The sequence below is a fragment of the Phyllostomus discolor genome, chromosome 2 (genome assembly GCF_004126475.2).
Source record: "Phyllostomus discolor isolate MPI-MPIP mPhyDis1 chromosome 2, mPhyDis1.pri.v3, whole genome shotgun sequence".
In the NCBI taxonomy this organism is placed as follows: Eukaryota; Metazoa; Chordata; class Mammalia; order Chiroptera; family Phyllostomidae; genus Phyllostomus; species Phyllostomus discolor.
In genome coordinates, this window is record NC_040904.2 from 78,113,552 (window position 1) to 78,185,640 (window position 72,089).

Below are 72,089 nucleotides of genomic sequence, written 5' to 3' on the forward strand. Positions count from 1 at the left end.
ACAAAGATGAAGAGGTAAGGCATTGCTAAAGAGATACTTTAAATCTGAAAAAAAAGAGAGTAAAATATGTTGACACTAGGATGAGGTACATTCCAGGCAGATGAAAGGGCAAGGAGTAAATGGCCTGAATTGTGAGCAGGCCTGGCAAGCACAAGGAACCAGTAATGAGACCAACCCAGAGGTGGATAGCAAGGGAGAAACAAGGTGGAAGAGAGGGCAAAATATTTATCTTAAGTGATGTGCGAACTCTCTGTAGAGTTTTGAGCAGGAATGGCATCATCTACCTTGATTGGATTACTTAGGCAAGGGTGTTACAAGTAGACCCAACAGGGAGGAGGATGGAAGTAGGGAGAAGGAGGATGTTCCTATAATATGAATGGTTAAAGCCATGTTGATAGTCAGAAAGGATTATTTTTATCATTGTAGATAGACAAATTGAATAATAAAAAATTCCAAAAATCCAAGCAAGTAGTTATACTGATATAGTTCAGAGAAATAATCAGTCCCATGTTACTCTGTAAGAACAGTCTAAAAGACTTCACCTGCTCATTTAGGAATTATATAGGATGTTAGGTCATAGTCGGCAAAATGGGAGAAGCTGTTTTCCCCTCCGTGTTTAAGTAACTAGGAAATACAAATGGAACGTTGAATCATGAAAAGATCATTCTGGCTTTCAATGTAGTAAGCAAGATAGTCACTCAGAATCACTTACAATATATGTGTGTCACAGGTCACAGGCTGTGCAGTACAGAAGCAAAAGCACAGACTTTGGAGCCTGACGGGATCTCAAAAACTCACTAACTGTGTGACTTTGGAAAAGTTGCACATAACATCTTCTTTTTTTTTAAAATTTAATCTTTTATTTCCATTACCATTTAGTCCCCTTATACCACACCCCCGAGGCAACCACTGTTGTCCATGTCCATGAGTCCTTTTTCCTTTTTGCTCAATCCCTCCAACCACTCACCTCCTTCCCCACCACTAGCTGTCATCTGCTCTCCATCTATGAATCTTCCCCCATTTTCCTTGTTAATTCAGTTCATTAGATTCCACATATGAGTGAAATCATGTAGTGTTTTTCTTTCTCTGACTGGCTTGACTTAGCATAATGTTCTCCAGGTCCATCCATACTGTCACAAAGGATAAAAATTTCCCCTTTTATATAACCCTGTAGTATTTCACTATGTAAATGGCCTATGCTTGTTTAATTCGCTCTATTTCCTGAATTTCCACTTAAATGTTTTATCCATTAATGGACACTTGGGCTGCTTCCATATCTTGGCAACTGTAAATAATGCTGCAATGAATATAGGGGTGCTTATGTTCTTTGAATCAGTAGTTTGGTTTCCTTCAGATACATTCCCAGAAGTATGATCACTGGGTCAAAAGGCAGATCATTTTTTAATGTTTGAGATATCTCCCTACTGTTTTCCACAGTGGCTGCACCAGTCTTAATTCCCACCAATCATGCAAAACTGTTCCCCTTTTTTCACATCCTTGCTAGCACTTGTTGTTTGTGGATTTATTGATGATAGCCATTCTGACAGGTGTGGGGTGACACCTCATTGTGGTTTTAAATTTAATTTCTCTGATCATTAGTGATGTTGAACATATTTTCATATGTCTATTGGTCATCTATTTGTCCTCTTTGCAGAAGTGCCTATTCAGGTCCTTTGCCCATTGTTGGCTTTTTGTTTGTTTGGTTGGGTTTTTTTTTGGTGTTTAGTTTTATAAGTTGTTTATCAATTTTGGATATTAACCATTTATCAAATGTGTCAGCAAATATGCTCTCCCATTTTATGGGTTTCCTTTTTATTCTGTTAATAATTTCCTTTGCTGTGTAAAATCTTTTCAGTTTGATGAAATCCAATTTGTTTATTTCTTTTCTTTTGTTTTCCTTGCCAGGGGAGATATATCCAATAAAAAATTGCTATGAGTAATATCTGAGATTTTGCTGCCTATATTTTCTTCTACAATTTTTATGGTCTTGGGTCTAACATTTGTCTTTGATTCATTTTCAATTTATTCTTGTGCATCATGTAAGAAGGCAGTCTAGTTTCATTTCTCTTCATGTATTTGTCCAAATTCCCCAACATCATTTATTAGATAGACTATCTTTAGCCCATTGTATGTGCTTGCTTCCTCTATCGAATATTAATTGACCATCAAGGTGTGAGTTTATTTCTGGGCACTCTATTTTGTTACATTGAGCTACATGTCTGTTTTTATGCCAATACCATGCTGTTTTGAATCCTATGACTTTATAGTATAGTTTAATATTAGGTACCATGATTCCTCCAACATCATTCTTTCCCAGGATTGCTGTTGCTATGAGGGGCCTTTTGAGGTTCCACACAAATTTTTGAAATATTGGATCCAGTTCTGTGAAATATATCATTGGAATCTTGATAGGAATTGTGTTGAATCTATAGATTGCTTTAGGTAGTATGGACATTTTAATGATATTAATTCTTCCTACCCATGAACATGGTATGTGTATTCACTTATTTGTATCTTTTTCAATTTTGTTCTTCAGTGTCTTATAATTTTCCAAGTACAAGTCTTTTGTATCCTGGGTTAGATATATTCCTAGATATTTCATTCTTTTTGAAGCCATTGTCAATGGGATAGTTTTCTTAATTTCCCTTTCTGTTAGTTCATTATTGGCATGCAAAATGCAACTTATTTCTGGATATTAATTTTGTATCCTGCTACTTTGCTGAATTCATTTCAGTTCTAGTAGCTTTTTGGTGGAATCTTTGGGGTTTTATACATACAGAATCATGTCATTTGCAAATAAAGAGAATTTTACTTCTTCCTTTCCAATTTGTATGCCTTTTATTTCTTCTTCTTGTCTGATTGCTGTGGCTAGAACTCACAGTACTATGTTGAATAATAGAGATGAAAGTGAGCATTCATGTCTTATTTCAGATCTTAAGGGGAATGCTTTTAGTTTTTGACAACAGAGTGTGATGCTGGTAGTGAGTTTGTCATATATGGCCCTTGTTATGTTTATGTATGTGTCCTCTATATCCACTCTGCTGAGAGTATTTTATCATAAGTTGTTGCTGAATCATACCAAAACTTTTCCTGCATCTGTTAATATAATCATGTGGTTTTATCCTTCATTTTGTTTATGTGGTAAATAACATTTATTGTTTTGTGAATGTTGTACCAACCTTGAATGCATGGAATAAATCCTACTTGATCATGGTGTATGATCTTTTTCAGACATTGTTGTATTCAGTTTGCTAATATTTTGTTGAGCATTTTAGCATCTTTGTTCTCAGGGGTATTGGTTTATAATTTTCTTTCTTTGTAATGTCTTATCCAGTTTTGGAATCAGGATAATGCTGGCCTTCTAAAATGAGTTTGGGAGGCTTCCCTCCTCTTAAATTTTATTAAATAGTTTGAGAAGGAGAGGTGTTAATTCTTCTTGGAATGTTTGGTAAAATTCACCTGTGAAGCCACTCAGTCCAGGGCTTTGGTTTGTTGTGAGTTTTTTGATTACTGCTTCAATTTCACTAGTTGCAATCTGTCTATTAAGATTCTCTGATTCTTCCTGATTTATTTTTGGAAGATTTTATGTTTCTAGGAATTTATCCATTTTGTCCATGTTGTCCAGTTTGTTAGTATGTAGTTGTTCATAATATTTTCTTACAATCTATTATATTTCTTTGGTGTCAGTTTTTATTTCTCTTCTTTCATTTCTGATTTTTTAATTTGGGTCCTTTCTCTTTTTTTCTTGATGAGTCCAATTAAAGGTTTGTCAATCTTGTTTATCTTTTCAAAGAACCAGCTCATGGATTCATTGATCTTTTGTATATTTTTTAAATGCTATTTCATTTATTTCTGCTCTGATCTTTATTGTTTTCTTCCATCGACTCACTTTGGGCTTTGTTTTTTTTTTTAACTTTTTTTAAAGATTTTATTTATTTATTTTTAGAGAGGGAAGGAGGTGGAGAGAGAGAGGGAGGGAGAGAGAGAGAGAGAAACATCAATGTGAGGTTGCTGGGGGTTATGGTCTGCAACCCAGGAATGTACCCTGGCTGGGAATCAAACCTGGGACACTTAGGTTCCCAGCCCGCGCTCAATCCACTGAGCTACGCCAGTCAGGGCTTGGGCTTTGTTTATTGTTCTTTCTCAAGGTCCTTTAAGTGTGAAGTTAGATTGTTTACTTGAGCTTTTTTCTTGTTTTTCAGATAGGCAGGTAATGCTATGAATTTCCCTCTTAGTATTGCTTTCCCAGTGTCCTATAGTTTTTGGATTGTTATGTCCCCATTTTCATTTATTTCAAAGTATCTTTTGATTTCTTCCTTGATCTCATTATTGACCCATTCATTGTTTAATAACATGTTATTTAGCTTCCATGTCTTTTTGTGTTTTTCAATTTTCCTCTTGTGATTGATTTCTAGTTTCATAGCTTGTGGTCAGTTAAGATGCTTGGTATGATTTCAATCTTCTTAAATTTATTAAGACTTGTTTTGTGTCCTAGAATGTAGTCTATCCTAGAAAATGTTCCATGTGCACTTGAATGTTCTGCTGCTTTTGTTACAGTGGGGAAAGGGATTCCTGAGTCAAGATGCCTTCTTTCCCCACTTTGGGTCATATCTTGCCACCAGAGATGAATTCAAGTGAGAGAAAAACATGTATAGTGGAAATGAAATAGCTTATTTCTACACTTGAGCAAAAGCTACATGTGGGCACTCAGCCAGTTACTCTGAGTGCCCCAACAGTTGTGTATTGGGGGTTATGTGTCTCATCTTGCTTCTGGAGGGATCCTTCGGTCTTCCCTTCTAAATCTTGGGAATAATGTACAGCTACAAAGGCTTGCTTTCTCAGTTAGTAAAAGCTCTTTGTCTTAGTGAAATTGTTATAGTGGCCCCCTTTCCCAGTACAACCCCCCTGTTTCTCACGTGCTTTCTGCCTGAGAAAGATAGCCTTTGCAGTATGGAGAATGACTCAACACAGGGATTCTGATGACTGTTTCTTCAGTTCTCCCCCCAGAGCCACCAATCCCAGACTCTGCCTTCCGTTTGCCAGAGCCCAGTGTAAGTGGCTGCAAATGCAATTTCATGCACTGGACCTTTAAGAGTCTGCATCTCCAGCAGTCTCTTCCTGGTGGACAGAAGCCCTGTGGCTTTTCACAGCTGGATGTTATCTGGGTTCTTTCTGACTCTGGTGCTGTATATTGAGGAGCCTATCCTAGGGTTTATACCTCCCACTTCTCAGGGGGAACCCTCTGGCCACTGTAATATCCCTCTGGAACCTCAGCTACCACCTGTGGGAGCTCAGCCAGCTTCTCTCGCATCTTCTCACTCCCTATCAGTTTTCTTGTAGTGAAGTGGTTTCTTCTGTCCTGACCTTGGTTATAAGCCTTCTCTCCAGCTAATGTTCAGTTGGTTATTCAGGATGATGTCTCTGCATTTAACTTGTAATTCCAGATTTGTTGTCAGAGAAGCTTAGTGTGGCTTCCACTTACTCCTCTGCCTTCTTGGATCTCACCACATCTCCTTTTAAGTGGGAAGGGTGCTGATCAACAGTATAGGGCTTATTGTATTTATTAAACAGATAATATGTGAAACTAATAGAATGATGTCTGGAGCATGGAAACAGCCATTTATATGTCAGCCAGTATTTTATCTTACTTGTGGCAAAGAAAAAAAATCTCATTTTAGTTCATTATTTTCTTCCATGAGTCAGCGCACATTAGATAGATCCCAGGAAATCACTTTTCTTGAAGCACAAGTAGATGTTGCAAAGCAGGAAATTAGGATTAGAGATCAAATATTGCTTGAACTCAGAATGTTATGGAACCGAAGTCCCTGTGCCTGCGGCTTCAAAAGTCAAAACTCAGAACATCAGAATTTACATTAAGGAAAGTTTTGTTGATAGAAAATCTGTCAACTTAGAAGACAGGAAACATAATGCTCAAATCCATCTTGCTTGCTGGATCAGGACAAGGGCTTTTAAGGGACTATGAATAAGTGATGTTGGATATGTTTGGATATCCATAGCACTATGGATAAGTACTATGAATAAGTTTTAATTGGAGGACCATGAAACTTAACCATTTATGGTAAAGGGGCATCAACACCACATCTTCCTGGACAATGGACCCTTAGCTGCTGAAAGAGTTCCATTGTTCAAGTTTCAATTATGTCCTGCTCCTTTGATTCCACATTGGAGGGAGAGTGTGGGGAGTAATGGAACACTAAACTTTGGTTCCAGGCTTCATGACTTGTGGTCTTTTTCTGTTGTCTCTGAAAAGCAACTCAGCATCTCATTAACAGAATAAGATCATCTGGAGCTGGTTCTGCTGTTATAAAAAATTTTATTGGAGCAAACTACAGCATGGAGATGCTAAAAATTTCCAAAATATGTAGAATGAAGGTAACAACTGACAAAGGAGGGCATTTTGGACCAAACCAGCCTTAAACACAGAGACACTCAATAAGTACTTGTTTGAATATTTTCCAATTTATGTATTTTCATGTAGTATTTCAATGTATTTATATACTAAATCCATTAGACATGTATTTGATGTACAGACTCAATCTTATCTCTTTAGGTTCAAACATTTACTGTAGCTTTTTCTAAAATTCTTTCAAATAAACAGAACTGCTAATATATCACAGTCTCAAAAAGTGTGGCTGATATGGTACTTGAACTAGATTTAAAATGGATTTTTTTCTTAATGTGTTTATTGATTCTGGTAGAAAAGTGGGAAGTTAATATTAGAAAAGTTACACATAAAATACTTTATTAAATATATAAATGTTTGGTGCATGCTGACTTATCTTCGGCTTAATAGTACAATGAGTTTAGAACTGAAGTGGGAAAATAGTTGTTTAAATTTAATTTATATTGCTCAGTTTCAAAGTGTCATGTTCTTACATGCAGAGATTCTTTATTTTTGTGTAAATCATTATTTATTATTCTCATTCTCTGAATGTTAGAATGTTAGATAATTAGAAGACTATTTGATCTTGTGTGTATCCTTTCCTATTACTAGCTACTTTTAGGAAAAAAATTATTATTTTAAAATGTTTTATTTTTCCCCAGGAGCCTGACCTACTACCTCCTTCAGAAAAACTTCTTCAATTACATATTAGTCATATGAATGATATAAAGCATCTCACATGGGCTAAACAAATAAATAATATGTCATAATAATATTTAGTTAACTGTTGGTAAACTTAAACAAGATTATATAAATAAAAGACTTTGTAAACAAAAGTCTATACCCTTACTATTTATTTTTATACAATATTTCCAGTTGGTTTTCAAATGAGAAGAACAGAATAACTAACTTAGAGAAAAATTATTTCTACACTTCATTCATGATAGAATTGCTTAGAACATTATGTTATAAGTCTAAAATATAACTGAGACACCAATTTATAAAAATAAATTTGTTACTAGAAAATTATAAGAAAATCAGATCCTATTGTTCACTTGAATAATTTTTAAGAAGTTACTTTGAGTTTTTGTTGCTTTTTATTTAGTCAGAAAAGCCTCTTCTGAACATTTAGCACAATAGAGTTAATAGTTATATAAAAATATTTTCCCCCAAATCTTAATCTTACCTTAAAATAATTTATTCTGGTGATTTCTCTTTCAGTATTATAGTTATATTATCATAGTTAAAGATTAAAAATTGGCAGAAGTTCAGAGAAAGAAAAAATATATCAAAGTTATACATAAGAAAAGTGTTTTTTAAATCTAATGTCATTTAGAATAACATAATTTATCTAAATTGGTTTGTCTTAACATAGTCATCATTCTCTGTCAAGAAAAAAATTACAGGATATTTAAACTTCCACAAACAGTTTGAGATTTGCATATTTATATTTATAATCGGATTCAAACTCTATTTATATTTTCAATTGCACCGAAAGTACAGAAATACATCTAAGTTAACAAATTACATCATCCATACCAGAACAGTAAGCAAAACTGACTCATTACAGTGCTGTTTTGTAACTTTTAATCAAATTAGTAATTCTCCTCTCCCTTTAGCTCTATCTACAAATAAACATCAAAATAATTATAAAGAGGATTAACTTACACTTGGCAGTATAAGGGGTGCTGTTGATCACTTCTGAGTGAAACTGGTGAAAATTGAAAACAATACTACCACTTGAAGCCCTTGGCACTAGGGGTGATCAAAAAATGAAGATCTATACCAAAAACAAGTATAACAATCTGTTTAAGGAAAAATACTTTGTGATATTTGAACCTTCTCACCCTCCTCCCAACCAGGTGAGAGGGGGCTGACACTGCAGCCACTGCAGCCAAGAATGCAAAGGTCCCTCTGCCTCTGGCATCCAGATGGAGGACTTTCTTCCGGAGGGAAGCAGGATATTGGCATTTCTCATCAGCCTTCAGCTATCTGTTACTGCAGCTAAGTCCTGGGGAGTGCAGTTATAACCGCATAGAAACCATTTTTTAATACAAAATTTTATCTTTCTTTCTTTTTGATTCAAACTGGCTTCATTCAGCACCCTAACTCACCTGTCTCCTTTATTGCATATGCACTCCCTTAATCATTAAGCACTAAGGACAATGAGGTTTTGATCAGCATCAAATAATTTCAGGAACAAAGTCTTAGATATGTTGACCACAAGGACAGAGTTTCTGTGAAACTGCAGATAACACCTAGGCCTCAGCTGTGGTTCAGCTCCAGGTCCAAAAAAGTGGTGAAGCCAGATGAAGTGATGCTGTGGTTGACATCAGGACCAGATGTAATGACAGGCTACACCCAAACAGTAAGTACAGACCACACCAAGACCCTAACTTTCTTCGTCACCATGATAAACGATTTTTCTACTATATAAGCCATTCCCTAGAAGCCACCAGGGAGGCCATATCTTTGAACATTAAAGCACCTATCTCTGGGTGTGGGCCACATCCTTAAAAATAAACCCTTACTTCCTCTGTGGAAAGCTCCTGTTCATGTTTTATTGCACTTTGAAGCATGCACACAAGAGGACCCCCCTTTAGTCTGGTAATACAGAGAGGTCTGATCAGATTATTGGGAGGAGAGGTAAGGGGTCGTAGAAGGAGGTCACCCGAGGCAATGGTAAACAGTCTAGGATGGGATTGGCTGAGAAGCTGAACACTTCCAGAGCACATGGAATTATAGGCTAGAAAATTTAAAATAATAAGAGGGCAGAGACTGGCTCTCAGGCTTTCTTCTTCCTTGAGGATGCCTGGATGATCATACTGTAGCTGCCTGCGTTTCCCAAAGGATGGTATTTTGGATGGATTTTGGATGGGAGAAGAAACTTCAGGTACAGACTGGGTATGGGCTGGCCTGGCAGAGGTGGCAGGGTTATTCTTCTTTGGATGGTCTAGAGATTTGCTCTGAGGCAGAAACCTGTCATTCTCCCAAAATTGTGTAGCTTTTGTATCTTATCTTGTTTTAGTTTATAAACTAATCCTATAGAAAATAGATAATTAAAAATTAACAGGGGGTAAATGATAGGAAAACTCAGGTGTTAAAGATTTTAGCCTTAATTGGTAGGCATAAGTGATTAAAACTGTAACTGACTAATGTATGTGGAAAGCTGTTATTCAACAATTGTGTAGCTTTTGAATAAAGACTCCTTTCTTTTATCACCATACCTTTGCCTCTGGAATTTTGCCTAGAGGTTGGCAGCAGATACCAGGACCCCACTTGCTGTTCAGCAACAGCAACAGTTGTAAGGTGGGACACCTGTGGAACAGAGTTTCTACTTTGTGCATGGAGCTGCTGAAAGTACTGGAATACGAATCACCCTTTTTCCCTGGCTCCTAAAGTTGTTGTTTTAAGTCAGGCGAGGACACAGGGCTCTACTCCATCTAAGCCCATTGCTCAGCAACTAGAGCAAGGCTGTCACTCAGAGAGAAGCTTACTATTGTCCCCTACTGAGCTCTGGCTCAAGATGTGCCCTGACAGGGGAAACAGACCAAACAATGTAAAAGTTCCTAATTTCTTCCCAAAGAAACTGACTTCATTTGCAACAGACAGTGAAGAAGTTCAAGCCTAAAGGTATTCTTAAGGACAGTGGCAGTTGTTTATAATGAAAAGCAATTGATAGGAGATTCAAGAAACAGGCTAACCTGTAGGTGGGCCAGCGTTCAGAATCTATTTCAGAAAATAAGACAGGTGAGAGGGATCAAAACAAAAATCAAGCATTGACCTCAAAAGCTATTCCTTCAAAGAAACTAGAATGTGATTGGATTGCTGTGTACAGCAACTTATGCTCCAGGGCATTGTTGAAAATAAGATAGCAATTAGCTGGCAATTAGTAGAGTTTAAAATCTGAGTGTGGGTAAAGAAAGAGAAATGGTTCCCAATGCCACTTTCTTTCCAGGGTGACTGTTGGCATAGCCACCCCTACATCAGTGGCTGAACACTGTGTGTGATGAGGGCTGGGGGTAGAGGCTGGGGTAGATTTCACCAAAATAATTTAGTCAGTCACTAACAAATAGAAAGTGCCTGTGAGACCAGATATGTCAGATTTATCAGAATAAGAATTAGAAGTAATTATTATAAATATGTTCTCAAAAATATAGGAAACCATGATCAATGAAATAAAAAATGTATACCGACAAGGTGGAATCAAAGAGTAAATATCAATAAAGAGCAAAGAATTATTTTTAAAAAACAAATAGAATTATGTAGATGAAATTTATAATAACTGAAATTATGCAATTCAGGGAAGAGAAGGAAGCCTCATAAAAACATGGGATACCATTAAAAACACTAACATACATGTAATGAGACCACAAGAAGGAAAGGACAGAGCAGGGGGAAAAAACTCAAAAAAGAAATGGCTCAAAAATCCCCAGATTTATTGAAATATAACCTACACATCTAAGAAACTCAACAAATTCCACACAGTATTACCAAACGCAGGCCCAGCTGCCTGCTGCAACAAAAGCCAAACTGGTAAGACAAGTGCTGGTGAAAATGAATGAGGTTTATTTAAGTGCTGGCCACCTGAGAAGATGGGGGACTCTTGTCCAAAACCCCATCACAACATCTCAGTGCAGACAGAGGTTTTTATGAGGAGGGAGGGGGAAAGCAGAACAAAGAGTTCAAGGGGAGGGGATTGAAAAGCCCTCTTCGTGCAGACCAGCACAAGCCCATTCTGATAAGAATTTCGAAGCTGGTCAAGCAATGGTCTGGTGTGCATCATCCCGGTTTTATGTCATTCCAGTTTTACAGTTAAAAGTCAGCAAATCTCCCAGAGCTGAGATGACTGAAGGTCAAAATCTGTCTTTTGAAATTGTGCCTAGAATTCTTATACAAACATACCATTTATCTATAAACTACATATTAGTCATAGTCAACATTTATAGAAAAAATGTTTAAAAAATGGTGATGTGGGTTACAATTCCCCACTGTTACAACTGGATAAATATAAAGGGACCTACTAACATATATCACAGGAAAAATGCTGAAAATTAAAGACAAGGAGAAAAATCTTGAAAACACTATAAATAATTCTTCATAAAACTCATTTTTTCTTTGCCTTTAAAAGATTACAGGACTAAGAGTAAAAGTTTTTAATTCACCTAGCCAGTGTGGCTCATTTGGTTGAAGCATCATTCCATAACCAAAAAGTTGTGGGTTCATTTCCTGGTCAGGGCACATACCTAGGTTGCAGGTTCAATCCCCAGCCCCCTGTCCAGATCTGGGCACATAGAATCACTGGCCCAAGTGCATTGGGGCTGCAATCAATCTATGCTTCTCTCTTGCATACATATTTCTCTCTCACTCTTCCTCTCTCTCTAAAACCAATGAAAAAAACAAGTCCTTGGGTGAAGATAAAAATAAATTTTAAAAAAGTACTCTATTCAATTCTGTATCTGCCACTTAATACTAGATGAGTTTTATCAATTACCATCTCTGAATCCCAGCTTCCTCACCTAAAAAATAAAATTAATATTTCAAACAAATTTTTTCTTAGATTCATGAGGTAACATGTGGATACCTTTTGAAAATATGTGGAATCTAAATAACAAAATAAATAAACAAGCAGAACACAAACAGACTCATAGATACAGAGAATATTTTGATATTTGCCACAGAGAGGTGGGTTAGGGGAATGGGTGACAGAGGTGAAAGAATTAAGAAGTACAACTTAGTAGTCATGTTGGTGGTAAAATGGCACCAGGTGTTATACCTCAGCTCAGTAACCTTGGCACTTAGAGTTGTGGCTAAGAAAGCATTCAGAGCCAAGAGAAACTATAAGAGAAAGTTTATATAAAAAGTCACAGAAGTAGAAGTGAGCCATAGAAGAAATAGGCTGAGGAAACAAGTTACAGAGGCAAAAGAAGGGCCCTTGGAGCTCAGGGGAGAGAGAGAGACAGAGGGAGAGAGAGATGTACATTGAAAGACCAAAGAGGATGGAAAGGTGTAGTATGCTGGGAAGAAAGAGGAAGAACACACCTGGGGTCCCTGTCTTAAGGGCTCTTATCTATAGGTCTCAGGAGAGGATCTCAATACAGCATTCTTCAGCTTTCCAGGTGTGTCCGCTCAGGGTCCTAGCCTCCACAGATTGGTCAGTGGCAGGATAGGGGATTATTAGTCAATGCAGCTGGTCCTGATGTCAGCTGTGGCATCACTTTATCTGATTTTGCTGCTTCTCTGGGCCTGGATCTGAAACACAGCTGAGCCCTAGTTATCATTTCCAGGGGTTAATGTTTTAGGGAGTGATTGTGCAACAGCTTATAGTTTTGTCCATTGCTAGGTACCTAGGGCTCGCCCTCCTGGTGACCCCTTTGTATTTGGCATATTATTATTACTCTGTTCCTGCTTATCTAACTAAATACTACAGTTATAAAATAGTCACAGGGTTATAAAGTACAACATAAGGAATATAGTCAATAATATTGTAATAACTATGTTTTGTGTTAGATGGGTACTAGATTTATCAGAGTGATCACTTTACTAAGTTATATATGTTCACTAAGGTATATAATATTGTACGTCAACTGTAATTGAAAAACAAAAATTTATTTAAAGAAAAAAGAATAAATGTTTTAAACAAACATAAATGCTTTTTAAAAAATTTGAAGTGAAGATATTTTGGAAGCTTGAACTAAACACTTAGATTATGCTAATTCACTCTTTGCTTCACTACATAAACCCAGCCTAATCCAAACAGCTGGCAGAAATGAAGGAGGCCATTTTTTTGAATTATAAAAGTATTATTCTTTTTAAAGAGACAATTTATACATCACTGCAGGCAAAGAAAATACATTAGTAATATTTGAATAAGCACTAGGTCAATAAGCTCTAAATCAAGCATTTTAGGATTTCTTGAGTATTTTAATATTACCAACACAATTATAAAATATGCCTGGGACTTCTAAGAAGTTGTGCTTATATTCATGTTGATCAATTTCTTTAGAAGAGAAACATATATCTAATTTTTTAAATATATTATTTATTTATTTTAGACAGAGGGTAAGATAGGGAGAAAGAAAGGGAGGGAAACATCAATGTGTGGGGGACGTGGCCCCAAAGTCAGGCATATGTGCCCTGGCTTGAAATCAAACCAGTACCCTGTGGTTAGCAGGACAGCATTCAATCCACTGAGCCATACCAGCAAAAGCCTCTAATTATTTTTATATGAAACTAATAAGAAAAATAAACCATATTTTTGTGTGCACTTCAGCAGCACAGATACTAAAATTGGAATGACATAGGGAAAATTAGCGTGGCCCCTGTTCAAGGATGACATGCAAATTTGTGAAGCATGCCATATATTTTTTTAAAGTAACAGTATTTTGAATATACTTTATACAAGGGTGAGGGGTATAGGACATTTTCTCACATAAAAAGAAATTTGGAGGTAGGCTGTTCCAAGCATTCATGCAGCCTCTTAACAATATCATAAAGATTCTATGTTTTTCTCTCTGTCTTCTTTTACCATATCTTTCGCTCAATAGTTGCAATGAGACTTCAAATCCTAGTATCATAACTGATGAAGACATTCAGAAGCAGGAATGGGGTGGAGTCAGAAGTAGATGAGACTTTTATCTCATCTATCAAAGGGAGTAAGAAAAATATCCACACAACTCTCAAGCTGAGTTCTCCTTACACTTCCACCTATTCTAGTAGAAATGGAACAATGGAAAAACGTTATTGCATCTGACATTTCAAGGCCCAGCACAAATAATGTCCCTTTTTTCATTACAAAATCTTGTGCTACAAAATCATAAGTATGTGACTCTATAACATAACAATATCACATTCAAGCACACCATATGGCATTTTAGGTTAAATGTTCAAATTAACACTATAAATTATTACACCTATATTATTACCCTCCCAAATACACTCAAGCAGGTCTTACTTCTGCCAGACCCTGTATTTAGCTTTATGTGTTTGCCTTACTGTTTCAAGGTTAGCAATTGAGAAAGATATTTGGAATAGCTAGCCCATAAGTTATCTAACCAACAATACCTGGCAAAAGTACTATGAAAAAATAAATTACTATTGGGCTATATGTGCATAAAATGTGTAAATATATTTTATATATACAATATATATACATTTTATATATAATTTATATATTCATTTATAAGGAATAAATTTTAAATATTCCAGCATATGACATGATTTCAAAGTTTTTGTTCCATAACTAATTTATGTATGAAACTTCCTTCTGAGTTATCATTTTTTCCAATAATTTAAATAATTATGTTGCCACAAAAAAAGGTAAAATCTGAATCTGGTGCTAGTCTACAAACATTATGTGACTTAAACTTTTTTCTGTTACAGGATTGTTTCTAAAAATAATTCCAACTATTGTCCTTAACAAAAAGTTTCTGCTACCAAAATTATTCATCTTCTTAATGAGTAAATATATTACTTTACAATAGCAATGAATCACCTGTACATCATTATAAATCAGTTAGAACCATAAATCCAGTAACTTAGTGGTTTTTATTGATTTTATTTACTGATAAATTTGTAGACCTACTGGGATCTATTTAATCATAGTCACTGATTCAATATTGAAGTAAAACAGTTTATATGATGTAAACTTTGTTTTATTACTTAAAACTTGAAAATATATTTAAAAACTGTCACCTTATTAGGAAAAGTAATAGAATAAAGTGATGCAAAAATAAGAAATACACTTCAATTACCTCATAAACTCTTTAGTTTAGTACTGTTACTGCTAATATGGACGTTTAGAAGCTTGGTTATTCTTCCTTAATCAGTCTCATTTGAGTGTAGAGTTCTTAAGGCATGAGACTGAATTATGTCTAATAGAAAAGTAAAAACCAACAGATGTATCTACATAATATACTAATTTAGTAGTTTGTTTATTTTTTGTTTGCTTTGGTTTTCCTCATGTAACTAAGGTATGCACCTTAGTTACAGGCTGGTTGGTTACCTCAGTGGTAAATGTAATGGCACCACACAACTGAGCTTCATCCTTTATCTCTGATATCATTGATACAATTGTCTTTCCAAAGGACACCCACTTAGATTCAATTTTAACAAATTGGAATAAAATTGCTAAATGTTATTAATATCAGAGCTTTTTTGGATTTTGTTTTCTGACTTTATTTTGAAGATTAAATAAAGATTAAAAATAAGTAACAGGACCTAAAAGAATCTTGTTGAGTAATAAATATAGGGGTGTAGTTTCAACATGAGCTTTAGCAGTTATCTCTCTCCTATGTTTTTACTGTCCAGTATGCTATCTATATGTGAGGAGCTTCCACAATTATAAAACCTCTGTTTTTGCATTCACACTATGTGTCCTCTTCTCACAATTTGATGTATCAATTTGAAAACAGGCTTATAGACACTATTCTTAAAAATCATAGGTGACATATAGTCCATTTGGGTTTGTAGAAGGAAAATAAAAGAGTTCCTCTCTGTTTTTCTTGTGAACTTCTTATCTACAATGATTCTTAATATTTCAGAGATGTGACCAGAGATATTGTCCAGACATTAGGTAGAGTTAAATTCATCAAATCTTTCAACAATTTGGATGGATATATACTATGGGTTCAGCAAAGGAAATACATATTCTTCCCATAATCTAAAGAATCCTCTCTGAGCCCAGTGGAGGATTCAGATAAATGGTAAGCAATATTCTTTCTGTACTTTAATGACTTAATAAGACAATTATAGAAAACTAATGTAAAAAAAGTATGTCAGCCAAAACAAACAGAAAATTTAGTTTGTCTGTTTGAAAAGGAATACATTTCACAGATAAAGATATTTAACTACATGTTTAATGGTGATTAAAATTTTACCAGATTACCAAGGTAATGATAAGATAACTGAGACAGAGAGAACAACATATGTAAAGGGACAGAGGTATGAAAGTGTATGGCACTTTATTGGCCTGATTCTTCACCCCTCCCTATGAACACACTGGCTATAGTTTCATCTTAGTAGATAACTCTCCATTCCTTGGCTAAGGGTCTGACTATTTCACTTGCTTTGATGAAATATAAGATGAAACAATAGTGCTTAGGCTTTAAGGGGCATCATATATTTTTAAGCTCTCATATAATTTGGGGGGTGGGGGAGGCAGAAACAAACCTTCCTTTACCCTCAAGTTTCTTCTAGGTGGTCTAATAATCAAATTAACACGAAACAGATTAGCGAGAGAAAACAGCCACTAAATATGCATGAGAACCCATATGCATGAGAGAGTCAGGGACCTCACCTGCAGGACAGGTTAAAAGACAGGAAGAGATCATCAGCATATAAGACACCCCAAGGTACGGATGATGGAATGCACCTTGAGGGCTTCGAAGTAATTACAGGATAATAACAGACATTTAGTAAATAAAAGTTTGCCCTATCCTATAGGTAGGTCAAAAGAAGTTATCTCTGATAATAGCTTATTGTGGGTTAGGCTCCTGATTCAAGTTCTTCTAGGTAGTTAAAGAGAAGAGCAAAAGTTTCTTTTGAGCCTGAAGTTAACATTCATTGACTTTGGTTCAACATTATATGCACACCACTAAGAAACATCTTGTGGTAGCTCATTCTGAAACCCCACACACTTTCAGCCTCTCCAGGAGAGCCATGTAACTTGGCTGCCTATTGGTTGGAAGAAGATGGACAGATGCAGAGCAGACCCAGATCTGAAAAAGCTGTAGCCTAGAGTAGATGTGCCAAGTCAACCCACAAATTTATGTGTGAGAAATGTTTATAAGTTACTAAATTGTTTATAAGTCAATCCACAAATTCATATGTGAGAAATAAATGTTTATAAGTTAGTTATGTTACTGAAGTTTGAGGTTTTATTTTATACAACAAAATCATATTATAGCACAAGCAGATATTGGAAAATAGTTAAAAAAACAAAACTACAGAAGAGTCTTTGAATGCCCATACCAAAGTATTGGTGCCTCATTTTTCAGGCAATGGCAAATTTTTTAAGCAATGTACTTAAAAAACAATCTAAGCCTAAAAGATTATCCTAACCAAGTAGGAGTGCCTAATTAAAGAGGATAGAGACTAAGAACAAAATACATCATAATTAAAATGCCAAAAGTTAAAGAAAAGGAGAAAATCTTAAAAGAAGCAAGAGAAAAGCAGTTAGTTACCTACAAAGTAATTCCCATAAGACTATCAGCTGATTCCTCAAAAGAAACTTTGCCAGCTAGAACGGATTGGCAATAAATATTCAAATCATGAAAAGCAGGGACCTACAGCCAAGATTGTTCTACCCAGCCAAGATATCATTTAGAATTGAAAAACAGATAAAGGAGCTTTCCAGACAAGAAAAAACTAAAGGAGTTCATGATCACCAACCATTATTACATGAAATATTAAAGGGATTTACTTAAGAAATAGAAGAACATCAAAGTGATGAACAATAAAATGGCAAAAAAAAATCTATCAACAACTGAATCTGAAAAACAAACATTGCAAATAGGAAGAACAGACAGAATCATGGACACAGACAGCATTTTGATGGTAGCCAGATGGGAGGGGGTGGGGGGAAATAGGTAAAAGGTGAGGGGATTCAGAAGTACAAATAGGTAGTTACAGAATAGCCATGGGGATGTAAAGTACAGTGTAGGAAATGGAGTAGCCAAAGAACTTTTACACATGATCCATGGACATGAAAAATCATGGGGGGATTGCCTGAGGGAGTGGGGGTTGTTGTTTGGAGGGGGAACAAAGGGGGAAATCAGGACAACTGTAATAGTATAATCAATAAAAAGTAATTTTAAGGAAAATATATTGAACATTATTTGTCATTAAGGAAATTAAAACTGCAATTGCATGCCACTATAAACCTATTAGAATGGCTGAAACCCAATGAATAACAAAAACAATTGCTGGTGTGAACTAGAAGCAGCAGGAAGTGTCGTTTATTATTGGTGGAAATACAAATTGTCTATAGTCACCTTGGAAGACATTTTGGCATTATAAATCTGATTTTATCAGATGATCCTACAGTTGTGCTCTCAGGTAATTTATATAACTGATTGAAAACTTAGTCCAAAATAAAACCATAATCTCTAAGCCAGCAAGATGTCCTTCAACAGATCAACCTATAAACTTGTTATATTCATGCAGTGGAGACTACTATTCATCAATAAAAAGAATTAGCTCTTACATTCATATTACTAAGGGAAAGATATCAGTCTTAAAAGGCTATATACTATTTGATTGCAGTTACATAACATTCTGGGAAAAAGAAAACAAAATTATGGGGATGATAAAATGATCACTGTGAGGAGTGTGAGGTGGCAGTGGCAAAAGGGTAAAAGCACCGGGGGTTGTGAGGTGGCAGTGGCAAAGGGGTAAAAGCACAGGCGGTTGCTTAGGGCAGTGAAAGTAGGCTGCACGATACTGTAATAGTAGATACACATTTGTCAAAACCCACAGGACTTCCAGCACAATGAGTGAGTCAAATATTTTTTAAAATCCTGTAGGGGTTTAGTGAATCCCAGAACAACCACAGGAACTCCTCTCATTTCTCATTTTAATCAATATACCTATATCCCTAAGAATAAAAACTATTTTTCCATGTCATTTTCCTTCTGTCTGAAGGACTTTCCTTAACTTTTCTTGAAGGGTAGATCTGACCATGATGAATTCTTTCAGTTCTGTAGTCTGGTTGAGGCTATTTATTTTCTAGAAATGCTAAGTGGAAAAGGAGTGAGTTAAAGGACTACCATGAACATGTGGAAGAAAGAGGCCACATGTTAACCTGACAAGCTCAGGGGAGGTTGGTGAGGCAGCCTTACAACTCAGAGACCTAATCACAAAGGATGGTCTGAAGTTAAAATTCATTAACTAAAAGCAGTTCGTGGAGGGTAGTCATGTCCTAGGCCAGTAGATTCCCCTTGTTAACAAAGGTCTATCTTAATTTTCACTGAGACAATCTGTCGTCTTCTTGCATCTCTGATACCTTTGGAATGTCAGGGTAACTTTTTTTAAACTCCTTGGGCACAACCACACACCAGAGCTGAGATTGCATATCACCTCATTGTTATTGCTATCACATTAATTGTTGACTGTTAACTATCCTTTACCCATTTATGTAAAAGAAGTGTGTGTCTATCATTTTACCTTTGACCAGTTCCAGAGGTCCACCCCAACATTGCTTTCTCCAGCCTCCCCAATTTATAACCAGTGGATTCAGGTACCCTCCTTATGTCTCCTCCTTTGAATGTAATATATAAAATAAGGTGCTAAAATACCATTCTCCAGAGCCTTTCTCAATCCATTGAGATTTTGCTTCCCAGCAATTGTCAGTTTGAGTCAAATAAACTCACCAAAAATTCTCTACAGGTTTGAATGTTTCTCACATCGACAAACCCTTCCCTTCTGAGGCTAAAATAGACTTTGGATTTGGAATATAAAGTACAATCACATAGAGAATAATTTAACAATAATGTTGCCAGTTTGAACACATGTCATAAACCTAAATATAAACCTTATAATCCCTGAATTTCACTCTATAAGCATATGTGCACAAGGATATATGCACAAAAGTATTGGACTCTCATTGTTTATAAACAGCAAAACTCTATGTTTAAACAAATAAAAAATAAAAAAACAAAATAAAAAGCTTAATAAAGCTTAACTATTTATCAAAGGGAATATAGTTACAACATTTGACATATATGTACAACTTAATACTATTTCATAGACAAAGTGAATTAATTAAAGTTATGTGTATAAATATAAATAAATCTCACAAACATACTATGCTAACAGCAAGTTGAACTCACTATATCTTATTTATATAAAAATAAGTAATTTTGCAGACTGCTTAAGAATCCAAAAATATATAGATAAGTACAAAGAAATGCATGAGAATTACAAACACCAAATCTATGATCCCAGCTATCTTTGTGTAGGAGAAAAGGAAATGTGTTAAGGAAGAGAAGCAGAGAGTTAAAACATAGTTAAAGATAGTATTATTAAGAAAAATAATTATTAAGAAATATATTTTTCAAGATTATAAATAACTTATACTTAAATTTTAAAAATAATTGCTGCACATTTTATACAAACTGTTGAGGAGGCACAATTGTTGAAAAGGAAACAGTATGATGGTGGCTATTAAATTATTATAAATTGTATGGGAAATAAAACCCTATAATTGTCTAGTTACAGCAATAAAAAGTTTATAATTCAATGAGGACAGGAGAATGGAGAAATTCACAAAAGTAAAATGACAGAGAATATATGATGAATGGAGTACAAATTATTACAATTTCAAATTGAGGGCTATTTCTAGCTAACTGGAGAGATTAAGGGCATCGAATGTGACAACAAAAGCCTGTGTTGGACACTTGCTCGTACACTACTGCCAAATAGTGTAGACACTGTAAAAAATGGAAATAAACTGGATAAAACATAAATTGCTATAGTTAGAGCTACATATGGATTTCATCAATTCCTCAGTGAGACTTTGTTTCATTTGATTATACCCTTGCTACCTTGCCTCAATGTTATATTAACAAAATTTAAACAGTCATTTTTTTCCTTTTTTATTGTATTTAATTTTTAATTACAGTTTGCATTTAATATTATCTTCACTTCAGTTGTACAATACAGTGGCTAAACATCACAAAACTTACATAGTGATCCCCATGATAAGCCTAGTACCCACCTGACACCATACATGGTTATTACAATATTATTGACTATATTCCCTATGCTGTTCTTTATGGCCCCATACAAAAGAGAAAATTATATGTTGTTCTCCAACTATTATGCAGAACCAATCATTCTCAACTAATTTTTTAAAAACCTTTACAAGTTTCCAATTAAAGCAATCTCTTCCTATACTTTACTTAGAAGATGGCTGAACTTATCCATTAGAACTGACAACTGAGGTCGAGACACTGGTGCCTGGAGTGGGCACACGGAGGAACCCAGTAAGTGTTGATGCTTAAAGCAGCCTTTTCCTAACGGTAGTGAGTTCCACTCCAGCTGCTAATAATGTCTCATATTTTTAAAAAAGTTTTCAATCACATACATTTAGAAAACTTGAGTTAAATAAATTTAGATAGTCTTCATGTCCATATGAAATCTCAAAGCTTTTTATATGCTAATATGCCTTATGAATTATTGGCTACAGGTTACACCAACAAAAGTATCTGTGTTTTCCAAACATATTCGATAATATAAATGTCATTTTTATTAACTCTCTATTAACATCTAAATTTTGCCTTAAAGCTTACTTCTAACTGGGTATAGATATGCATAAGTATACCAGAACTTTAAAAATTTAAGAAATCATGAAATAATTGACCTTTAAAACCATTTTGATATTTATATAAAACATTACATTTCAACTTTCACTAAATCTAAAAACAATGGCTTTCACTCAATCTAACATTTTTTAAAAGAAATGGAACATTTTATCTCTTTCAACCAACTGAATATTACCATTATTTCTCTGGCCTATGCTTAACTTGAGTTTACAGAGAAATAAAATAAGGTATGAAGAACTTTCCACCAACTAGAACAGTAGAATAGACCACACTAAAAAAGAATTCTCTGTCCGTGAACTTTTTAAAACAGGAGGTGAATTGTTCCCTCTAAGATATATAAAGAAATTCTTACATTAGGCAATCCCTAAAGTACATTCAACTTTTTGGTGTTCATGGGTGATAAGAGGTCATAAAGAAATTGGGAATCCACTTTCTTTTTTTTTAAGATTTTTTTTTATTTATTCACTTTTAGAGAGAAAGAGAGAGAGAGAGAGAGAGAGAGAGAGAGAGAGAGAGAGAGAGAGAGGGAGAGAGAAACATCAATGTGCGGTTGCTGGGGGTTATGGCCTGCAACCCAAGCATGTACCCTGGCTGGGAATTGAACCTGCAGCACTTTGGTTCGCAGCCTGCCCGCGCTCAATCCACTGAGCTACACCAGCCAGGGCCCGGGAATCCACTTTCTTAATAAGTGTCAAAGTCAGGATATAATTGTAAGCCATTAAGCCAGATGATTATTAAGTCTTTTATCAGCTTGAATATTTCCACAAAAATTTACTTCGGTATTTGCACTATAATAATAACATAAAACTTGCATAGCCATAGGCTTTATGTTGTTTTTGTATTGAAATCCTAGATATAGCTACTTTATTGTCACATAGGATATCAAACATGGCTAAATCATTAATTCTGAAGTTGCATAAGTATAGGAAAATGCTTAGGTCTTCATAAGAGATTCAGGAGGCTTTTATACAATCTTTGAAAAATGTGTTTAAATTTCTGGAAGGATAATTGACTACCTTCATCATAGCAGCATATCTCCTTTAAATGAACTGAGCTATAGAGAGTAATATTGTTTAAAATTACCCTGGAGTGAAAGAACTCTTGCAAAGAACTAACTTTGAATACTTTTATAGTCATGTAGATAAATGAGGCAGGGGAAAGAAAAAACACAGTTATGAAAATAGTGGGAAAGGGAATATCTAATGATTTATGATGTCAGTATAATATAAAGAATTTTAGCATTATGAATAGAGTTATGAATGAAATTGAAAATAACAACAGAATTCTTTGGTATTCTTTCATTTATAAGGTTTTTGAAATATAAATAAGTCTGTTACCTAGAGCCAGCCTCTTGCATTAACACATTCTTACTTGGAAAAGGAAGACTTACTAACATGGCCGCACACAGTTTTATAACAGTAAACAAATAGAAAAGATGCAGAATTACAGCTGCTATTCACATAGTTTTAGCCATTACATATCTACTCTCTAGATATGATTACAGAAATGCTTTTCTTTCCCCATACATCTATTTAGTCTGAGTGCAGTGGTTCAAGAACTGCTAGAGTATCCTGGTTTTTCTTTCCAAGGAATGTAAAATAAATTGTGGATAAAAGAAATAGCCCTGGCTGGCGTAGCTCAGTGGATTGAGCGCGGTCTGTGAACCGAAGTGTCACAGGTTCGACTCCCAGTCAGGGTACATGCCTGGGTTGCAGGGCATGACCCCCAGCAACCACACATTGATGTTTCTCTCTATCTCCCTCCCTTCCCTCTCTAAAAATAAATAAATAAAATCTTTAAAAAAAAAGAAAGAGAAACAAAGTAATGTGGAAAAAAGTGAAGTGGAAAAATATGCAAGCTGCACATGTGGTTTGTATAGAGATTGAAAAGGAGAAAAAAAATCAAATGCAGTGAGCAACTGTTGTGGGGGAGCAAGCAATGGGCTGAGGGTCAGGAAACCAGCCCTGGGTCAGCCTTTCATGTAAATTTTTTTAAGATTTCACTTTTCACAATTTTAAAATTAGGGTGATATGATTGCACAAATGAATTTTAAAGTCTTTTCCTTTTTTAAATTCTAATTTCTGTGTAATAATTATAGTTGTCTTTGTATGTAAGTGTGTGTGTGTTTATATGTGTGTTTCCTCTTGCCAAAATATTCTGAGAACCAAATATACTTAGGGTATTAAGGCTTCTGCACCCAATTTCAATGTGTAGAGGGTTTTTTTTTCCCAAACAGTTCTCAGACAGTAGCTAACTATCCTATAATTCAGCTCAAGTTCAGACACTGTCTGGATATGTAACATCGGATCCCACACATTAAAGGCTCAATTTTGTGAGACTGCTTGCTACCCACCACCCCACTACACACACACACACACACACACACACGTCAGATGGCAATCGCAAGTTTGGGTTACTATCTGTGCATTTGACCTACTATAGATCAGAGGTTCAATTACTTTGCTGGAGTGGCTTCCAGAACTCAGAGAAACGTTTTATTTACTTAGGCTACTAGTTTTATCAAAGACTATAACACAGAGACAGCCAGATGTAAGAACTGCATTGAGCCAAATATGGGAAAGGGGCTCAGGGATTCCATGCTTTCCCCTGAAGAGCCATCCTCCTAGCATCTCCATGTGTTCACCATCCTGGAAGCTCTCCAAACCTTCTCCTTTTGGGTTGTTATGGAGGCTTCATTATATAGGCACAGCAGATTAAATAATTGGCCATTGGTGGTTGATTCAACCTCCTGCCCCACTCTTCTCCTTGGAAATTGGGGGATCGGAAACTAAGTTTCAAAATTCTAACCACATGGTTGGTACCTCTGGTAATAAGCCCAATTCTTAGGTGAGGTCCAAAAGACACATTTGTCACTCTCATCACTAAGCAAATTCCAAGAGGTTTAGGTGCTCTGTGTCAAAAGTGGGGACAAAGATCAAATGCATATTCCTTATTATAAATCCAATATCACAGTTACACTAAGTCCATTTTGGAATTAGGGAACATGTAAGTAAATCACAGTCTTTTCAAACTTTTAAAGACACTATTCATTTCATCTATGTTAGATGACTTCTTAGGCAATGAGGATTTATATACACCTGTTAAAATTTGCATATACTTTCCAACAACATTAAGCCTTTAAAGAACTAAAACAGAAATTTTTCTCTTTTTTTACATTTTTTATTGCTCAAGTACTGTTGTCTCCATTTTCTCCCTACTACTCCCCCAACCTCATCCATCCCCACTTCCTACCCTCGATCCTACCACACTTTGGCTTTGTCCATGTGTCCTTTATACATGTTCCTGGCAACACTTCCCCCTTTCCCCTCCTTATCCCCTCCAGCTCCCCTCTGGTTACAGTTTGTTCTTAATGTCAATGTCTCTGGTTTTATTTTTCTTTATTTCTCTGGACCAAAATTGATAAAAAAGAAGAAATCTCTTGCCTCTAGCTGGTTTCAGACTTACCTGTTAAGCATTCTCCCAGGGGAAAGGATGTAGCTAAAATTCCATGGTGATATCTCCTTAGTCTCAACTTTAAGGACTAATCTTTCAACCAGGTAGAAAACCATAGAAATAGGATTAAATGATAGTGTTCCTTCGCACTAGATAAGTGAATTTGCAACAATAAAAGTTCAAGTACAAGATCATAGAACTGAATTTCTATGGCACTTCTACTTGACAACACACTAACCCTGCCATTACAGTGTGGCTAATTTCTTATTAGTATACCTCCCCAAATGCTGTTGCATCAGAAATGTAAGGATGTACACTCACTGGTTCATTATTCTTCAAAATCCATTCAGAAGAATGGAGTTCTAATTTATATTAGTCTTAGCAAGAAGTGTTTTTGGACACATGACATAGCTAGACACTTATTTATTGGACTGTGTTGACAAGTCCATTGTTAACTCTGAGTTACACGTGTTTAGTCAAAATATGCTGACCAGCAGAAGCCCAAAGTTAATATAGCAATAATTCTATTTACAAAAATAAATAAAAACTCTCTGAAGATAGAATTCGGTATTCACTTTTATCTATTTTCTTCAATCTTACCAAAGTTAAAAGTTAAATATTCACAATTTAAATCAATTAAATCTGAAATTTATGAAATATACTATACCTTTATAGAAAGATTTTGAGTCCATTCTATGTATGGAACTACCAATAATATTTAAGAGGCTAGCCCATAATATGTGAGGTTCTAAGATAAGTCTATTTTATTGCACTCCTTCCCACCACTGTTGCTGTGGTTATTGGTGTGGTAACTGAGAAGTGCACTATAGCTCAGTTTTTGGGAAAATGTTTGCTCTAATTCTTTGATTTTCAAACCTACTTAGCTCACTGACCCCACTCTAATGGTCATAAACATATAGAAATAATACAAATTTCCTTGGAATCTCATTTACTAGAACAGTCTTGTTAATATCATTCTCATCCCATTATGTTTATTATATTTAAGCTTCAATAGTAAACTTCAGCCCTGGCCAGTGTGGCTCAGTTTGGTTAGAGCATCATAATTTAAAGCAAAGACTCATAAGTTTGATTCCTAGTTGTGGGTTTGGTCCTCGGTCGGGGCACATGCATGAGGCAACTGGTCGATGTTTCTCTCCTTCCCTCTCTCCTTCTCTTTCCTTCCCTCTCTTTGAAACTGGTAAGCAGGTCCCTGAGTGAGGATTAAAAAATACACACACACAGTATACTTCACATTCCTATTAATTAAAATTGATATCATTTTTTCTTCCAATATAACTGTCTTACCTTCTGAACACTGTAACCCAACATAGTAGATATCCAAAGAGATCTAATACACAGTGGGTAAAAAGCAGGACCTTTGAAATCAAACACTGTAACTTCTCCATTTTACTCTCCTAACAGAATTATTGTGCAAATTAAACCTATTTAAAGTGCTTAAGACACTAGTATATTATAGGTGCTCAATAAATATTGTCACTATTTTATTGTTTATGAAGACAATTATTTAGGACCAACCATATTAGAAATAATACAATTTTCCCATAGTTCAACTTTATAGAATTTCATATTGTTGCTTGATGCCAAAACCACAGGTGAAAATAAAATATTAATTTTGTTTCCATTTGATTTCTTAATCATTTCACAAGCATGTATTTATTGGTTAATTTTGTGTCTTCTAATATAATGCACATTCCACAAGAGCAGAGACTTTTCAATCTTCGTTATTCCCCAATATTTCTGACAGAGTTTCTGTATATATTAGATTCTTGATAAATATTTTATTAAATACCAAGTAATTGTTTTCATTAGAAAATGTCCATGTAGCATCAATAATCAATCCAAAAAAATAGAAAACAAACCTCAGGACATTCCTGGGTGACCAAGAGGAAACTTGGGTCTTCCTGGTTTTTCCTTGCAGAGTGTCATAAAGCAATCTGATAACATGCCAACTCAACCTGGTGAAGAGACAATGAAATGAATATGGATGTTTACTAAAATTAAACCAAGATTTAATATTTAGTGGTAGCATTATAAGTTACATTTGTTTGTTTAGTAGTAGTTTTTATACTTTCTACAAGGGCAAATATAACATTTTTAATAAGAAAAATATATTCTCTACTAAATTGAAAGATGTAAGACTATTTAATTTGCTAAGGCAATCTAATTTTTTAAAAAAATATTGAATACCATATAATGTGTTGCTACATTTTTTGTTTGTCAAATATCTAGAACTGAGAAAATATTTGGTATCTATGATACCCAGGACACTCAATTAGTCCAGACATCTACCACCACCAGAGACTTCAGGTGGAAGAACATATGCCCATATGGTAACAGAGCATTGACTAGTGAGGATATTCTTTTCCCCAAGTCACTGGTATTCTTCCTTAGAGTATGTGTGTGACATCTTTTGCCAAGTTTAGACATAATCAAGATTACCTGCCTTTTCCCTCCAGGCCCACATCCCTTACTGCATACATGGCAACGTTATGTGAGTGAAAGAAAAAGCAGTGTAAGGAAAAGGAAAGCAAATGAGAATAAAAGAAAGAATCCCTCTCTAAAACCTAGAGAATAAGTAGTTAAATTTGCACAACTACATCTTTCTAAATTAGGTGAATCTAGTGAACTGAAATAAGTCATGATTATTTAAACTCTTCTAATACACAAAGATGAAAGCATATCAAATTAGTGGAAATCCAAAAAAAGAGGGAGTTCATGCATTGATACAAAAATACCCAGCCTTTGTTCATGTATATGTTTCCTTTTGCTTTAACAGAGAGAAAACAGGAAATTAGAAGAAACCTAACTCTTCAATCCATTGTCTTTAAATTTCCATTAAAGCATTGAAATAAACATGTACATCTTTGTGCTTAAGTATTAACTCATGTCCCACTAAAACATAAGCACCATGAGGGTAGAACAGACTTAGAATATAGCTAACACTCAATAACTATTTGTTGAAAAAACTCTTTAATTTAACAAGAACAACATGAATTCAGTGGTTAGTAAATTAATAGTGTTCCTTATATACACTTACATAAATGAATGTGTGTGTGTGTGTGTGTGTCATAATTCAGCCTTTACCACAGTCTATGATGATGGACTATGTGTGCTTTCTTGTACTGATACTGAAACTGTAACCCTACCAAAATTCTTTATCCATCAACACTGGTAAACTCTTGATATCACAGCCACATGCTGGGTTACTTTGTGATATTCATGGTCATATTTTTGCAAGATGAAGATAAGTGTATATGTTATATTTTTAGATGTAACTCTCTTGTTTTTTCTCTCCATCCCCTTTGCTTTTGACTTAAAACTTTGGCAAATCTTCTGTGAAGCCTTTTTCTCTTCATTCAGTCTAGACTCCTTCTCTTTCCTATTATTATAAAGTAAACTTTTGTGCCTTGTTTAAAAAATTTTTGTTACAATAGTCATTCTCTTACTTTAGATTTTCTTCAAATTAATATCATAAGCAAAATATTCTTTGATGTTAAGCTCATGGTTATGATCTATCTTAACTTTGAAAAGAAACTTTCAATACCTTAATAAAGATAACACTACAGTGAATATCATTGTTTATATTTGTGCAACAATAATAAAAGAAACTTTATTTCAAGAGGGTTTACATAAAAGCAGCAGGAGAATTTCAATATATAGTAAATCATAAGCATAAAAACACTGTGCTGTGTACCTGATGTGCTCTATGAGATAATCTAGGCCAGAAAAACTCTTTGTGGACACATCTACCTCACACCAGTAATTAACTGTAGATAACCAGGTAACTTGTACAAATCAGTTGTACAATGAAAACACATCAGCTGAATTCTTTCTCTGACAGAAACAATGATATATTCTATGATTTGGAGGTTTTATCTAATTATAGATATTACATGTCAAATCTTAAAGATGTATAATTTCAAATGACTTATTAAGTACTTTAAATTCAATTTATTTCAGCTATTTTTCTACCTGCTTTACCAAGTCTACTTTTTCATATACCTATGTTAGGCTATAAAATATATAGACATAGTAATTTTCAGAGACAACCATGTAAAAATTAATAAATTGATTTTATAAACAAAAAGAAACAATGAACTCTAAAGAGATGCCTTATTTTAGTATAATAACATTGGAATGTAGCTAAAAGAGCCATAAAACTCAGACTCCATCAAAGAAAGAGTGTTTAGGAAAACTCAAAGATATAGACAGATGATAGGTAAACATATAAATATTGATATAGAAATATTGGATATTAGTACTAATAGTCAATATTAATATTAATAAATGGAGTTTGATCACAGCTATAGTATCAGACAATAAAGAAGAACTATATCTGAATATACCTTATTATATATAATTTATTCCATGCTTATGTTTTTAAAAAATACATTGCTTTATAGTATACACAAACTTCTATGTAAATTGAGTTATGACAATGGTTTTATTCACAGGAAAAATAGGTGTGGTAAAAATCCTGGACTGATCTAAGAGATGTGGTAAACAGGGAGAGAAAAATGAATAGTTATGATGCCCATTTTATGCTTAACACAAAGGGAAAACAAGTTATCTACAGAAATATATTGACACTGAGCAGAATTGAAACTGCTGGAATGCAGTGGTATGAATTTGATTAAAATCAAGCACCAATATTGACAGCAGCAAACATGAAAGATAGAGGGCAGACCATATCTATAATTCTCTAGGGCTGGTGGCTTTGGAAGCATCTGCTATGTATTTATTAAAGTATTCCAATAAGGGGCATTTTAGTGGCATTTTTTGTGGCATTCATACAGCTAAAATACAAAGCCTACTATATTTACCTAGTTCAATTTATAAGCACAGTTTTTATAGTCTTAGGCCGTTGAGAAGCTTGGTATCCACTAAGATACATTTGAGAAAGTTTTTTGATGAAATGTTTTTAATCATTAAAAATGTGTATAACTTCATAAATTTAGACTGCTTATCTAAATATAAAATATTCACACTACTTTGTTACTTTCTCTTGTTATAATAACTGGGAATGTATCTTATTTTATTTTATGAGAATAAGCATTTTATCTGTACCAATATCATGAAATAATCTTGAATTGATCCTTGCATTTCGTTTTTTTTCATTCTGTGTAATTGATAGAAATTTAACAATCATAAGCCATGTTTACATTTCACACTCAATAGAATTCATACATAAAATGTTGACTATTTTGCAGTTTTATTAGCTCTCAGAATCTAGAATCACAAAATGTTAGTTAGTTTTATAGTGACTTTGCAAATTTATTACAGTTCCTGTAGTAGAAATGCTTTAACTATAAGATAAGTGGATTTAGCAGACTCTACTCAAAATATTACAAAATATTTAACAATATAAGAAATACTTCATGATCTGAAAAGAATACCCATTCTGATTTAAGCACAAATATAATTATTCATTCAATCTGCTTTCAAGTTTACTTGCATACATTCTTTTAACACATATTTGCTGAGCAGATAAAGTACCAGGTATTTTACTGTGCACTGAGTAAAAAAGGTAAATAATAGAAAATAAGCATTTTTCTAAACTCCATATGGAAGCTAGAGAAATATGGCACTCTGACTAAAATTCTCTGGGCTGTCACTTCATCTAGCCTGCACTCACTGGAGCAGGAAAAAGTTGTATTTCAATCCTGACTCAGTCATTTCCTAATTGTGTGGCTCTGATTAAGTTACTTAAACTTTCTAAACTCTAGTTCCCCCTTCTTTTAGAAAAGTTTCCTTTGCTTTTAAAACTATCACTTAAGAATTATGAGAATTAGATGAAATAATATATGTAAACTCCAATACTACTCATCTAATATTTATGTTTTTAATAATTTATATAAAATAAGAATCCAGAGGTATAATGACCAACTCAAATATAGTTATTATTCTGATTGTTTATACTATTATTAACATGGAATAAAGTATACACATATTCAGAACTAAAGTTAAAGTAGCAGCTAATTAAAATGTTAATATATTTTATATGTGAAACATTAAACATTGTGGAAAAGAAAGCACAGTTCTTATGTAAGATAACATGAGGTAGCTCTGGCTGATGTTCATTAGTGATTATAGCTGTGGAATCTTTTCACACACACTCCTTTTCATATACACTTACCTTATAACGATGCTAAAAACTTATGTGATACTGTAATTGGAATAAAAATTACATACAAATTATGAACATTTTTACAAAAAAAAATCACAAAATATCTTCCCTATTGTTGTGTTACATAAACAACATTTAAACTAGCCAGGCATTTGAGTCCCATTTAAAAAAAATTAGTCACTTATGGTGAATATATTTGGGTTTATTTCTGTTTCTTCACATGTGTTCTCTTACACATAAGTGATAATGTAGCTTAAGATTAAAAACATGTTACCTTTGATGGCATGAAACTATTATTCTAGAAATTGAAAATATCCATTTTTCATGCCTATTTTCAATAAAATTTTAATTTCTATATTTTTTAAATCACGTAAGGTGGATAAAATAATGACATCTAAAAGTGGAGCAAGGGACAAAGAAAGAACAACAGTAACAATCTCCTTTATGATGAAGGAATGCAGAGGAATGTAAACATAGTTGGGTCCTTGTTTGTACAGCTTTTCCCCCTTAGGGATGGAATCTGAGGGTATGTGAAGGGCAGATCATCATTGTTAGAGAGAACAATCATCATCCAGAAAGCTAGGATTTCATAAGCAGCAGAAGCCATAGAATTAGATCTTGAAAACCTTCATTTTAATTTGGTTATAAGTTATTGAAACCAAGAAATTTAGCAAGATGTGACAGAATTACCTTGCCAGTTTCAGCAAATATTGCACAAACCATGTTTCAACACCTCCTTATTTCAGATACTCTATTCAAAATTCCAAATTAGCAGGAAAAAGACTGAAGGGCATCATGACAGAAATTCTCTGCTGTCATTCTGTTGTAACTTGTAGTGGCTAGGTCACATTAACACAGATGTGGCTGACAGAGGCACCCTGAGTGTTTATCAAGGAAAGAAGAGGGAATTGCAAAACCCTAAGAAGCTATTCAAAATGGCAGTTGCTATAAAGTTGGCAATATTTAATCAACTGATCAATTTAACTATCTTTAGACCAATAACAAGATAAGAAAATATGGCATATACTAAAGATAATTTCTTCTGTGTATTTCGTGTCCCATGTATTCCTAGAAATTATGCACATGAGGTTCTATGCAAGTGCTGAAATAAAATCACAGTTAAATATCTGGTATAATATTAGGATATTGGCTATACTGCTTTAAACAGAGGTGACATACTAGTCAATTCAATTAAGTAGTTTATTTCTTCCTTGTTATCTACAATATAGCAGTAAGTGGCTAAGGCATGGTAGAGTGGCACTATCATTCTCAATATGTGACTTCCATGTCTGGGTCCAAATAAGCAATTCCTTTTTTTTAATTCCTTACAAACCACAGAGAAGGCAGAATAGAAACATATGCTAATTCCTTTTAAGAAAAATACCAGATAATGGTTTAAAGCACTTCTGTTCATTTCTGCTGATCAGAACTTGATAAAATGTCCACATCCAAATACATGGAAGCTGAAAAATGTAGTGTTTAATTTGGCCAACCATGAGGCCAGTTACAGTTGTTACTATGGAAAAATGGAAGAATGAATATTGATGTATAACAAGCAATCTGTCACAAAGCTTTTAAGAAACTGATAAATAAGGCCAAGAAAATAAATTTAGAATGGCTAATGGCTAATGTAATGTAATGTAAGGGATGTAACAAAACCCAAAGTTATGAAAATTACTAATTCTCAAATAACCAAAGTGGCCTGAGATTTTCCAAAAACAGAACCCCTAAAATGCAGCAGAGATTTAAAGTGTTTATTGAGATTAAGTTCCTAGAGTGAACCTAAAATTGTCTCTAGTTTCTTCTGACTCTGTTTAATAGTTGAAAATATATTTGCTTTTGACCTGGCTCTGATGCTTATGGCAAAAGCAGATGAATATAAAAGTTATATTGATTTTTAAAAAGTATTTATTTGTCTCAAGTTCTGGGTTCAAATGGTAATGTTTACTAAAGCTTATTATTATGAAATTGAATTCATTTTTTGTTAAAAAATTTATAGTACCTTAGGTTTCATTAAGAAAAACATTAAGTAATGCTTGATACTTGATCTATATGCCCATTTATGTCCTCCCATCTAGTGGCAGCTGCCTGAATTACAGTGTCCCTTAGCAAAGCAATATTCATATCATGCCATATGCATGATTTATAGAATTATATTGGATACTTCTGGAAATACAGGTGTCATATATCTCTTTGATTAAATGACAATATGTAATTTTTTCTGGAGCTACTTATATAGTATATGTGCTTTTATGCTTCGAGTAAAATATTCCCTGGTAAAGAATATATAACTAGACATTTTAGTCATATATTAGACACTAAAAATTCCACACTCTATACCATGTTATTCTGAGACATATTTACTGTTCCACTCAAATGTGGCCATTGGATACAATAATCAGTAAAGTTTCTCTCTCAAATGAAAAGAAAAAAAAAAAAAAAACAATTGGATGGCCAAGACATCCAGTTCACTTATTTATTTGATTATTTATTGGCATCATTATTAGTAATGTATATTCATTATATTTTATAAACATACTTATATACTCATTTTATTTTATGGGTTAAAATAAAATGTCGTCATTATTAATTTTATTGCTCAAACTGTTCCACTTTTGATTATTAGGAGTTCTTAGTGGTTGGCAATTGTGTTCTATTAACAGATGCCCACCTTTTATTGAGCACTTCCATGGTTTCTGGCCAAGATACTATTATATTTCTATTATACTTTTCTTGCTCCAACCCTGGAATCAATCAGTTCTTAACCAATCTGAGTTCCAGCCAAAGTGGAGGCTCAGGTAGATACTCTTCACTTCCTCACACAACAAAAGAATGATAACAACCAATTTAAACACACACACACACAAAAACAGAACTTCCAGAAAATCAAACTGTATCAAGTCCAACAACCAAGGAGTTAAAGAAGAAATATTCATCTAGACTGGTAGGAGAGATGGAGAGGGGAAGCCAGGGGAAGAAGATGTTCAACAAGTCAGTGGCTGATGGACTAGGGCAGGCTAGGTGGCAGGGGGCGGACTTGGCAGTCCCACATTCGAGTATGAATAACCATTAGGAACAACTGGGATGAGAAACAAACTACACAACCCAGGGCTCTTTCATAGGAAAGTAAAGCCTCAAAACCTCTGGCTGTAAAACTTGTGCAGGGTGTGGTGGGCGGGGGAAAACTCCCAGTCTCAAAGGGGAGTCACTTTGGGGAATCCCATGGGATCCTAGACATACACAAGCCCAACCACCCAGGAATCAGCACCTGACAGGACACAATTTGCTTGTGGGAAGTGAGGTAAGGGACAGAAAGTAGGGTGAGAGCTGAGGAAGCTAGCAAGAAGCATTGTTCCCTCTCTGACCCCTCTGTGACAGAAAGCACTGCAAGACTGCAAAGTGCATTCCCCAACCCTGGAAAATACCTAAGTCTCTGCCCCTTACAACATAACAGATGCATGAAGACCAAAAAAATGGCCCACATGAAAGAACAGATCAAAATTAAGTGATGAGGAGATAGCCAAAAATCAGATGCAGAGTTCAAAACACTGGTAATCAGAATGCTCACAGAAATGATTGTGTAGGGTCACAAAATAAAGGAATAAATGAAAGCTATACAAAGTGGAACAAAGGAAAATATTCAGTAAAGAAGTTCATCATCACCAAGCCCTAATACATGAAATATTAAACAGACTTACCTAAGAAGAGGATTAAAAATATGAACAGTAAAATCAAAACAAATTTACAACTATCAACAACCGAACCTAAAAAACACACAAACAAACAAAAAAAAACTAAGCAAACAACTAGAACAGGAACAGATTCACAAAAATAGAGATTACATGGAGGGTTATCAGTGGGTAGGGGGAGCAGGCAGAATGGGGGAGAGTATAGGGAATAAGAAGCATAACTGGTAAGCACAAAATAGACAGGGGGAGGTTAAGAATAGTATAGGAAATGAAAAAGCCAAGGAACTTATACATACAATACATGAATGTGAACTAAGAGGTGGAGATGTTGGAGTGAGTGGGGGGTACAGGGTGGAGGGGGATAAGGGGGAGAAAATGGGACAACTGTAATAGCATAATCAATAAAATATACTTAAAGAAAGAATCTGTGGCTCCTTTTACTGAAGAATGGTGTTTACAACCAAAATCTGGGTGCTAGGTGAAATTATTGTTCCTGGGATGCCATTGCTTCTATGCCTTCACAATGAACTCAGCCAGGAAATATATGCATGTATACTAATCTATGCATAAGTGCACATCTATATCTCTTTTTCTGTATAACTACCTATCCATATATCTCTTTGTAAGAAATATATTTAATAACTGCATTACAGCCTTTGTGTGTAGTTCTTTTTATATTTAAGCTCTATACAAGATACTGTTTTTTAAAGTTAATAATTTATTTTCTTCCACACCAACTTCAATATTGTTTTTAATTTTTAATTTAGTTAGGTTTGGTTTTTAGTTTACATGTACTTTTTTGTTCCCTCAGCATTCTGGTTGGTTGTAATTGCTTGTTTACTTAGGGAAAGGAAGAGAGTTATGAGACACATTACTGTAGTTTTAAGAATCAAAGCTACACAAAATGATACAGAGAAATGCTATTTCCTCCTAGAAATGCTATCACTTCTACCTTGATCCTATTCCCCAAACTTTTTACCCCTTTATCTCACAGATTATAATATCATGGACAAACAGAAATTATGACTATATCCTTTAGCCTACTACCTAATTGCTAAAAGATTACAGATATATGTGATATGCTTAAATTTTGGATACTATATTTTAAGAGTAAAAGGCAATGTATTTTCCTACTTATATCATATTATGGTTCATTTTTTGATACATATACATTTTACCTGTATATCTACCTTATCTTTCCATTTACTACTATATACAGTTGGATTTTTTGCTCAAATTGTTCTAACTTTGATTATTGGGAGGAGACCCCTGTGGTTAGCTACTGTGTTCTATCAACAGACACCTATCTTTGGTTAGGCATTTCCATACTTACAGGCCAAGCAACTCCAAGTTCTTATGTTTTTCTTGCTTGCTCTAGGCTTAGTATCAGCCCTGAAAGAATATGTAGCTCCTTTTATTAAAGAATGTTGTTTAAAACCAAGATCTAGGTACTTTTATTGAATATATCTATCTTCTTTTTAAATACCCCAATGATCTTCAAGATGGTGGGACATAAATAAAGGAATTTTGAGTTTGCCTTCTTCTTACTTAGACTATTTTGAAAAGTGGAACCTTTATATGAGGTGGGACAAAATTTGAGGAAATGTAAAGGCAGAGATAAAAAGAAAGGACAAACACACAATTTTGCTTTATGTTATTTTACTATGGTTTTTGTAGTCTATAATAAATCCCATTCGATGGACATGGTATGATAAAACTATATTTCAAATCTTTTTTAAAGTAGGTATGGTTAAATAATGCATTTAAACTTAATTTAAATTTTAGTGCACTTAAAAAGGTTTCAACAATATTATTTTTTAAGTAACATCATTAATAGTTTTAGGATGAGCTATTGAATAAAGTGGAATAGTATTTAAAATGTTAATAAGATTAAAAATATTCTAAAGTGTTTCTTGCTTTAAAATTATACTTTTAGCTTTTATTTATAGAATATAATATGTTGTATATATACACATATACATACAGAGAGAAAGAAATACCATATGTTTAATTCATCTCAAGTCACTACAGTTTGTATGTTTGTTTTTTCAAATTGACAAGCTGATCAGAATAAATTGATGACAAAATGTACAAATCTGTTTTACTCAAATAATCTGGTGAAAAGAAACCTGAAGCCTTAGTATAAGTATGCTTCAAATAATTCATAAGGCATATATACACTAGAAATTTGTTGTTTATGTGAAATTCAAAATTTAAGGAGGCATTCTGTACATTATTTGATAGGTATCCCATGCCCAGTAGGATAGGACTCAATCAGACTTAATAAGTTATTAAGAAAATAAAGTGACATTTCATGCACACCTGAGAGCATGGAATAAGATTCAGAGGTCCTAATCTCAATCATTTACTTTTGCATAGAAAGGGGCCCAGGGTTTCATAGCAAAGAAAGTTTCAGAATTCAGAAAGTCTTAATTCATTTTCTACCCAAACTGAAACTTAGGAAAAGAATAACAAAATCAGGTATGTGTTTTCAAAGGAGTATTTCTTTGATTTTTCTCTGTTTGGATTTTTTTTCTTGGTGAAATGTTTTTGTTTCCTACCAGAATCATATACAGAGAGAAACAAAAATAGAATTACCTACCATTTCAAAAAGAGAGAGAATAGCTACACCAATGGCATAGATAATAGTGGTATTAGTAAAAGTAGAATAGGATAATTTTCAAAGGGCAAAAAATGTTGCTATCTTTTATACTCATCCTCCAATTATATTTTGACACTAGAGCTTGTATTACAATACAAATGAAAAAATATTGTCAGGTACATGTGTTTGCTGCCCTAGCTTATGACAGATAATCAGTGTTTTCAATTTATTCATAAAAGTAAATTATTTAACCAAATTATGTTGGGAAATAGGGAGAAAAAGAACATAATTATGTTTTGTTTAATGTGTTCTCCAAGGTAAAGCATAGTAATTTGTTCCACTACTTGTAATACATAAGGTTGTTTCTAATAGCTTTTTTTCTAGATATTTATCTGTCAATCTCCAACTCATTAACATTACCTATTAATGTTTGATTTGGAAGCAAAAGCTTTAACTTGTAGTATACTGTAAACTTGATATTAGACAATATGTATACATTTTAAAAAGAATAGGCAGTCCTCACTGTATGTAAATGTGCAGTGCCATAAAAATGACTGTACTAGGTGAACCACACAAAATAATCTCACTAAAACAAGAAAAAAGTATAATACATAATTCCATGACCTTCAAAAATATTTGTCAAAACATTAAAAATTCTCTTATTTTAAGTATAAATATATAAAAATAAAAAGTTATAAAACCAGTATTAATTTTTGTACACTCTAATTTAAAATATTAGAAATATTAGGAATTAAAGTGATTTATTTCTTTGTAAAATAAAATACATGTCAGGAGTAGCTTTCATAGTGCTTGTCTTCTTATTGTACTATGTGGAGTAAGTATCTTTCCTATACCTTGTCATACTGATTCCACAGGGCTCATCTGGAGGACACGGTAGGCTTCAACCCAGTGGCCGTGTCCAGGTTATTGTCATTGCACAAGAAAGAATTCAAGATCAGGACAGATATTCAGCAAAGCGAGCTGATTTATTGAAGTGAAAGTACACACTCAAGAAGGAAGTGAGGGTGAATTCAGAGAGCAAGTCATCTTGAGGGGGTCTGGATGAAGGTTCTTATCACTTATGGGCAAGGGATGGAACGGGGGTGATTTTTGGTCTCTGATGCTTGGGTGTGAGTGATTGGTTCAGTTCATCTCAGTCCCTCTTCTCTGGATGCTGGCTCATTCTTTGGTTTTCTCAGGACATGTCTTCCAAGCTATGATGTAGGTCAACATTGCTGCCACCTCTGGCTGAGAGCGGTTTTTATTTGTCTCAACTGTTTCTTAGCCCAAGAAATTGGGAGGGGGCAATAGGAGACAGGTGTCCAGCCACCAGTTCCCCCTAGCAATGTTCTAGCCTAGAAGGGGAGGCAGGGGATAAAGTCCCAGGCCCCTGTTCCTTATGCCAGCTTTCCTGCCTCAATACACCCTTTCAAGTTTTAATCTGCTTCCAATATTTTATCCTTTCCATTTCTCTAATGTGAAGCTATTGCCAGCATCACTGCCTCTGAGATATCTTCATCCATTTTATCGTAACCACTTTTCTCATTTACATGCATAAATTTTCTTTTGCTAAATTCCTTCAGAGTTCTTCAAGCTGTTCTAGAATTCTATTTACCCTAGATTCCATTTTTGACCCAGAATTATCACTTTTTGTTTCTTTGCTGCATTTTCATCTTTGTTGGCCAAGTCCCTGTTTTGATTATCTACCTTTATAAAATGTCACATGAGTTTAACAGAGGAAACAAAGAAGTAACATTACGATAGCTTTTCTTTATGTGTGTGAACTGGATAACAAACTCACAGTGACCAATCACTGACAGACCATGAAAGAAGTGACAGGATTGGTCACTGATAATGATGTGCATCTATTATTTACAGATATTTGTGGAGGTAAGAGGTAGCAGCCAAGTATACACTGTATGTGGTTACTTAGTCAATATACTGCTCTAACTGAAATTTGAACCGTGTTTTTAGGGGGCTAGGGTTAGTTAACTAAACCACAGTAAATGAAATTTGTTCATATTTGAACTGCAGAGATAGGAGTGTTTAATTTATTGCAACTAGAACTAGGCTAGACATTATATTTAGTTGGCAGGAAGCTTCCCTCATTGACTGACCAAGTGGCTCAGCAGAGTTAACAACAAAAAGGCTAACTTACTAATAAAAGAACACACAAAATTGGAACAGACTCATAGACACAGACAATAGACTGATGGTTGCCAGAGGAAATGGGGGGAGGGAACTGAGTGAAAAAGGAGAAGGAATTAAGTACAAATTGGTAGTTACAAAACAGTCATGTGACAGATATTTAGTCACAAAGGTAGTCATAAAGTAGAGCATAAGGAATATAGTCAATAATATTGTAATAACTATGTATGGCACCAGGTGGGTACTGGAAATATCAGGGTGAGCAGTTTATAAAGTATGATTATAGAAGCACTATGCTGTACACCTGAAACTAATGCAGAATAATATTGACGGTAAACTGTAATTGGAAAATAAAATGTAAAGTTCTTTTTAAAAAAAGCTAACTTACAGAGGACTTAGCTTTTTCCATAAGCCTCAAAAGAACCTCCAATCACAAACCAGAATGCAAACACATGTAGAATACAAGTAAAAATAACAAGATTATCATGTAAATACAGCTTCAATACCAGTGCCCTATCTTCCACAACCATATAAACATATATAATCTTATCTTATACAGAAATTCTGGAGTTCCCACTACTTCTTACCCTCCAAATTAGGTGCTACAAACAGAGAGAACCCAGTACAAAACAAATAACTTTATAAAGACTAGCATGCAACTGAAACTTTGAGCCTATTAGTCTCCCAATATATTAGCCAAACAGTGCTCCTGCCTTATCTGTACAAAACTGTCTATAAGTCTGTCAGTTCATACCAGTATTTTTGTCATTATTCATAATTACTGAACTTGGAACTATATCTAATCTCCATCACACCATATTGCAGTTTTGATCCCTAGGGCTCACACCTAGTTCTTTAACTCAAAATCCTTTCTTCCCTGTCTAATTGCTTCATGTTCTGCCACATGTATTCTCTCTTCTAAATACTAAGAAGTTCCTCAAATTGTATGTAAATATTAGGTTTACTTTATGTGCAACCCCAGTTATGTACATTTCTTCTATCCATTTTCTTTCCATGGAGGAAAGAATAAACAACTTAAGAAAATAAAAATTATATATATTTTATATATTTATATAAATTAACTTATAAATCTGTATTTATATATCTAATATGTTATATATATTAGACAAAACATGTTTTATATATAAATATATATAATATTGTGTACAAGCTCAGAATTTACAAAGAACTTACAGAGGATGAATGAAAATTTTAAGCAAAAAGTACATTTTAAATAAGATGGGTAAAAGACATCATTCACCCAAAGTGTGTATTCTTCATATGTCTTTTATTTTTCTGTAGAAACAAGAAAATTTTGTGTTTTTAAGGAGAATAATAAATTGGAAGATATTAAAACTTTGTGTGCATGATCTACAGAAAAGAAAACCCTAAAAAACCTTATTCTCAGTAGTCAGGGTATAATGTTAAATTCTTTTAACTGACCTCATAAGCATTCAAAAATTGCTGTAAATGTCAGCAATCATATCTACAAAGGATGTCTCTGAGGATGGGATTAGGCAGCAAACACATCCTGAAGTCAACTGTTAGTTAACGTCAAATATCATTCCAAACTCCAGCAAAACATCAAGATCAGAATCTAATAAAAACCACACTAATTGATATTTAGTCACAAAGGCAGGTGACATGAAGTAATTAGACTCTATGAATACCCAGAAAACCTTATCCTTTCTTTGTGCAGTAATCTTCAACTACAAGCCCCTGGGGGACATCACCTCTTTATATATGGGTGAGGAGTATCCACATGAAAGTGTTAAAGATTAACCAAGACAAGCATTAGAACATGGAGTGGGAACGAAGCAACTAGTACAGACATAAGAGGCAAGAATCAGCAAGTGCATCACTTTCCAGCTAAGATTACACTGAGGAATTTCATCTCAGTAACATAGTCAAATGAGCACAAGCAAATTTTAGAACCAAATGACTCAACTGGAGTGAAGAATTCTCAGTTAATATGCTGAGCCATATAATCATGGGATAAATAGGCAAAATTTCTTGACCAACGCTTGAATATTAAGCAACAAGACTGAGCTAGTGTTAGAAGTCCCAGAACATATATTTTTCTATGTCAGGTCTGTCCTAGGAACCTAAGATTCATACTTTTTACCTTTCTTTCTTTTCTCTCAAATTAAAAGCATGTTATAAAATTTAACTTATAAATAAAAGCATGTTATGATGACTAAGTGCTTTAGAAACACTCTGACCTTGAGTGGTGCACTATTTGGTTTTCAAACGCAATGCCTCCATGAATTCGGAGGTTCTGAGGTGGGAGTGAATCTGAATATCATTGGTTCCTAACATTCCAAAGTATTAGAGTTTATTTAGTAGCTGAAATAGTTCATTTGGCCACAGTGAAGTTTTCATTTCACTCATATTATAAGGATCTCTATCCTTCCTTCACTAGTTTATTAATGACCCACAGTGTGGCAAGGGCTTTATTTTCTATATATTATGACTTAACATATAAATATGAGAATTCCTACCCTTAAAGCCTTAAATTCCAGGAAATCTTGAGTAGTAAAGAGAGATGGAAACAAGAAATTCCAAGATCAGCTTTGAGTATATTAAAACACGACTCAAGGGCTCAGAGGTGGCTTGGGAAGTGCACAGACACAGGACTTGCTGGCCAAAAGCCAGCGAGGACCGGCGCAAGGCCTTGTGAGAGGACTCAAAGAAATAACATCGCTGACCTGGTGAATCAAGGGGTCCCCTGGGGCTCCAGCCCAGAAGGCAAAGTTTCTGACCCAGAAGGTGGAAATTACTGCTCTCCTACCAATCGAAAAACGTCCTCTTCAACCCAGTTCCCACCTTCACAGTAAGTATCGAGAAATAATGTTTTCATGTCATCAACCTTCTGCAAGCCGTCTGCAGGCAACTCCGACTCAGGACCACAGGAAAAGGGCAGTGAGATCTGGTTGAAGCCGTAGACGCTGATCCGTGGTGAGGCTCCCAGCGTGGGTCTGCCAAGCCAGAAGCCCACAGGGCAGCAGCGGAGAGTGTTCACCCTGCAGTGTTAGGCGCTCCACAGTCACAGGTACTCTCACAGCCTGTCCTGAGCAGTGGCACAAAGGGGCTCAGTGGCCCTGCAAACTATACATGGGAAGAGCCACGTCGACGTCACCCAACAACCCCACATGGAGAAGTCCACCTGACTCAGCGCCAGCAATTGAGGAGAAAGGGCCCCAGGAAAATGAGTCTAGCAATACTTCTGAGGCGGGCAACTCTGAGACAAAAGGAGCAGGTTACAAAGCAGCGTTTGTGTTTGGTCAGAACTTGAGGGCCAGAGTTAATAAATAAGAATACTGAAGCTGCTAATGTGGAGAATGCTGCACTCTAGTTCACTAACGCCAACCACGACCAACTATTTTTTTTCTTCAGTTTAGGGAACTCGACCAGTAGTGCCATGCTAACGCTGCCAGCAACAAATTTGCATTTGGCCAGAACATGATCAAACGTGTATTGAGCCCACTTAAATTAAAAGAGGTCACTTCAGGTGCCAGCAAAACTCAGCTGTGGGCCTGGATCTAAGTCCCAGCCCTAGGAAGCCAGCCCTGAGAAAGAGTCCCTGGCCGAATGGGCAACTGCCTGCACCAAGGCAACAGTGCGGAAGTGTTTGTTGGAAAAAGTGGAAGTCATCAGGAGAGGAGGCACAGAGCAACATGTTACAGATCCAGTGTAAGCTGTTTGTCTTTAACAAAACTTCACAGTCATGGGTGGAGAGAGAGGCTGGGGGCTGCTCAGACTCAACAACACTGACACCTCATCAACTGACCAGGGGCCATTACAATCCCCACTAGTGAATTCGAACCCAGGGTAGCCTGAGGCTGATCCTCAACACCAAGCTATGGGCCCTGATGCAGATCGACAATGCCAGTAAGAAGAGCATCTGCACCACAGTCATGGATACTGAGGACCAGGGCATGCAGGTCTTCCTGATCTTGGCCAACTTCAAGTACACAGGCCAGCTATATGTGTCTTGCACCACTGCATGCTGGCCCTACACAGCCATGTGGAGGAGAAACAGGAGGCCAGAACACCTGCCCCTAAGCCTTGTGCAACACCATCTAATAAGGATGACAGTGACAATGACAACATCTTGGCTACGTTGGGGGCCACAAGAGGCTACATTGATGAAGACAAGCAGACGGCCAGCCAGGAGCACATAGCACTAGGAGATGGCCACTCAGGAGCCTGCTGCTCTGTCTGTCTGTCTACGCACCCTCCTGCCTCTCCCTGTCACCTGAAGCTTGGGCACAGGGAACTGCACTCCCCACTGGATTGGTTGCAGTCTGGATCTGCATGCCTGTTCAGAAGCAGTCTCGGGAAGTGCATGAGGGTGACTTGGGACAGGAGAGCTCATCATGCTGATGAGCAAAGTGAAAAAATTTCTTCCATCCTCCTTTTTAAGTGAAATGGCACATTCAGGCTTGTCAGGGCTTCTCAATAGGACTGGAATGCCTGGTTTCTTCACTCCTTTCATGCTGCTGCCATGCCTGTAGGTTCCTGCCACCTGCCCAGGCTACCAGGTCTGTTCCCATGAGTATAAACACTGGCCCTACTCTCTTTATCTCCCATTTATTTCCTGCTTTCTAATTTGGGGGTGTATATTTGCAGATTTCCCCCCCTAAGGCTTTGTTTTGGGTTTCTTAAATTAAGATGCTCATTCATGTGTGTTGAGCAGGCACAGCTCCAGCATCCTCATTATCTCTCTGATCACAGCTTGTGTGCTGGGGGTCTTACTGGGAAGCTAAGGGTGCTCTGAGGGCCAGCACCTACTTCTTTCCCACCCAAGGTTCATTCAGGCTATCAAAGGGTGTTGAAGGGTAGGCATTACACCTGGAGACATCTTAACTAGAAAAAGGTCAGTAGATCAAGGAAGGTCTGCATCCTCTCCCCTCCTGCTTGCCCCCATTATGTAGGTTACCCATCATTGGGCACCTGGACACACACTTGCTTCCCGTTGTTGGACATTTCTTGCCCAGCCCTAGATGCGACCATGCCCAAGAACATCGAGGGCCAAAGACCTCCATGACAGACAAAGGAGATCCCTAGTGGGGCCTTTGAGGAGGGTCAGGGGACTGGTTCCAGACTACAGGCCACTGCCCTAACACTCACAGCACATGCAGGATGGGTGCCATGCCCCTCCCACTTTATAGCAGGGCAAAGAGTCCATCTGGGTACCCCTTGCCAGGAGAGAAGGTCCCTATGTACAGGGCTCTGAGGGATTTTAGAAGAAATTTCACAGTTCCACCCTTATGAGGGGTGCAAGGGAGAAGGTCTGGTCTCTGCAGCTGTGGCACCTACACCTTGGGTTGACCATGTGCAGCTCAAACCTGAGCCGTGAGAAGACACCAAAAGGCCCCCAAGCAGATCTGTTCACACTTCACTGCTTTATGCCTTAGCCAACTAGTGACAAAACCAGATGATGCCCATATGTTTTGGAACATTTATATAAGAAGATCGTCCTATATATTTGGGAACTACATTAAAACTTTTAACTAAAAAATATAAAAATAAAATAATAAAATAAAATAAAATAAAATATGGACTTAAGCACTTTCCTGTCTTTCCAGAGAAGCAATTACAATAGAAATTGGCAAATATTCCTAATCCCACACAGGCAAAAATATTTTGCAAATGATGTCAATCAGCACATAAGATTTTTAGATGTGGGACTAGTAAGAGATAGTGTTCAGAATATTCAGAATATTGTTGATTCTACAAAATTGTGGTAGATCTTGATCTTCACAATAGCAGTATATGGTGATGATATTATGTAGTATCAGGGGTGTCATCCATCATTTTTTTTATTTTTTATGTATGTATATAATTATATTTACATATCCATGTATATGTATTATATAATATAATTTATATATCTTGTAGTCAACTGTGTAGTGAATGTAATTTTTCATGTTATATAGATGGTGAAAAATTTTCAATTTTATTCTTTGCTATATTCCTAATGCTGGAACAATGCTTGCAACATAATAGATGAACAATAAGTATTTCTTGACTATCACATCATGTAACAGCCAGAGTAGGACTTTATTATCACATTTTTCTTACCCTGTACCTGACAATGATATATTCAGAGAAATGCATTAATGAAAGTTAAAATCAGAAGTAATGTCTATAATTTGATGTCACTTAATTTGTTAGCCTATAGATAATTACCATGTCTCTCGTAGCCCTGTGGGCTACAAACATGAAAGGAAATACACCATTTTATGAATAGGTTTAAATTTTACCATATCAATATTACTTGATAATGAGAGATACCCATTGCAAAAATGTTTTCTGAAGGAAGGACATGTACATAATATTGAAATGCATTTAATAACACTGAAACACAAAGACAAAAGTTATTCAAGCATCTACCAATTTTCTGCTTAAATCAATGATAATGTCAATACTCTCATGCCTTTTATGGTAGTTATATTAATGATAGTTATATATAATAATAGTTATATTAATGGTAGTATATAATGGTAGTTATATTAATACTTTATGGAGACAAAACAAGCTTTGTTATGAGAACATTTAATTTCAATTTATTTTGTTTAGTTATCTTCTATTGTAAGTTGTTGATATTTTTTAAAGTAATAATACAAAGTTTAAAAAATATATTTATATTTTAAAAGGTCAATTGATTTAGTCAAAACTGAACACTCTGACATGGAACAATTGGACATGGTTAAAATTCTAAAGGTGTTAAGAGAAAGACTGAAACTTTGAAAATACCAATTAAAGTCCAAAGATATAAAATTGGTTCATTATTTGTGATGAAGCATAATAGGGGTATCAAAACTAGTGGTTGTCCTAAAATTAGGATCAAGATCTTCATACTGATGTGTAAAGACCACAAAGAGATTGTCCTAGAAGGAATTTCTAATTCCCCTTTCTCAATCTCTGCAGCTCACAGTGCTTGTCTAAATAAACATGTTATCTTCACCTTTCTTAAGATTTTTTCATCTTGATTGCCAGCCCAGCCTTACCCACAAGTCTGGCCATTTGATTGTCAAATGGTTTCCATCCTTCTTCAGTTTTGACCCTGGTACCAATACACTCTAAATCATTTTTTAACTCTAGCATCACCATAATTTTTCTGTAACTTTGTGATACCTTGGTTAATTTTCTCCAAGGCCACTTCAGGTCCTGTGTTTTCAAGTACTTTATGCTCCCCAGTTGGAGTTTTTGACCCTACATCTATTAAGTTGCAGCCCAAAGAGAACAATTATGACTGTCCTGGTATATAATTCTACTTAGAAATGTATTTACCCTGACAGTAATGGAGTATAAGTATCACTCCGAGCATAAGTACCTTTCAAAGCCATGTACCAATTATTTTTCATAATTTTGTGTTCTTTTTCCATATGAGAGCTGGAAAAGTTATATAAGCTTCATAAAATGTGAGTTGATGTCAGCTATAATGATAAGAATAATTCAGAAATATTAGGAAAATAATAAAACTTTTGTAAAGAAATGATGGGTACAATTACAAGGGGGGACCCCAAAAACGGAATTATCTTCTGGAGGGCAGGACCCTTGCAGAGCAGGCTTCCTCCACTGGGTGAGTGTTCTAAGAACCCATCAGTATCAATGTACCAGTTAGCATTATTGTGAGATGCTACATTGGGCTTCAGTGAATTCTTTTTTGAAGATTCCTTCAGCACATTTGCCCATTTCATGATGGGTGATTTAAGATGGCACCTGCTCCCACCATGCTGAGTGTTCAGCAGTTTTTGACCAATAAAAAAATTACCTCCATGCCCTACACTCCCTATTCACCCGATCTCACTCTGAGCGACTTTTTTGTGTGTGTTTCCCTGGGTGAAAAAAGTCTGCAAAAGGAAATGTTTTATCAATAGGGAAGAGGTGAAACAAAAAAAATGGCAGATGCACTGCTCAAATTTTGAATAGTGAAAAAAAAAACCTCTCAGGTGTTTTGCATCAGATGGAGAGGACTTTGAAGGTGACTGAAGTTTAAACATGTAAGAATAAATACACAATTTCTAATAAGTAAATTCCAGGGTTTTATTAGGTCCCCCCCTTATATATCTTGGACACTGAGGGTAAAACTACCTATTCTCTCACATAGTTTATTTTCTAAAATAATATTATTTTGTTTCATTAACTTCACTAGCATAACTTTACTATTCCAGAAGACTTTTACCCAGGCATACAAGTATATTGTTTACTAGAGGAAATTCTACTTTTCAATACAAAGCATTAGCAGTTCATGTCCTATGACTCTTTAAAGTCTTAGCCCCCAAATTCTTGCTTTGCTGTTTCTGCCAGTCTTAGAGTGTTAAATCCTGATTCTTACCCAATCCTAATCAATCCCTCTCAACCCCCACATTGGAATACCCACATTAAATCAAGCTGCAAATCAATAAAATTTCATTTTGTCCACCTTCCCCAATGAAACATTTACAAAGTTCCTGTTGAGATGGTCTTTTCCTCTAGCACAATAAATAATAACTCAGACATGTTTTAGGGATAGATTATACTGTTAATATTTCAAGAGCCAAAATACAACAGCTTACAAGTTCTTTTATGTATTTATATAACTGAAAAGAATTATTTTAACTGTAAACATTTCTAAATTATGACCACACCAAATAGTTAAGAGGACAAAATATATGAACCCTGGTTCATATGGGTCCAACCCTGGTGATATCCATAGTTACCTTCATTAATTTTTCAACATCCTTTGCATGTTGGATATAAATCAGAATTTTAACACTTAAATACTGAATCTAAATTCTCTATAATTTTTCAGTTTCCTCTGAAAATATGTAAGTATTTATGTAAAAATGTGTAAAATATGTAAAAGTGTAAACTTTAAAAAGTAACATTTGTGCACTGGCTTGTATGGCTCAGTTGGTTTTGGCATCATTCCCTGCCCAGTCAGGACACATATCTAGATTGCAGGTTCAATCCATGACCCGGATCCCTGGTCCAAGAGTACACACTCCAATCCCCAGTAACCAATTGCTGCTTCTCTCTCACATTGGTGTTTCTCTCTTTCCCTAAACAAACACTGGAAAGAACAAGTGCTCAGGTGAAGTTAAAAAAATAACATTTGATTGTTTCTTTTTTAATATAATTTGTTGATTATGCTATTGCAGTTGTCCCATTTCCCCCCTTTATTCCCCTCCACACTGCACACCCTCTCTACCCCACATTCCCTCCTTTCAATTCATGTCCATGGGTTGTACATATAAGTTCTTTGGCTTCTACATTTCCTATTCTATTCTTAACTTCCCCTTATCTATTTTCTACCTACCATTTATGCTACTTATTCTCTGTTACCTTTTCCCCTTCTCTCCTCCTCCCACTCCCCTGTTGATAACCCTCCATGTGATCTCCATTTATGTGATTCTGTTCCTGTTCTAGTTATTTACTTAGGGTTTTTTTTTTAGGTTCAGTTGTTAATAACTGTGAGTTTGTTGTCATTTTACTGTTCATATTTTTTATCTTCTTAGATAAGTCTTTTTAACATTTCATATAATTAGGGCTTGGTGATGATGAACTTCTTTAACTTGACCTTATCTGGGAAGCACTTTATCTGTCCTTCCATTCTAAATGATAGCTTTGCTGGATAGAGTAATCTTGGATGTAGGTCCTTGCCTTTCATGACTTCAAATACCTCTTTCCATCTCCTTCTTGCCTGCAAGGTTTCTTCTGAGGAATCAGCTGACAGTCTTATGGGAACTCCTTTGTAGGTAACTGTCTCCTTTTCTCTTGCTGCTTTTAAGATTCTCTCCTTATCTTTAATCTTGGGTAATGTAATTATGATGTGCCTTGGTGTGTTCCTCCTTGGGTCCAACTTCTTTGGGGCTCTCTGGGCTTTGTGGACTTCCTGGAAGTCTATTTCTTTTACCAGATTGAGGAAGTTCTCCTTCATTATTTTTTCAAATAAGTTTTCAATTTATTGATCTTTTCTCTTCTCCTTCTGGCACCCCTATGATTTGGATGTAGGAATGTTTCAAAATATCCTGGAGGTTCCTAAGCCTCTCCTCATTTTTCTGAATTCTTGTTTCTTCATTCTGTTCTAGTTGAATGTTTCTTTCTTCCTGCTCCTCCAAACCATTGATTTGAGTCCCAGTTTCCTTCCCATCACTGTTGGTTCCCTGTATATTTTGCTTTCTTTCACTTTAGGTATCCTTCATTTGTTACTTCATTTTGTGACTGAGCTCAATCAGTTCTGTGAGCTTCCTGATCACCAGTGTTTTGAACTCTGCATCTAATAGGTTGGCTATCTCTTCATCTCTTAGTTGTATTTTTTCCAGAGCTTTGATTTGTTCTTTCATTTGGGCCATTTTTTTCCTCTTGATGTGCTGGTTATGTATAAGGGTAGAACATTAGGTGTTCACCAGGGTGCGGTAACCCTCATCACTGGGTTGTGGTGCTGTATGTGTGGGAGGGGTCCAAAGAGTGCCGCTTGCTCTGCTCTCTGCTGGTTTTCAGTCACTTTCCCTGCTCCCCACAATCAAATTGGGCCCTTCTGGTGCTGATTCCCATGCGGGTGGGTTTGTGTACATTCTAGGAACCTGTGGGTCTGTGTACATTCTAGGACCCTGTGGGTCTTTCCAATGAACTCACCTATGGGGCTGGGAATTTCTCCAAGTGCTGCTGCCTCAGTCCCCTCAGGTGTTTTCAATCAGAGGCTTGGAGGCTTTATTTCCCTAAGCTGGAGCCCTGGGTTGCACAACCTGTCTTGCTCCCAATTTGTTCCCCCCAGTTTATCTGCACACAAATGTGGGAGCACCCACTCCACCAGTCACCACCTTGCCCTCCCCAGTCCTCCAGCCACCACTTTGCCATGCATCCTCTCCACCTGGCTACCTGTCTCCACCCCTCCTACCAGTCTGGATGAATATTTTTTCTTTAACTCCTTGGTTGTTGGACTTCCATACAGTTTGATTTTCTGTCAGCTCTAGTTTCTGTTTTTGTTTTCGTTTTTAAATTCATTGTTGTCCTTCCTTTGGTTATGCAAGAAGGCAAAAAGTGTCTACCTATGTCTCCATCTTGACAGGAATTACAAATCAATCTGATTGTTTCTTAAGGGAAATAAATGAAGCAGAGTGTTTTTTTGGAATTGATTAAATTTGATTATGTGTAGGAATTCCTTTCTCTCATTAGATTTCAGGTAAGAGTCACCAAGTTTTAATTTCAAAGATGTCAACTAAAGAATGGTCTGGTCCCCATTTTCAATTTATTCAATCTAACTATGAAATAATTGTGATTCCCTCTTCTGACTTTCTCTATCAACTATAACACTAGAGCAGAAAGCAGGAGGGCAGTGGCTCAAGTCTGCATAAAAGTAATAGGAGACAGCATGGCAACAAAATGCAAAAAATTATTGACCATTTGAAAACATTCCCTCATCTTCATTGCCACAGAGACAAAACAGAAACCCTTTACCATTTTCACTTCTGCAGCCACACTATCCTACTTCTTTCTCTTTCCACTCCTATTAGCCCTGATATTGGTGTAAACCAATTTCATTTTTGTAATATTATATATGTAATGACATGAGGAAGTAAGAAAGAGGATGAATAAAAGTGTAAACAGGGACAGTGCATTCTTCTGTGATGCCTGTGACAGTAATGAGCTTGTTAATAGCTCATATTTGAGGTATTTGCTTTCAAGATTGAACATGATATGTGGCTACATAAGTATGAACAAAACAAAGATCAAGAGTTAGGATTAATTTGTTGGACGAAATTGAGGGATGTGAAGAACTTCAGGTCAGGTCAAGAAACATATCCTGAATCTTCTTCTATCAGCAGCTCTTTACAACTTAACCATGTAATTTTGAACTTTATTGAAAAAAAAAAGTAATCTTTGTTTAATAAAACTTTACATATTAAAAATTTCAAAGTAAAACCAAAAATAAACAGGTTTGCATAGTTATATAGAAAAATTATTTTCCTAGATTTTTTTGGAAAAAATTAGTAAGCATACATCAAGTGTTTATATGTTTATATCTCTATATAAATATGCTAATGTTATGTAGTTAAAATAGTCAATGTGAACACCAACTGTGATATAAATAGAACACATAATTCTGCTAATATGCTAATATTTTTTCTACATCTTGAATTATTCCTACATCTGCTTCTACTATCCACTTTAATAGTCTGTTGTAGATTGCAAGTTCTAAGAGGTCAAAATCTTTGATCTCAAGATCTTTGAATTCTCCAAGTCAGTTTATGTGTGCATTACAGATTTGAAAATCTGTGACAATTGCATGACCAAAGATATTCATTTTCACTTAGAGATATTCACAGTTTGCTTTCATAGAAGGCTGTGTCCCCCAAATACATATTTTTGTGTTTATATAAAATGCCTCCATGAATGCTTCCCTCTGAGTTAGACATTTGAATTCTAAATTTACTGTTTTACCTCATGTTACTGCTAAAATTAAGAGATTTATTAGCATAATTGCCAGTCTAACATAAGAGAAAGTTTTTTGTTTTAACAAGATGGCTTCTTGTTCAAGTATTCTATAAGTCTCATTTCAAATGGTTAAAACTCTTCCCCCACATACAGAGTCACTGAATGGCATTTTTACCCTGCTAATAATAATAATAACAACAAAAACAACAACAACAATAATACCTGGTTCACAAGTGACAAAAATAACAAATATTTATGAGATGTCCCAGCAGAAAGTAAAATTTATAATTGTTTCATAAGTACTTTCGTCTTATAATCTTTACTAATCTCCCACACTTGTGTGTTATATCAATATTTTCCACTTCATGAAAGTCAGGCAACAGATGATTTCACCACTACTACCCTCTTTGCCTACTAAGATTCATAAGAGGTAATATACCTAATTTTGAAAATCATCTGGGTGGCAGTCTTTCATTTTCAAAAGAATATTGGAGTCACCAGGATCTGAGATTATGGCTCTGGGTTTCAATTTACAATTAGGAAACCATTCATTTCTTGATTCTACTATAAAAGCTGGATATCAGATTACAGAAAGCTGTGAAGCAATGCTAACAGAAGAAAAATCTTTATACTTCAGGACTGCAAACAAGGCCAACAAAAACTGAGACTATATATTAACTGGTAATGTAAAGTTATTAATGCTCAAAGTTATTTTCATAAAAAACAATATATCTCTCTTTTTTGATAGGTTTGTAGTTGTTACTTTGCTTTTAAGAAATTCAAGAAAGGGGAAAAAATTAGTCCCAATGTCCTGGAGAAGAGGTGATAAGTTAAATGAAAAGCCTCTCTGGGGGTCACATGAATGTTTCATTTACATAAATCAATATCATTTTATCAACATCTCATTTGGAAAAGATCAACTTTAGGAGAACTCTTTTGCTAAATATCAAAAGATTCACTAAGAATGACATTTTTACCTTGGATTTTTATCAACCTCAAAACTATGCAAAGAGGGAACAAATCCTGACATTGATTTGTCCAGCCACAATCCTGATGAAATTATTTCATATATTGAAAGGAACCCAAGTTATGAATTAACCACTGGTACATATAGCACCCTGGAATGCCTTTAATACATTTTACCTCAGAGAGGAGGAATGTTCACCGGAGGGGCACAGTTGACAAGCAGTAGTCTAGATCTCAGCCTTTGTTAGTTTCCTCAGCCAGGTGCCTCTGTGCTGTTGACAAACTACACAATCATATATGATAGCTGTGGGCTCAACCAGTAGCTTTGTGTATCACCTGTGCTAATGGAATTATTGCTCTGTGTGTTTGATCTGGGCCCATTATATTATAGGGTTATGGGGTACTTATCCTTATTAATTAGGAACAGAACACATGTTCTGTATTTCTAAATGGGCACTTAAATATTATAGTAAGTTTTATGTATATTAGTCCCCTTGTAAAGTATTTGGTTAATATAAATCTAGGTATATATCATTACTACAATACTTACCTCTTATCAGAAGAATTATATGAATATTTACATATGATTTAATACTGACTTATAAGATTAATATGAGCTCCACAATAGTGTTTTCAGTTATTAAGGCAAATTTTGTCTCAACTCCAGATTAGTGACCCATTCACAATGTCAGATATAATGAAGATAACCAGCTGCTGTGTGCCGCTAACACAAATGGTATGTAGCATCAAGAAGACAGTTCTAGATGTATATAATGGGGTATCATCCAAAACATAATGCCAGCTTTTTAGAATTATTTAGGTGGTAAAATCCCCTTTTCTGATGCATCTGAAATCTGTCACTTACATCATTTATCTTCAATCTCAGCCCATGTCTTGAAAAGATCTGATAGCTCTATAAACTTATTCAGCAATATGTTCCCACTTTGTGACAGCCAAAGCATGACTACACCACTTACATAAACTTAGGAATTTACATATTGAATAAGTAATGCATAAGATAAAATGTAATAGTCAAAGAATAACTTAATTTGATGGTTGTGGAGGTAATCTGGTCAGAGTGGAGTTGTGAGTTCAACAAAATTGATTTCCTAGACAGGAATCCAAAGCACAGTATTACTTGGCTGTTTTTGTGCTAACTAGATTCTCAGATGCTGGTAGTTTTCCAAGCCTAATTCTCTTGCCTCTCCATTGATTCCTTGAGCTACTTGATATCCCTTCAATAATTTTTTGCTTAATTCACACAGAATTTGTTTCTTTAATTCTTAACCAAGGACTCCATGATACAAGCACATAGAAAGAATTATGAGTATATTAAGAGACTTTTATTCCTTCAGACATTTTTATTCATGTGCTGCTCTAATAATTTTATAGCTTTATAAAAATGTCTTGAATAGTGTGGGAGCTGCACTTGTGTTTGTGATATTCTGAAAAAAAAACACCCAAAGGATCAGAAAATGTGGACATGCCCTTTATCACTCACTTTACAGGGAAGTACACCAACAGCAGCAGGCCAGTGGGAGAAACACCACATCCAGCCTCCAGCCTTAATACTTCTCATGGGGTTATGGAGGAGCAGTGTGTGAAAATTCTACATTTTTGTGATAAACACAGGAATCTTGAGATAGCTGGGACATTCACATACAAACTATTTTTTTCTCATTCCTCATGGCTGCTGGACAGTCAATCATCTGTTCTCTGAGGTTGTAAAGGGGCCATGGCCTGAGTTACCCAACAAATAGTCATAATGAAATGTTTAGGTTGGGAACACTTGCTAAGGGTCAATATTTGCTGAAATTCTGTAAAATTTCACCCAAGTTCTGCCTCTTCAAGCTTAGAAGCCTATGTTTTCATTCTGAATTCACTGTATTCAGAATAAATACAGTACAACACTTTAGTGTTGTATTCGCTGAATACAAGACTAAAGGGTCAGTTTAAAGGGAATGTTTAAAATTATAACATGTTCTAATGTATTATTCTGCATATTTTTACCCAAAACATGTTTTTGATTTTCATGAATGTAATGTAATTTATACAAATACTATTAGGGCAAACAGTCCCTTTTTTAACCAACCACCAAATACCATAACACATGGCTTAAATACAATAATAATGCATGTGTTTTTATAGGCTACATGTGAGTTTAGATCAATATAAATAATTATTTTGAAGGATACTTTATCAGAAATGATGTCCACAATTCTACCCTGTATTAAAACACCTATTCAATCAAAGTTCTACATCTTCTGTGTGAGTAATGTTAGCTCAACATATACCGAAGAAAGTAGAACACAGTGCCCAAATTTCTAGGTCATGTATATTGCTTGGCAATCTAACTACTAGGTTCACATAAACGTGGGTCATTAAGTAAGAAGAAAGGAGAGGGCAGACTTGTTTCAAAAGATAATTTTTTATTGGAATTGCCAATCATCCAAATATAAATACTTGTCTGTAAAATGTGACCACAATTACTTTTTAATACATTTATACTGGCTTATTAGGAGAATGAAGATATTTAAAAGTAATCATACAGGAGTACTTGTGATATGGTTTGTGTATATTAAATAAGTGTGATGAATAATTTAACTCATAGTAGGCAGAAACAGCTTATATAATTTTTAAAGCTAAAATTTTTGAGTTAAATATCACCAAATCTTCATTAATAACTACTAGAATTCTATAGAACATTTTACTACTGTTTGCCCTTTTAAAAATAATTTCAATATTCTTTAATAAGGCAGTGCATCATGCTCCAAAAATAACAAAAGTGATGATGATACATAAATACATGTATAAAATATGCTGAATGCCTATTGTAAGACAGACACTATGCTAAGTACTGTATAAGCACTAATTTAATACTCAAAATAATCACAAAAGAATTGGAGATGTTTTCTTCCTTTCTGATGAAAATAATAAATAAAAAAGGAAACTAACACTCAGAAATAGTTACTTGCCCAGAGGGATTACACAACCAGTAAAGTAACCAGTACTCAATTACATTTACATGCCTGCTCCCTGCACTTAATAAATTTTATAATGCAGGAGATGCTATTGTTACCATACCTTCTAGATCTTACTAGTAAATTCTTTTAACTGGCATTATTATTAATACCTGCCATCAATTCTTTGTCATCCATGTTTTGATCTGGAGTAACTAGCCTTCCTCATAGATCTGGATTGAATAATGTTCTAGCCTATTTGAAAGGTTAAGACCCAAATCCTGAGCATTTATTGCAGACTCTTGTGTCTTTTTTCTACTCTTCTAGAAACAAGGAAGACCATTAGTCCCAAATTCTATTTATCAAGTATATAATACCATATAATGGCTGTTAGTTCTAAGTATATACTACATCTTGAAGACTTACATCTTAAATCTATAGGATGTCATGCCCTACCTGGAACTCTAGTTGCACCTTTAAAAGTATCATTTTTCCCTGGTCAGTGTAGCTCAGTTGGTTAGAGCATCATCCTGTAAACCAAAAGGTTGTGTGTTTGATTTCTGGTAAAGGCACATGCCTAAGCTGTGGATTCTGTTCAGTACTCAGTTGAGGTGCATACAAGAAGCAACCAGTTGATATTTCTCACATCAGTCTTTATCTCCCTCTCTTTCTCTTCACCCCCTTTTAAAAATAACAACATGCCCTTGGGTAAAGATAAAAAATACAAAAATAAAATTACCATTTTAACTTCCTCATGTTTCCAGATTCTAAGTGATTATAATGAGGTGCATTGTTAATTATTGGATCCCACTTTTGTATGTCTTCACTATAGAATTAATTCCTTGTTCTGAGGTGGTGTTACACAAGTTCCCATAGGATGAACAAGACATTTTATGAACTTTTAGATATTGATCCTGGCCAAGGAAGCAGGCAGGAAAGGAAAACCACATTGGAAATACATACTGATTACAGTAAAGATAAAATGCTTCTCCTTTTTGGTATATGAGTTGTACAGTAACCCACTTGCCACTGTAAGACTTAATGGTCTCCTTAATAGTTTGTACCACAGTGAAAAATTAGCTTCTGTCTCTGATATTTACAAAATTAACATTCATTACCAGTAACAGATAAACCATTCTTGGGTGAGACGGATCCCATGCAACTGGACCCATTTATAGCCTTTTTCTGTGCCACCAACATCAGGTGTCCAAAGACAGAAACTGGCCGACATACACTAGATATGCTATCTTATTCATCATCTTGTTTGGTTCTTTTCCTTCCAGTAGGTGTTTCCTATTAGACATTGACTGGATGCACAAATATGTACATTCTCATGCTCTCCCAAAGTTTCAATAATATACTTCTTCTCAACATTTTCTTTGAGCTTTTAATCATATGCTTTCCAGGTCCCTTGCCAACCAGCCAAGATAATTATCACTGCACCCAAATCTGAGAACCTTTATTACCGACTGCTTCTCCCTTTTTGAAAAATTGATGACCAGGTAGCATGCTCAAAGATTTCTCACATGGAAGGATTTCATCTAACTACTATAGTTCAGGACTAACTGACTGGCTTTATAATGCAGTGAAAATCCATTTTAATCCTTCAACAAATGTAACACCAGCAACATATAATCCCAACCATGAACCAACTCAAGTTTGTTGGTATATTTGTTTTCTCTGTTAATCTCATGACTGTAGGGAAGGTCCTACAATGTCTATGGTATAAACTGAGGAAGATGCATTGGTGCAATAGGTGTGTATAACATTGGATCTAGATTACCTGTTTGTGTAATTTCTTGTGCAAACTGGATTTATTCATGTTTTAATTTGGTGTACAATTACTATCATATAGTGTATTGCTTCTCTGCCACTAAATTTATGACTTGATGAAGCTGATAACGTATCACAACACATTCCACATTCAGGTACCCAATCTCTATGAAGACAGTGTAACAGAACAAATGTGGATTTAGTAATAGTGAATAATTCTTTGTTGCAAATGAAATTTCCTTGCTCCAGAAACTTATACTTCTTTTGGAGCTTGCCAGAAACTCCATATAGCATCTATACCTACATAGACTCAGTCAGCTTCCATGACTCATGAACTATTTAAGTCTGCCACATGTTTCCTTCTTGCTCTGGGCTCCATTGAAAACTGGTAGTTTTCTTAATTACCTAATGAATAGGTCAGAGCAGTATTCTCAAGAGTGGTATATGTTACCCCAAAATGGATGTAAATATATAAAATGTAATTCTTTGTATTAAAAGGTGTGGCATAAATTGTTTAGCAAATATCTGTTCCCTCCCTTCACCTTTCATTGAAGAAGTGTACTTCTTTGATGTAATGATACTTTGTTTATTCATAGTCTTGCTTTGTTTAGTGGATTCTAGGTAAGTTTGACAGTGTGTCATCTTCAATCTTAGGTTTTACAAGGCACAGATTACTTTTGCTCATCTCTTGGGGGACTAACTTTCCACCTCTATTAAGAAAATAAAATGCCCATGTAGCAGTTTTTTTACAGTCTTAGAAACAGAGAATAAGATGAAAGGAGTAGAATAAGGCCAACAGCCCCTCAGCCAAGTAGTAGCATGAAACTGAACTTCTCCAGATGGCACGTATAGAATGCCTTGGCATGCCCTTATAATTGACCTCTAAAAATGTTACTAAAGTGTCAAGCCCTGGAAACTATTAAGTGTTTATGTCTCCATTTTGGCATGCCTATGACATACCTGCCACTTCCTGCTCTATGAACCTGGTTAAAATGCTGTCATCAATGTGGTAAACCTGCATGATGTTCTCTAGAGTGTCAAGATATTTTAAATCCATTCTGTGTGTATTGTGCCTACTATGCTAAAGTGCAAGACATTAGCATAGTCTTAGAGTTGTGTATTAGATATAAATTTAAATTGCATGGGGTCCTCCTTCTTTAATGGGTTAAAAAAAGACATTTTCCAGATTAACAGGGCAAACCAAATAGCAGAGACTTTGTTCTAGTAAAGGTACCACCTCCTCCCCAAAACTGCAATTGCACTACACTTGGTTCAGTTTTTGATAATCTATCAATAGCAGCCATGGTCCTTGTGATTTTTTTCAGGAGTCATAACAATGAATCAAATTTTTTATGAAGACTGTCTTCTTTAAATAAATGAGGGTAGCCCTGGCATTGTTTATGTTTGTGAATGTGCCTTATATTTTTATGATTCTATTTAGGTTGAAATTCATTTTCTTATTTACTATCTTGTCCATTGGCAACAGAGTCAGATGCTGCTCATTGGATTTTCCTTCTATATGACTCTTATTCCATAAGAGAGAGAACCAATGTAAGTATTCTGCCAGCCAATAATTTTATCCAGCTTGACTTTGTACTCAGGAGCAGGGGAAATGACCACAATGTTGATCTATGACTTACTAGACCTAGATAATTACCATTTACCATCTGGCCTTTGTACAACCTCAGGTTAACAAGAGTGTTTTACATTCTCTGGTGTGAATGCCAGCTAACATTCAGTATTGGAAGGCCCTAAAAATATATTGGTATTTCCCTTTCCCCACTGTATGGTTTTCTTATTAATATGTTTAAGCCCATTTGGTAAAGCATTAGGTAAATAGCTACTGGATACATTTATATGGTGTTTCAGGCTTCAGACTCAATGATTATGGCTTTCCTTTCAATCAATGGGCTTTATGTCTGAGAACTGACTCAGGTGTGAAAACGAAGACTATGATTTTTCATTATGATGTTTTGCCTACTCTGCTTGCCTCTTCTTGATCACTTTGGGTTATATAAGTCAAGTAATATAATTCCTGAGTGTTCATCTATCTTGTCCTTAGGAACACTATGGTCTATTAGCTACCGACAAGGTCTTACAGTCCATTTTGCAATTATGTTCACCTTGCCACTGAATTAAGTGCTGCCACCTGGCCTCTGCTATATTCTGTATATCTATTATTCACAATGACAATGAAGAGATCAACTCCATAGCAGCATTTTCTATTACCAACCTGGGAATATAGAAGAAATATACCACTAAGCTACTCAATAATGCAGGTAATCCCCTTCATTCACACATTCTTTGTGCTTTTAGTGAGGGGAGTGTTTTCTAGGTCTGCTCCAGAAATGAAGTCAATGGCATAGTCTCTCATCTGATACAAATTTTCACTTCTATATAACAAGTCTGCTTTTCTGAACCTTTTGAGCCTTTCCACAATATACTACCAAGGAAGTTCTAGTAATTCCTCCTACTTAACTATAAGCTGCCTTCTTTTATTTTCCAATTTAAATTTTTGATCATACATTTTCAAAAGCCAACAGCATATAAATAGAAAACACATTTTTTTGCCAGGGTTATGTAAGAAAACTCTCATTTAAAAAATCTCCTTCTTCGCCAGCTGTATGTTCTTTTCTCTCTGGTCCAGTATCCATAAGGTATGTCCTGACATATGTTATGTATATATTAGCCAGATGTTTTAGCTATTTCATTGAACAATGTCTTTCAGCAGCAAGGACAGTACTCCACCCCCCCATTTAGGCTTAACAGAAATTTAACCTAGTTATTGTACTGGAAGAATTGTACAGTTAACACATGAAAACCATAAGCATCATTATACAGAGTATGCACTCCATGTAAAGCTTTTGCTTTATCTCCAATCAATGAGTAGCAGATATCCTCTAATAAGCCAAGACTTGTGGTCCTGTGCCTTAAGATTCTTAAGAGGTATTAAGTGCTTCCATTCACCTCTCTTGTATATGCCCCAGGTAGTATTGGTCCCACTGGAATTAGATATACACAAAACAGATCTGAACCCAATTCATAGCACAGAGGTGAGCTACACAAGCCTAGATAAGATAAGTTGCAACCAAATCACAAACCAATGCATGTAAAATTAAACAATTATTATTCAAATCCTCTGAGTTTGGGAATGGCTTGTCATGCACCAATGTTGTTACAAGAGCTGACTGTTGCAAAATAATTTCACTAGAAACTGAGCCATTAAATTATCATATACCATTTCATATTTCCTCCCAAGAGTATGGTGATCTTATTTAATATTTTCCAAACTAATGTGTCTGTAAATCTTGAGCACAGCATCCATATACATTGTTCATAGGAAGTACTAATCACATAAAAATTAATTTTTAACTATAATATATTACAAAGGAATGAGAGTTCAGCAACCATTTTTCGTAAATTGTTTTATATTCTGACCAAATAACTAACCAAGCAAAAATTAATAAGTAAGTGAATGAATGATCAATTCAATAGAACTTAAATGAACCTTGATTTTCCACAGACTTACATTTAAATGTTTATTGTAAAGTATCTAGTTTTGTTCATTTTAGGTGACTGCATAACTCACTGAGATATAATTTTCCAGCCATAGAACAGAAATAATCATATGAACTTCCAAAGGTCTGGGGTGAAAATATAATGAGCTCCATGTAAATTTGCATATCACATTATATATTACAGGATTTGGAAAACAATAACACTCAATTGATGTTTTTTTTTACCTTTCTCCTATTCCTCCTATCACTATATTTTAAAAAAGAATAATCTTGGACATTAATATTTGTATTCTGACTACCTCTACAATTTTTTTCCAATGAGAAAAGGGAGAACATACCCAATCATTTTGATACCTAGAATGATTTTTGTTAGATCTTTCTAGATCTAATTTTGGTGTAATTGTGCTGGCTCATCTTATATGCATTCAAAATATGGGAAATCAAGATTCCTAAGAAACTTACAAGGATGCTACCCCTATGTTTGAATGCCAATATGACAATCATTCTATAAATATAAACATTCTATAAACATAAAATATATATTTTGAAGTGCTGAGTTTTAGTTTTCTGACACTTTAGTCTGTGAAATATTAATTCACCTTGAATATTTAAAAGATATTTTTAGTAAACAATGGATATCAAATTGAATTGGAAACTCTATCCAGGAGTATAAAGGCACATTTTAAAAAGTGGTTTTCCATTAATTTCACTTTTTTAAGTGCTAAAATAAAAATAAATTTAAAATGCTGCAATAGACACTTGTTGGTTTTTCCCTGACATCTGCTTCTCTTCACATCTGTCCTTGATATTCTAATTTTCTGTTGTCCAAAGTTCACCCCTGGGTTGTCAGCCACCAGGTTTAAAAAACTCCCCACCTTCAGCTCCACAGAGGAGTGGAAGTGAGTTGTCTAAGTGGCTTCAGCCTATTAGCAGATCACTAATGCAACCAAGACCCTTAACTGGTGCTTCTAGAAGAAAACAAGTTTTTCTTCTGAGGAAATCACTAGAATAGACTTTCACCATGTGGGAAAGAGGATACAGTCCTGGAGTGTCCACTTTCTGTTGCCAGGACAAGAAAATACTGTTTGAAAATGAAACTAACCAGAAAAAAAACAGCCAAGAACTAGAGAGAAACTGAAGTCTGGTCATGTGTTTGAGTCTAAATCAAGCCTTACCTGAGGTAAGAGCCCTCCCTGGACTTTCCAATTACCTGGGCATATAAATCTGAGTCTTGTTTTCTGCAACTTGTCATATGAAACATACTAATTGGCATACTAATTGATAAAAATTAGCATACTAATTGATTTTAAAAGGCAAGAAACAACTTACAGCCCACATTTATCCATAGTTCCCATAGTTTCACTTTCCACAGTTTTAGTTACCTGTGGTCAACTATGGTCTTAAAAGATTAAATGGAAAATTTCAGAAATAAACAATTAATAAGCTTTAAATTGCTTGTCATTTTGAGTAGCATGATGAAATCTTGGGCCTCCCTCATGAGAAGCGAATCATCCCTTTGTCCAGAATAACCATGTGATATGTGCTCCTGGTCCCACTGCCTGTTAGTCACTTCCTGTCTGTTATCAGATTGACTGTCACTGTATCACAGTGTTTGTTCTCAATGAACTTTTATTTTACTTAAAAATTACTCCAAAATGCAAGAATAGCAATCCTGGATATCCAAATATGCCAGAGGAGCTATAAAGTGCTTCCTTTAAGTGAAAGGGGAGTACAGTACAATTAGGTATTTTCAGTGAGAGAGCAAGAGCACATTGACATAACTTTATTATAGTATATTGTTATAATTGTTCTATTGTGTTATTAGTTATTATTGTTAACCTCTTCCTATGCTTAATTTATATGTTAATCTTTATCATAAGTATGTATGCATAGGAGAAAACAGTATTCGTAGGGTTTGATACTGTTGTGGTAGAAACTCCCAGAAACTCCATTCTTCTTGCCAATGCAAGTAAAGAATTAGAGATCAGTGAGTCTATTAGCATGCAGGCAGGGCTTATTGGTGATCTGTTCTTATGGAAGAGAATAAATCTTGTTAAAGTGGGGGTGGGGAGCTGAAAGACATAAGTCCAGGGTGAAGCAGGATAAGAGCAGCCAAAGGCTGGGGTGGCAAGTACAGTGGTTGTGAGGGCCGGGGTGGCAAGAGCACACATGGCCAAAGTCCAGGTGGCCTGAGGTTGGGTGGCCAAAGAGCCAAGAGTACCAAGCCCGCCACAGCCCCAAGTCCTTGTCCTGAGTACTTATATATTTGGAGGGGTGAGGGGTAAGAAGTTACATTTTGATTGACAGGTAAAGGCAGTGCTAGCTTTCCAGGATGGGGGTGGGTAGGGGACAGGGAATTGTGAATACCCAAAGGTATTAATGAGTTTCTTCCTTTAGGCACTCTGGGTCTTTTCAGGCCTTGAGATGAAAACATGGTTTCAAAGGTTTTCTTTCCTAGATGATGGAAAAGATACATAGAATTTCAAGGACTGCTGAGTCAGTGGGAGGGACATTTATGCCTCCTGCTCCCTGTCTTTATTTGCTATCTATCCTACCTAGTAGTACTATCTACAATTTCAAGCATCCACTGGAGGGATCTTAGGACATATCTTCCTTTCATCCATCAGATAAGAGGGAACTACTGTAGGAGTTCTGTCCAGAAAGTATCCAACCATAGCTCTAAAAAAACAGAGACATTTATTGAAGAAGATACAAGATATAGGAAACATAGTACATAGGACAATGACACCTCAGCCCTCTTCAAAGTAGGTACCTTGGGACCTCACACAGTTCTCCCAAGTGCAGCATGATGTTCCTTCTGCCCTGGTAGCAGAAGGCACAGAATAAATTTTGCCACAGTACATTTCATGCCACGATCTTGCATTAAAATCTTGGACACAGTAGTTTTTGGAATCCCCAGATCAGCTTCTAGTTTTTGAACTGTCAGTTTCTGATTTTTGTTGATTGCAACCTATTGATTGCACATTCAACATTCTCAAGTGTTCTGCTTGTTGTAGGCCTTACACACATGGATCACTTTCAGCAGACTTTTGACTATCTTTGAAGCATTTGTGCCACACTTTTATTTGCTGCTCTCATTCCATCATTCTTGAAAACCTGATTCATCTGAACAATTTCTGTGGAGGAATGTTCAAGCATAAGATAAAATTTGTTGCCAATTCATTGTTCTACTCACTCAGTCATTTTGAAAGTGATGGGCACACAGTACACATGGTCACTCAAAGGCATCTACCATCCCCACTGACTAGTACAGTGAAGTCGCACTGGTCAGTGTCCACACATGCACATCCCAGTGCACTCTCCTTGGCTACCAGGTTACATTAATGTTGTGTAAACTATTCTCATTATGTTAACAATGGCCAGACTTTTTCTGGGCAGACCACAGGTATGTGCACCCTTGTATTCACTGCAGTGTTATTTACAATGGCCAGGATCTAAAGACTAGCTGAGTGCCCTTCCCATTTCTTGTTCTCTCTCTTCTCCTTCTGACACCCCTATGATGCAAAGGTTCGTATTCTTGAAGTTATCCTAGAGGCTCCTTGATAGCTGTCTATTATCTTCAATTTTTTGGTTTCTTTTTCCGGTTCTGATTGGGTATTTTTTGCTTTCTTATATTCCAAATTACTGATTTGATTATTGGTTTCATTTACTCTACAGTTGATTTCTTATACATGATTTTCATTTCAGTTAGTATAACCTTCATTTCTGACTGGTTCTTTTTTATTGTTTCTATGTCCTTTTCCAGGTTTTTCTTTCATTTGGGACCCGTTTCTTTGTCTCCACTTTTGGCTGCTTCGCTATGCCTCTTCCTACATATTAAGTAGAACTGCAATGTCTCCCATTTAGTAATAGGTGTCCTGTAAGGCCCAGTGGTTCAAACTTCTAAGTCACCTGAGCTGGGTGCTCCAGGTGTACCTTCATATGGGCTGTGTACACTGGTCTGTTATAGTTAAGCCTTGACTGTTATTGGTGTCACTGGGAGGGACTGACTCCCAGGCCAATGAGTTGTAAGGATGGACTGCAACTACAGCAGAGATGCTGCTGTGCAGGAGCCCACCCAACAAAATAGGACTTGCTTCAGTGTGGCTTCGGTACTCTCCAAATCTGCCCTTGAGCATGTCACTTATGGAGGTGGTAGGTTTGTAAACTAGTATTGTCTGAAGCTTTTAACTCAGTGCACTGACTCTAGGGTCTCCAGGGAGGTGCAAGGTCAGCCACCACCTATATACCCTGAGTGGGGTCACCCCCACAAGCTACAGACCAGCTGAAGATGGCTGCTACTTATGCTGGACTTGGAGGCACTCGGGAGAGGCCAAGCTGTGAACCAAAACTGGCTGCTTTTAGTGCCAGGCCTGAGCCACTTAGAAAGAAGTATGGGGCATGCAAAGGCCAGATGTCACTAGTTGGAGATATTTTTTAAATGTCTGAAACCTGAGGCAAGACAAGCCATTTGCATGGATAAGCCACTGGAAATGGTCTGGATTGGCCTTCAAGTTGGATGAGGCAGGGTCTCAGAAAACCACCAGGGCAGGGGGAACAGTATAAGCCACATTGATGAAGTCTCATATATGATGCCTGCTTGCTGGCTCTGTGGGGGGAGGGCTCATAAAATGAACAATGGCCTCTTCCAGCAATTGTGTTTTGCGGAAAGCTGTTCCCCTCCCAGCTCTCACCATGATACTATAAAATTCAGTTCCTTCCCATATGTCTTTGGTTTCTTTCAAGGACCTTCCCAGTGCAGGGAGCTCAGAGGGAGTAAGTTTGAGTAAGTCTATGTGTGGGCCCTGTAAGAGAAACTACCTTGGACTCCAGAAGTTCTCTGTCTCACTCCGCCACAATCCCTGTTGGTTCAACCAGAATTATGGGGACTTTTCTTCCTGGCCCTGGAACCTTGTGCTGGAAGACCTGGTATAGGGCTGATACCTCATGCTCCTCAGGGGGTATCTCCACAGCTGAGGTATCCCTCCTGATTTTTATCTTCTTTATGTAGGTGTGGGGCCAGCCCATTCTCTATCTCCTTCCCTGGTATCATCTCAATGTGGTTTCTTCTTTAATTCACTAGTTATAGGACTTCCATGCAGCAAGATAACAGGCACTTCTGAATGATGGTTGTTCTGTACTTTAGTTGTAATTTTGACGTGATTTTGGGAGGATTCAAATACCACATTTACCTGTACCACCATCTTAACTGGGAGTCTCTAAGAGTGTGAATTCTTATAACTATTATAAAAAATTGTCAGCATCTACTAAATAAGCCTGTCTTTTGACTTGGTAATCACAGGCCTAGGTATGCACCCAACAGAAATGTATATACATGTTCACTGAAAAACAACTTTCTGTATGTTCAGAACATTTCTACAAATAATAGCTTCCAAAAGAAACTACATAAATGCTTATCAGCAGAAAACCAAGAAAATTGTGGTATATTCACACAATGGAATCCAGCATATCAATACAAATAAACAAACTCTAAGTACATGTAACAATATTAACGGATCTCAGAAATAAAATATTGAGCCAAAGAATCCAGACCAAAAAATCATATACATTCAATTCATGTAAAATTTAAAAATGGTAAAACTAATCCACACTATTAGATTATAGAACAGTGGTTACCCTTGGATATTACTGATTGACTGAAAGGAAGCATAAAAGGGAGCTTCTAGGATAATGGTGATGTTTTATCTCTTGACTTACAGAAGTTAAGAAGGTTTGAGTTATAGAAGTTTGCTCAGATTGTGAGTATTCATTATTTATGACTTTTCAAAAATTACTTTTTATACTCCTTAGCAAAAGAGTGTTGATTCACAACCAGGACTGCATACACAGAGGGCCAGGAGAGACCAAAGAAAGAGGTCTATCACTCCAGGCAGGTAGGTAGCAGTTTTCATAAGCAGGGGATTTACATATGAGGCTTGTCTGGGGCATCCGCAAGACAAGAAGATCTCTACACCACCCCCCAGAATCTTGAAAGTTTATACAGAGGCCTTACCTAAGTTCATTAATATATACCATCCAGATGGTCTCAACTACACCTTATTCTCTTAAAGCTGTATCCTTGAAAATGTCTCTGATGAAACATTGCAAGGACAGGAGCGGGGGTAAGGAGCCTCTGACTGCCCAGATCCAGCTTGCAGGTCAACCAAAGGTGTTCTCGATGACATCCACCAATGAAGAAACATTTTTTTCCCATAACTGAAAACTTCAAATGTCACACAGTCTTCAAACACCTGTTTCTCAGGTACACAAACAAAGTGTACCCATTTCACAGCTCTTTTTACTCCACATTTACTTATAAACTTTGTATGGTATGAAGAAAACTTGCAGCCATTCTAGATCTTTCCTTTCAAATATAAACCTAGTGGAGAAAATATGTCTCATTTCATAAATGTCTAAACAGACTATAATCAGCTGAATGATCATTTTATGAGTCAATCAGTAGAGGTACCAGGAACAGAAAATACTGGTGATTATGGTTTCAGTCACATACCCTCCCCTAGGTTAGTGTGGGGTCTCTTTCTTTCCAATTATTTAGACTGAAAAGTGGGAACAAGGATTTTCTATTTATAAAAACAAGCAAACATCAATAAAAAATAAAGTTTCTTACTAGAAATAAAATGAATAGCTGTGCATCAGAGGTCAAGATAACCCTCAAACAATATAGAGCAGTTCAGTTGACCTGGAGATCTAGATCAAGCACTGAGATTTTGAGTGTCTTAAGGGAAAGTTTTCATCAACCTTGCAACCTTGCTTAAACAACATAGAGGATCATGAATATAGCTGCCCTGCAGGGTGAGTTGTTTCCAAGTCCTGTGGTGGTTGATATACACCTGTAGGGATGATTATTACCAGTGATGTTACCGTATTTGAAAACATAAATAAGCAAATAGAACATCAAGAAAGTAAAAAACAGAGGTGGAAACAAAGAAGAGCTTCTCAGAAGAACTGGAACTAATCAAAATGTCAGATGAGACAAATATGGTAATAAGATGTGTCAGGGATATCAAATATGAAACAATTTATGGAAAAACAACAAAGATAGATTTTTCAATGTAAAATTTTTAATAGTTAGACTTTTTAGTTTCTAGTTTAAGAATAGTTATGGTTGAAAGTTAATTTGACTAATGAATGAAATATAAAATATGTATAAAAAGTATAAACAATGGATATCATTAATGAAAAAAATGAGTTACTAAGGGCATAGACAAGAGAATTTTCATGTGTATAAAAAGAGTCCTGCAATTAAAATAAGAAGTAAGTTATAGAGGAGAGGTAATATTTAAATAAATTAAGTTTTCTTTTATTTGAAGAAAGATTTGTGCCTGAAGATTGACAAGGCTCCCTAGATCCTGGGAAGTATTAATAAAAAAGGTCATTTACTGGATACATCCCAGTGAAAATTTTGAATTCCAACAGTAAATATAAAATTTTATAAGCTTCTAAAAGAGCAAGTAACTTTTAAAGGAAAGAGACTGACATATATCTGACTCATGTATAATATTAAAACTTAGCAGTAAATGAAATATAATCCACTGAGATCAAAGGAGTTAGATTGAAGACACTATTCACCTGTCAGGAAAAAGTTATGACATTTTAAGAAATAAGTGCATTCTGAGTGTATATCACCCATGTGAGGAAAATAATCATGAAAATACAATAACCAAATGACAAATCAGAACTAAGACATTGTTAAAAAAATGAGGATTATTTTGAGGAAAGATAGTAAGTAATGACTTCAACATACATAAATACTCTAGTTAAATAATGTCATTACAGTTAAGAAATTGTAAAAGTACTATAAAAGAAGGGGTCATAAAGAAAGGAGACAAATTGTGAGGAAGTCCTAAAACTTGATTTCAACAAAATCCAGGACCTTGAAGCTACAAAAAACTAGAAAATGAATAAAAGCATTTTAATTGCCAAATCTAGAATAATATGCAGCAGAAACTGTTAGTAACTACCCAATACCCATTTTCTTTTTCTTCCTAGTGCTAGAAATTTAATTTTCTTCACAGCAACAACAATATCCAAATAAAACATGACATTTTCTTCCATGCCTTGCAGATGCAAGAGCCATGTGACCAAGTTCTAGGCAATAGATATATGTGGAAGTTTTGGCATGATGGCGAGAAAGACACCAAATGATTGCTCAATGGGCTGGAATGTGTGCCTATTTTGTCTTCTCTCTTCCCTCATTTGTACATGTTGTATTCATAACATGAATATATAGAAGTAAATATTATAAGAAATTCCTTAAAGTAGAGAGTTATGTGCCTCTTGGTAATGGGACACGGTAGGAAATGGTGACTAGGGAATAGTTTGTTTTTACCATTGCTTCCATTGTTAGACTTTATTGCCATTTGACATTTTAAATGAGATTATATTACTATGATAAAATTAATACAAAATAAAGTTTAAAAGGAAAGTCAAATATTTTTCATGTAGGCCCTATGACAGTTTGAGTATAGAGTACAAGGTCACAGGTTATTTTCCCACAGCACTTTAAATACATAGTTTCTTTGTCTTCCAGAATCTGGTGTTGCTGGTACAAAATATGATAATCTGTTTTTTATCATTTTGTACATGATACATCAGCCCTCCACTCTTGCAGCTTATAGGACTTTCCCTGGTCCTAGACATTCTGAAATGTCACTCCAGTGTGTCCAAGTATAGGGAGTTCAGGGTCCTATGACATTATTACCATTGTCCCATGCAAGGCCACTCTCTAGATTTTCTTGTCTACTCATTCTTTTTCTCTCCATTCTTGCCTCCACCCTCCTATGTCTTATTTTAATATCCTTTCTCTATTTAATTGGCTACTCAAAGACATAAACTGGAAAAGAAATTATCAGATAATTAAGCACACAATAACAAAGTTATTTTAATTTTTCCCTTTTTGACTATATTGAAAAATAAAACACATCATACACACACACAACTGTTTTTGCAAACTCATGTAAATAAGTTGAAATGTTTTTTAATTTTAAGATTTTCTTTAGCCAAACTCCTTTGTATCACTTCATTTTATTTTTAACCTTTTATGCTTTATCATTCAGTTATATCTTATGTAATACCATATTCTTCCTTCAGGTTTTCCTGAATCATTTAAATACATAATCAATTTTTCTATAAACTACCACAGAAAGTTATTACACCTATACTTGAAATTCAAAATATTGTTTTGTACCACAGTTTAGTCTTATTCCTTTGCTGAATATATTCCTTTTGTCCCTGCAGATTTACTCTCCAACCTTGTCTACCCACAGATCTTCCCTGAGGGCTATTCTATCAATAAGCTGCATAATGGGGAGCCCTGGCAGATAAGGACAGAAAAAAAAAGTAAGAGACGAATTTATCCTCTTGGTTTCCTCTGAGGGAGGTCATTTTAGGCTGTTGTGTTTCTTGACCAAAGATCACTGCTTCTCTCCAGATAGTCTACTCCATAGTACTCTGTCTTTCCCATAATTGCTTCCTCCTTTCACTAAAATCCTGAGTTACTCACCCCAAGGTTTTTATATATTAGGCCCTGAATATATATATTCAGTTTCTGAAAAGGACCTTTGTGACTTAAACATTAATTTGTCCTAAACTGAGTATGACATCTCTTTCTTTTTGATATCCTATGAAATAAACTTATGTAGGAAATTGTAATTTCTCCTGATCATACAGGCCATGCTTTGTGTAGCTTTTCATCTTTGTGTCCATCTAGAGCTGAGTTCCTTCAATCTAACAGAAGCCTAATAAGTATAAAATCAATCTTATTGAATATTACTTGATATAAAAATATTACTGCACAATTCACAAAATAAATATAATCCTCACAGAACCACTGATTTAATCTTCACATATCAATTATGGAAATATATGAAGAGTTTATTTTGAGGATACAGTACTTTCAAAATGACAAAATAAGGCAAATCTACCTAAAAAACTTAAAAGAGTCCCCTTTTAAACAATAGGTCTTATATCATACAAATTATTGAAGGATTGTTTCTTAATACATTACATTTGATGACTTAAAATTAAGTGTAAAATATAGTAATTCTTAATAGTATATAAAATACTAATTATTTTGAAGTAAAGTCTATAGAAGTGAATCTATGCAAAACAAGTTTTTATTTTTTATAAAATGTTCAAACTTTAAATCTAAAAATCATTACCTGGAATCTTTACTTTAATATATTTTCCTGGTAGAATTGGTAATGGTGCTTCTGAAAGATACTTCTGATAATACAAGTCCCTCTAGTGGCATCTGATGTGAAATTTGTAGTATAAATAATGTTAATATTATTTTTAGTGTTTAGAGATGTATTAGGACATTTTGATATGTATTAATAAAATTGATATTTAGAAATGATAATATCATCAGCCATTTATTTGTTTCAATATTTACTCTAATATGTGACATATATTTATTCTTTTAGTTAAATTAATTTTAAAGTTGATAAATAAGAAGATCACATTTTCCAAAGTAAAAGGGATCGTTTGATATGAGGCAGGGGGAAAATAATTCTTGACAAGTAATCTGTGTTAGGTGTTTTATCCATTAATTCATTTAATTTGATAATAAGTGAGCTTATAAAATAGAGTTTATCATTTCTACTTTAAAGAAAATAAAAGAAAACTCAGTAAATATTATGTATATAATTAGTGATA

At 35.3% G+C, this 72,089-nt stretch overlaps 1 non-coding gene and 1 pseudogene across 1 annotated transcript; both read left to right on the forward strand.

The window, feature by feature from the left end:
- The first annotated feature begins 8,175 nt into the window (after positions 1–8,175).
- Positions 8,176–45,495, forward strand: LOC114488416 (annotated as a pseudogene).
- LOC114491171 lies at positions 13,666–13,770 on the forward strand. The gene has a single exon (XR_003683985.1). It is a non-coding gene; the product is annotated as a U6 spliceosomal RNA (small nuclear RNA).
- Positions 45,496–72,089: the final 26,594 nt, after the last annotated feature.